The sequence below is a fragment of the Hibiscus syriacus genome, unplaced genomic scaffold, assembly GCF_006381635.1.
Source record: "Hibiscus syriacus cultivar Baekdansim isolate YM2019G1 unplaced genomic scaffold, ASM638163v2 tig00110206_pilon, whole genome shotgun sequence".
In the NCBI taxonomy this organism is placed as follows: Eukaryota; Viridiplantae; Streptophyta; class Magnoliopsida; order Malvales; family Malvaceae; genus Hibiscus; species Hibiscus syriacus.
Window position 1 is genome coordinate 293,875 of NW_024062627.1, and position 72,089 is coordinate 365,963.

The following is a 72,089-nucleotide window of genomic DNA, read 5'->3' on the forward strand; positions in this document are numbered from 1 at the left end:
ATGCAGTTACTTCTTCCAACATCTATTTAAGCGCAAATGATGTCTAATACTGAAAATTAGAGGTGTACGTTCTTTTGTTATGGGGATGATGCTCTTCGGCCTTTGGTGCGTGATATTTCATTGGAAGAGGTTAGAGTGTTTTTTTAGTATGACTCCCTTGAAAGCCCCGGGTGCAGATGGCATCCATGCAAAGTTTTTTCAAAAAATTGGAACACAATTGGTGAGTCGGTCTTCAAATTTATCCAGATTTTTTTAAAGATGGCTATCTAGCAGATTGGGTGAATCAGGCTCTGTTGGTGTTGATCCCAAAGGTTAATAATCCTGTCTCAATTACTCAGTTCAGGCCGATTAGTCTGTAACGTGATTTATAAGACTATTACTAACTGATAGTTTGTGTTGAAGCCGTTTCTTTCCTAAATGGGTAGAAGAAATCAAGCTAGTTTTGTTCCAGACCGCCATATTACAGATAATATTATTCTTGCCCAGGTGATTATACATTCGATGACAAAGAATACGGGTAGAATTGGGTGGATGGTTTCAAGGTGGATTTGGAGAAAGCTTATGATCGTTTGGAATGGAACTATATGAGAGCACTCTTCATGCAGTTAGTCTACCGGAATTACTCATTTCTCGTATTATGTGTTGTGTTAGATCCGTCGACACAGATTCTTTGGAATGGGATCTTACGAATTCCTTTAAGCCTACGAGTGGTATTCGACAGGGTGATCCGTTATCGCCTTATTTATTTATCTTATGTATGGAGAGATTATCTCAAGCTATAAAGGCGAAAGTTATCTCGAAAGACTGGAAGGTGATTCATCTCTCAAATGAGGGTCATGGGTTATCCCATCTCTTTTTCACAGACGATTTAGTGTTGTTTGCTAAAGCATCGATGATCAAGGGTGTGTTGGATAGGTTTGATGAATCAGGACATCTCATTAACTCAGCTAAAACTCAAATCTTCTTTTCTAGTAATTGTCCATTAAGCACTCGTCAGGCCATTTCTCAGAGGTTCGATTTTGAGGAGTTAAGGATCTTGGAAAGTATTGGGGGTTCCGTTACCCATAATAGAGTCACTAAAGCCACATACTCTTATCTCATTGATAGATTGACTCAACGTCTTTCAGGTTGGATGACGAAGTGTCTTACTTTAGCAGGACGTATAACACTTGCTAAGGCTACTCTTCAAGCTATCCCGGTCAAAGAAACTTACCTTTGCTTGGGCTCTTCACTTGAAGAAGAAAGAAGAGTCAAGAGTTATCTGGAAACTCTTGTTTCTTTCACATGGATATTATAATACCCAATATCTATTATTTAATTATTACCTTTGCTCAATGACCCTTTTACCCTTTTAGTTCTCATTCACTTAATTATTCATCCTACCCAACATTTTAATTAATTCCTTCACTTTTCGATTAATTTAATTGATCACTGACATATTAAAATCTTAACACTTTTTTTAGTTCTCATTCACTTAATTATTCATCCTACCCAACATTTTAATTAATTCCTTCACTTTTCGATTAATTTAATTTGATCACTGACATATTAAAATCTTACACTTTAATCACTAACCCGGTATGGAGGATGTTACATCTCCCCTCCTTATAAGAAAATTCGTCCTCGAATTTTCACTGCCATCTTAATAAGACATATCTTATAATGTTCTTATGTTGCTTCCCTGACTATTCTTTCTTGTCATCATCAGAAACTTACTTTTCAATCCTTTAGTTTTTCGACTATCTTTTCATTTATACCTTCATCTGTTGTTATCATATAAACAATAACCACTATCTGCTCAGAATATACAATTATATTCAAATTCATATCATAATCAATTAACTCAACTTTATCTTTCCTCCAATCTTATAACTCTAGCACCTTTACTCTGACAGCTAGATAATAACTTTGGTTCAGTCTAGGGCACAAGCCCTCTATACCAATCAATACATTCTTTCCAATCTAAATTATCTTAACATTCGCTTACTCAACTTATCAATTTCACTTCTATTCTCATACGTCCTGAAATTTCTTTTACTCAAACTCAACATTCTGACTTCCTGTGTCCTATAATCTGATCATCGATATACACATTCTCAAACTCTTCTTATCAATCCTCAGCTTTACTTAAATATACAAATTCTTACTTCCTTTCCTTTACTATACCACATTACTATAATCCAAATATGCAACTATATCCAGATCCATTGCAGATCTGGTTATCATATCCTGACAATATCTTATAATCTTATAATTCCAGTACATTCCCATCGCATATTCTTGTTAGCTAACGCTAACTTTTCCGTTTTAACTGCAAATCATCATCATATAAACGCTCTTGCTTATACACAATGTTATTCCTTCATTTCGAACTCATAAGCTCTGACTTATACATCTTATACGCTTGTCACTGATGCACTTATCCTTGATTTCTTCTATACGTACTCATCACGTCAGTAGATCTTTTGAACATTCTTATGGTGATACCTGTTCACCATATTCTATCTTATCCACATAATAACAAACTATTCTATATCGTGTTTTCGATTCCAAACGATGAAAACTTTCTATCATTATTCAGATATGATTTCAGCTTTCTGAAATCAACTTTTGATCTTACTAGGCATTTCCTGAGGTGTCCACTCTTCATCCTGCCTGGCCAGGGCAAGTGAATAGCTATCACAATCAGGAATATCACCTTTCACTTACTTCGAAATTATCACGATCGGATTTCTACTGTATTAAACTATTCTTATTTTATTAGCAAGACAACGTATTCCTTACACTATCAGATCAGAAATTTTTTTTCAATCTATGTTGGCATGTACACCTTTTATGACCTTTTGGACTTCGGTTTGCCGAGAATCGGCTAAACCATAGCTCTGATACCATTAAATGTAACACCCCCAACCCGTATCCGACCCGGATACGAGTCCGAAGTGTCACATTGACTTTTCAAACCTTGACTCTTAAGAAAAATCCCAGGAAATTTAAAACTTTATTTAAAACAAAATACAGACTTTATCAGAGTGCTCGTACTTAATGACTTATTACATGCCAACACTTTATACATAAACAAATACATACTTTGTCAAACATTTCTGATCTGATCTTTTGGTAAGGAAACTGACCTGTCTTGCTCCGCAACACTCTTTACTCTTCTCGAAACCTACGTGTGAAACAATCACACGCTAAGTCGAAGACTTAGTGAGGCATAACGACTTATAATGCACTTTAAAACATATATCGATACATGCATGTTCTTTTCTATCATGTTATAGCAATTCCATGCATTCTTCGTATCATATAAATCATATCATTAATTACAGTAAATACATACAGACACATAATTCATCATATGGTTCACGTAACACATTTCAAACCACTTATAAACCCATCGTATACATATCACATTCAGTATGCTTGTTTAATTACTTTATTAGCCCATGTACACTAGTGAGAACTTAAGGTATGTGAGTACATTGAGGTTGTGCACACATATGCTGTCACCACAGCTCGATCAATGTCCCGAAGGACCAGTCCATAGATTCCGAAGAACCTAGGTAATCATTCCATATGTCCCGAAGGACATAGGTAAACAGTCCGTATGTTCCGAAGAACATAGGTAAACAGTCCGTATGTTCCGAAGAACATAGGTAAACAGTCCGTATGTTCCGAAGAACATAGGTAAACCCTCGACCCTTGGCATGCCAACTATACCCCTAGCTCTCATATCACATAACATGGGCATTATCCTTTATAACAGTTCACATTACTTATTCATATTCTTTCTCTTATAACCACATATCTTTCCTTTTCTGTCACATACCACAAGTATGTGTAAACATATCTAATATCATATGTTGCATGTAATCACATAGATCTTATCTCATAACTATACTTGTTTTCACATATATATTTCATATCACATGCCATATAAGCTCATAGCTTCTTTCACATATACATGTAGTCACTAGCTTCTTTTCATATTCTCATAGGATCACATAGTTATATCTTATACTTTGTTTCATTCACATATATCATGTCATATGGCTCATATCTTTCTCATGCAGTCACATAGTTCAGTTTCACATATGTTCATATATATTACATAGCACATACTTCTCATAACTTACATTCAAAAGCATGTTAACACATATAATCATACATACATATAATTCATGTCATTCATATACGTATAATCATATTCATGCATTCTAACAGAGGAAATAGACTTGTCGCAAGTCTTGTTTCCATTTAGCACCATAAACTAATTATGCACTCACCTGGCCTCACTAGTCCATTCCAATCTCTTATCTTCCCTTTGATCGATCTTACTTGCCAAACGTTCCGGAATTCTTTATGCGTAGAATCTACATAAATGTACATTTCGGGACAATCATTAGATACCTACACCTTGTAATTGGATACTAGCAACTTAAACGAACTTATTAAACCCATATTCCCAATTTTCCTTTAGGGGGAATCGGTTCCCCCCTATGGGGGTATCGATTCCCTCCAGACATTCTGGAATTCTGTCGTTTGAAGGGGTATCGGTTCCCCTTGAATGGGTACCGATTCCCCTTGCCCAGAAATCATATTTTCAACCCGAAAATTCCTTTATTTTCACTCAAACACTTCATATATCATCTCCTTTTCATTCTTAACTCTAGTACACATACTTAAACCAATCTATTCATTTATTTCATCTTAAACCTCAAAATCCTATCTCCATATATAATTCAAAAATCATATCAAATTTTCTATATGTTCAAAATCAAATTCTATCATTCCAAATCTCTTAATTTAACCATTGACAAGTCAAATTTAACTTCAAATTCTACTTATCAATTCCTTTCCAAAATTTCATATAAAAACTCCAAATCTTTAATCTCTCTTAACCCCTCCATCCTTTGTTTTTAAGATATTTAAGCTTTCCTTAAGCTTAGTTCATCTACTAATCAAAACCCAACCTTAAAATCAACAACTCATTACAAACAAAGAAACTTACCTTTGCTTGGGCTCTTCACGTTGAAGAAGAAGAAGAGTCAAGAGTTATCTGGAAACTCTTGTTTCTTTCACATGGATATTATAATACCCATCTATTATTTAATTATTACCTATGCTCAATGACCCTTTTACCCTTTAGTTCTCATTCACTTAATTATTCATCCTACCCAACATTTTAATTAATTCTTCACTTTTCGATTAATTTAATTTGATCACTGACATATTAAAATCTTACACTTTAATCACTAACCCGGTATGGAGGATGTTACAATATTACTGTCCTTGCTGTTTCTAGACAATATATTCATGCAGTGTGCTCTATGATGGGTGGAGATCAGCAAGTCTTTATTACTTTTCTCTATGCGAGCCCTGAGATTGGGATGAGAAGCAGGTTGTGGAGGCTTCTGAGAGAATTGAATCCAGGTTCGGGGTTGCCGTGGATGCTTGGTGGAGATTTTAATGTCATTGGTAATTATGGTGAACGCCAAGGTGGCTCTCAACGTCGCTATGGAGTTTGCTCAAAATTCGGTGAATTTATGTTTGATACAGGGTTGATCGACATGGGGTTTTCAGGTCCAAAGTTCACTTGAAAACATGAAACCCTTTATCAACGGCTGGATAGGTGTATTTGCAATGCTGAGTGGTATGATTGCTTTGAGAATTCAGAAGTCTTTTATCTCCAAAAATTGGATTCGGATCATCTACTCATTCTTTTTATGTTTGGGGACCAGCAGGAGCCTGCTCGTAACAAACCTTTTCGATACATTGATGCTTGGAATGATTACCCGGATTTCCCAAATTTACTGATGAATTCTTGGAGAAATGATAGAGACATTTACAAGATACTTGATTTCCAAGCTAAAAGTAGCAAGTGGAATAAGGAGGTGTTTGGGCATATTGGGAGGCGTAAATCTGTTGCTTGCTAGAATCCATGAAATTGAAAAAGCGGTGGATAATTCAAGTGAACCCTTTTTATTAGAACTAAAAATAAAGCTTAAAAAGGAGTTGAATATAGTCATCGCTCAAGAAGAGCTTGTGGAACCAAAAAATGGGGATAGAAATACCTTTTTTTTCATGCGTCTACTATTAATCGCCGGAAAACAACACGATTAGTATGTTAAGTTACCTGATGGTTCTTGGAGTAGTAATCATGCATAGCTCAAGTTCATGCAGTTACTTTCCCAAAATCTATTTAACGAGCGAATGGTGTCTAATACTGAAAATGAGAGGTGCACGTTTGTTATGGGGATGATGCTCTTCGACCTTTGGTGCGTGATATTTCATTGGAAGAGGTTAGAAGTGTTATTTTTAGTGACTCCCTTGAAAGCCCGGGTGAGATGGCATCCATGCAAAGTTTTTTCAAAAAAATTGGAACACAATTGGTGAGTCGGTCTTCAAATTTATCCATGATTTTTTAAAGAGGCTATCTAGAGATTGGTGAATCAGACTCTGTTGGTGTTGATCCCAAAGGTTAATATCCCGTCTCAATTACTCAGTTCAGGCCGATTAGTCTGTGTAATGTGATTTATAAGACTATTACTAAATGTTTTGTCGATGAAGTCGTTCTTCCTAAATGGGTAGAAGAAAATCAAGCTAGTTTTGTTCCAGACCGCCAGATTACAGATATTATTCTTGCCCAGGAGATTATACATTCGATGAAAAGAAGAGGTAGAATTGGGTGGATGGCTATCAAGGTGGATTTGGAGAAAGCTTATGATCGTTTGGAATGGAACTATTGAGAGCACTCTTCATGCAGTTAGTCTACCGGAATTACTCATTTCTCGTATTATGTGTTGTGTTAGATCCGTGTCGACACAGATTCTTTGGAGTGGGTATCTTACGGATTCCTTTAAGCCTACGAGAGGTATTCGGCAAGGTGATCCGTTATTGCCTTATTTATTTGTCTTATGTATGGAGAGATTGTCTCAAGCTATAAAGGAAAAAGTTGTCTCGGAAGACTGGAAGGTGATTCATCTCTCAAAGGAGGGTCCTGGGTTATCCCATCTCTTTTTCGTAGACGATTTAGTGTTGTTTGCTAAAGCATCGATGATCAAGGGTGTGTTGGATAGGTTTTGTGATGAATCAGGACATCGCATTAACTCAGCTAAAACTCAAATCTTTTTTCTAGTAATTGTCCATTAAGCACTCGTCAGGCCATTTCTCAGAGGTTCGGTTTTGAGGAAGTTAAGGATCTTGGCAAGTATTTGGGGGTTCCGTTACTCCATAATAGAGTCACCAAAGACACATACTCTTATCTCATTGATAGATTGACTCAACGTCTTTCAGGTTGGATGACGAAGTGTCTTACTTTAGCAGGACGCATAACACTTGCTAAGGCTACTCTTCAGGCTATCCCGGTCTATGTGATGCAATCAACTTGGCTACCAAAGGATTGTGTGTTGAAATGGAAAAGATTATTAGAAGATTTGTTTGGGGTTCAAACAATGGTGATTTTGGTTTTCCCCTGGTTAAATGAGAATCTATGCAACAACCAATAAAGTTTGGATGAGTGGGTATTCGAAACATACATAATCAAAACAAGGCATTCTTGATGAAGGTGGGTTTTCAATTGATATCTAATCCGGAGAAACTATGGGTTCTTACTATTTGAGAAGTAAATGGGACAATCTTGTTCTACCTCATTAAGTCATGCTAATGCTTCGATTGTGGAAATGACTAAGATACATTTGGAGTGACTTGTATAACAATATAGCTTGGAACATACGTGATGGGAGAGATACGGATTTTTGGTATGATCATTGGCTTGATACTGAAATCATCTTGTATTTCTTATAAAGGAGCAGGTACACCAAGACCCACGGTTACGGGTTCTCCCTTCATGTACGTGGAATTGGGGTAAGCTTTCTTCATTACTCCCTGAACATGTTCTCCAAAGAATTTTTGTTGTCCAACCACCTCAAGATTACTTGGGTCCTGATACACCCGGGTGGAGATAAGAACATAATAGGAAGTTTACTACAAGGTCGCTTATAATGATTACATGCTCGACAATAGTAGTGAACATTCTCTATGGAATTTGATTGGAAGCTAGGAGTCCCACAAGAATCCGTTTTTCTTGGTTTATTCCATGATAGACTCTTACTAATGTTGAACGATCTCGTCGACACCTTACTAGCCTAGTGGATTGTAAGCTGTGTAGGGCTGTTATGGAGGATGTTGATCATATCCTACGGCATTGCAGTATGGCTAGGAATATGTGGGTAAGGGTTATCAAAACTGATAAGCTTAATGAGTTCATGACTCTTCCTTACAAAATTTGGATTGAACGCAACTTAAGGGTTGCTGAAATGTATGCGCAAATGAATGTAAATTGGGATATTCGCTTCGCCGTTTACTGTTGGCACATTTGGAAACAGAGATGTAATATCCTCTTTGATCCTAATTACGTTGAAAGAGAGGAGTTTATTTATCGTTGTGATAGCTTTGTTGACAAAGTTATGAATGCTAATGTTAGCAACGCAAATCCTAGTCCATCGATGTCTAGAAACATCCTGTCTTGGACTCGACCTCCCACCGGTTGGATTAAGGGAAACTTGGATGGGGCTGTCAGAACGTGTAACAATATGGCAGTTGTGGGAGGTATTCTGCGCAACTCTAAAGGAGAATGGGTTTTTGGGTTCACGCGAAGTATAGGAAGGTGTTCAATTCTTATTGCTGAGCTGTGGGGTGTTCATGATCTCTTGTTGCATACTTGGAGACTAGGAATCCGACATATTGAACTGGAAACCGATAATCTCGAAGTTATGAAGATTTGCAATTTTTCATCGGATGCGCTTGTGGGAGTGCTTTGGTCACTAAAATCCATGAACTACTCGAACTTGAATGATCACAAAGGTATCACATACGTCGTGAGCAGAATATGGTTGCGGATAGGTTGGTTGCTTTGAGCGAGGAGCCCCCATTGCTGCTACTATTTACTTAGAGCCACCTTCGAAATTATCTACCATGTTGCTGCGAGATCTTCAAACCTCCAACTAACCCGTTTCTAATTGTTATACCAAAAAAAATCTCTTATAGACTATTCAAATATGAGATTAATGCGTTTGTTATCTCATAAGTAGTTGTTCCCTTCTCAAAATATGAAATATATATATTTTTATCTTCTAATTATGAAATGACATTCTTGATCATTCAATCATAAATCATCATCCGTAAAATAATATGATGTCTATCACATTTATTAAGACATTCAACGTGAAATTAGACAATCAAAATTTATTCTGATATCACTTTTTCACGTGATTATTCTAACAAAATGTACGTATTCATTACTGTTTTCAATACTGTGACTCTTCATTTTCTTTTCCATATTAAATTAATGTGTTTGTTAATCTTAAAGGGTTTGTCTCTTTTTAAAGCATAGGGTGTGACACAACCGTAATCATAATCACAATAGAATAATGGACAGGTCTAAGTCCAACCTCACATCACCTCAAGCTGGACATTTATTTGATTTGTTCTGCATGAGATGGATTAAATTTCCTATTTAAAATTTTTCTTTTTTAACACTTAAATTTTATTTTATCAAATTAAACCATTAACCAAAAATATAATATTATGAAATTTACATCAATTTTTATCTACTAATATTGACGTTAATTATTTTATTTATTTATTAAACTAATATAAAAATTTTACAATAATAAAATATTAAGTTATAATATAATAAACTCATAAAAATTATGAAATTGATTAAAAATGATGTCAGGTTAATAAGGTTGTTACACTTTTATCAGTTATCTCAGTTTGGAAGAAAATAGAAAAAAATTAAGGGTAAAAAATTACGCATTAAATGATATTAAAAAAAAATATTAAAATATATCACAATAACAAATTCGATTGAAAATGGAAGGTTAAAATAAAGAAAAGGAGACGCAATTTGGTGAAGGCATGCCACAGGTGAAAGATGCCAAATTGACACTGATAAAAGCTTTGCCTCACAAGAAAAGGGCAATGCCAATCAGAAAACAGATCACAAGGAGACAACACTCACGGCCTTCAAGACAATAAATCAGATTTCTCTTCTTTTTTAAATCCAACTTGTTTCTTTTTAATTTTTATGTTCAATAAAATTAATTTACGTTATTATTTTTAATTAATTATTGATATCTGGTCCATTGACTGACTAATCTAGATCGGGTATCGTAGATATAAGGACAATCCTCCCAACCTAATTTATTTCATTCACAAACGTCAGAATTCGAACTCTTACTTTTCTTAAAGGATTTAAAGTTGTTGATATATTTTTTAATATATATATAATATATGCAGGATGTCTTATTTATTATTTTTTTCAATTTCATAAATGTACGGGGACAGGACATAGGTGCGGAAATATGGGCAGCGGGACCAGCTTGAAACAGAGAATTAAAGACCATTCCTATTGTTAGCTTTTTTATATATGTTTTAGAAGTTTTAAAAATTATAATAATTATATATTTTTTAATATTTTATAAGCTTAATGTGTTACACTTTTTAAAAAAATATTAAGTTTGAATATATTCATATTAATTATTAAATGTGTAGGTGTAAATATGAAATGACCATCCAGCTCAGTTGGTAGAACACAAGGTTCTTAACCTTGAGGTCGTGGATCGAGACTCGTGGAGGTATTTCATAATTTGGAGATACCTACGGAAGTTGCTCTGAACCTAGTGTTGGGGGTAGCTTATTATCTTACCTCTCTTTACCCCATTACATATTGGAACAAGGGACAACCATTTTTTTAAGGAAATGGGTTATATTTAAAATTAAGGGTAAAGTACACGAATGATCCATCGACTATAGAGTGTTGCTTTATTGAGTCTTCCGACTATTAAAAGTTACAAAATAATCCTTTAACTATAGGGCGCCCTTCGTTGAGTCATCTGATTAAAGTTATAAAATTGTCATTGACTATTCATACGTTATAAATTCATTCTTTTCATTAAAAATTTAGAAAAATACTAAAATAAATCCAAATAGAACTTTTAGCCTCAACTTTGTCATTAAATTGAAATCTCATTAGCGTCATGTGGTTAATATTCAGTAAGTTTAATAAAGCCGCTATTTGCATGAAGCTATTGAGAGAATCGATTGTATTAAAATACATATGAATTACATTATAATCTAATAAAATGATAATATCTTATGATTTAAGTAATAATTTCTCATACACTTTATTCTCATCCTTCACTTTATTGAGACTCAAAAGATATTTTATCAAACAATACAATTTGGAAAATACAATTATGAACTATTCAATTCAGTAAGTTGTATGTAATAAAACTATTTTGTACCCTTGTTGTACATCATAAGCACCAACTCGAAAAAAAGCATCTTCCAACAATAATTCTTCAATATAATAGATGATAGACATAATAACTTACGAAAAATTAATCGTCTCATTATCTCATATTTATTAGATTAATAAAAAAATATATACTATAACTTGAATAAAGTAGGGATCAATTCACGAGTTTTTTTAATCTAGAATGATTACAAGATAGTATCTGTATGAAATACTCTCAACCATTTGACAATGAACGCTTTAACACTCCTATACACGTCGTGTTTGAATATGAAATCTCTACATATAACAATTATCTTTTTAACTACTAAAGCCGTTTGATTCGTGTTATTAACGAGTATCTGAAATATATATATATATTGAATTTACTTTGGCGTACTTCTCTGAGGTTATCATTGAAATTGGAAATAAATATAAAGAAAACCTTTTCTATATATGTTGAAATTACATACAACTTGCAATAAAATTAAATTGACTTGATTTTTATAATTATACTCTCATGTCTTAACTACCTATTTGTGGTGATCGCTAATTTTAGGGAAATTTCCCAATGTCCAAAAAGATAGGAAATCGTGAAGGGGAGCAATAGCAAAATACGGAAGTGATTGAAGGGACGTGAAAGACCATACCATTCCGAATGTGATCATAAAGAACTACGAACATTCGATGTTATAAGAAATAATAATCACAAATTTTAAATATAGATCGTAAAATAAATATAGAAAATATACTGAAAATGACTTGTCGTGTGGGATCAAATGTGAACCAGAGGCTAACGTTGCAATTAATTTTGATTGACTTTGCGACATCACCCTCTTTGTGGAAGGTGTTGTCGCGGCCGTCTACCATCAAAGATGAACGATCAAACCAATATTTGACTTTTGGACCATCAATGCAACTATAGGTTCAATAAATATACAGCAACGTGTTTTTATTCCTTGTAGAAGAAAATGGACGGCTTTATTCCTTCACAATGGGTTTTTGATTTAAATATATGGTCATGGGTCTGTTTCTGAAAGAAATGAAACAAAAACTGTAGGTGTCTGAATCATGTTGAAAATGGCTACCATAAAGAAAATGACAAGTAATGCTTAACTGGAATTTAACCTGGATATTTGGGTGTTTCTGCTTGGGTGGTTGAGCAGTCTGAACCAAGTTGGTGTACCGATATTCCACAGGTATTCTATTTGTATAAAACAAAACAAATGAATAAGCACAAGGTATTCTGGGTATGTTCAACTCAAAGGAATTGATCATTTACATTGAACATCAGTTGACAGTTGGTTCATATCTATGTTACTCAAACTCAAATGTAAGTGTTCCATACATATATATGTCTAATATGAATTGACATGACAATGCACTAAGAGTTGGAAGCACAATTTTTTTTCCTTATTCACAGATAGATTACTTGTTTTCATTTGTCTTTTTCTTTTCATTTTGGAGCGAGTTGTTTTCGTTACTATGTGCGACAACATCCTGGATTTTATGCAATATATTTGCTAAACTTCTCATCTCAAAATGCAATGTCTGGTTACAATAACACTTGTTGAAGTTTGGAACAAAATTATAGGGAAAAGGATATCAAATGAACCACCAACAGTTTGAAATGGGTACACCTCTCTCTCAGACACCAAATTATGTATGACAACATCCTTTTCTGATATAGTCCATTTGGTCGAGTATTGATCATTTGATTGAATCGAACTCGAATAATTTACGATCTATATCTATCATAACCTAATTTAAATAAAATTATAATAAAAAGGTTAAAATTTAGAAGCAATTTAATGAAAATTGGGGACCAAATTATAATTTTTCATAACTTGTAGTCTTTTTATAAGTTTCATGAAATCCAGGGACCTATATCTATATTATCTCATTTTCTGTTGGTAGACAAAATATAAAAGATTTGTGTTAGGTGGTTGCGGGGTGTCAACCCCTACCATCGGAAAGGCCGGCTTTGGCCTATCTATTTAAGCTATAGTATTGTTGTTGAAATATTTAGTAAATATATGCTATATAGGGATTAAAGCTCGGGTTTAATACCAAGAATTAAAATCCCCAAATTAAATCTTGAATTTTTAACCCTAAATTTCATCTCCCGTCAACCCTCTTTATCGCCTCAATCCGCCACCGTTCATCTTTCTGACACCATCAATAGACTCAATGTCGACTGGTGACCAAAACCCGACCCCTATCCCGTTGTGAATTGTCGCCATTCGTCGTGGAAGAGCCAAGAAAAACCTCGTCAAAAACCCCTGTCGCCGCATATATTTTCGTTGATTTCGGCTGCCTCCATCGTTATCTCGCCTCACCGCCACCTCTATTGCATTCACCGGTGTCGTGAGAGCAAAACCCGATCGGTTTCATTCCTTGTTGACGCGCCATCACCTATCTTCGTTTGGGGTAAGTTTCGATTGAAGAATCCGATGATTTTTTACTTGTGTTGTTGTGAAATTGGTTGATTATTGCATAATTTGGAGTGTGTAGAAGACAGGGGAGTAATCGGTCGGTGGAAACGAACCCCCTCATCGCCGCACGTGCTGCCACGCGCCAGCAGTGCACGTGGTGGTCTCCAGCCGGTCCAGGCAGAACCAAAACGAGTTGACCCAACCCAAACCGTTAACCGATTTGACTGTTGACTTTGACCGAAAAGTCAAAATTTTTGAAAAGTTATATTTCATATTTTTCGACGTCTTGAGTCTGAATCTGAAGTCCGTTTTGCCAAATTCAAACCCGAAAACCTCCAAATTAACCGTCAAATTCGAACATGCATATGTGCTTAAGTGTTTTAATTTCGAATAATTAAAGTAAGACTTGAGACTGATTAGTTGTTGTTATTTGAAGGTACAAGAAATTCATCTGATCGTTCGACAGCTCGACCCAACTCTTCTCGATCCGCTAGACCTCGTGAGCCATTAGTCATTCGTATGAACCGTGAACCTTATGAATACCCAGATTAGAATATTACTTCGATATTAACTCAGTTTGCTATGAATTAGGTTTGAGAACTGTAGCAGAGCGTGACAAGGTCGGTGCTCAGTAGATTTTCTGTGTAACCCTATTTTACGAGGTGTGTTCCCTATATGTTAAACGACTGTTTCACCTACTTTAAAATAAGTTTCACTGAAAATTTTGATTTACTGATTTACTGGTTAAAGGTTTATAGACTATGGTGGAATAATATATATTATTTGGATAACTGTTTTCACTAGAAATATGATTATGCCGAATATGAATCATGGAAATTACTGCTTATTATGTGAACTGTTTTTATTGAAACATTTTTCTAGGTAGGCTGGAGTATGGATGTTCAACTCTGATCAAGCCGATAAATCTTTATGGACCTAAGGTGACCATTGGGTAGGCTCTGAGGCCCCGAGAACCTTCTTGGGTAGGCCCCAAGAACTTTCTTGGGTAGACTCTCAGGCCCCAAGATGCTCCCTTAGGTTGGCTCCTTATATCCAATGAGTATAAGGTAAGCCCTACGGGAGGAGGGTAAACTATGAGTTTTAAAAACTTAAGCTTTATCAAGATTTCCATGAGATTTTACTGAATTATTACTTGATTGTTTTACATATTATGTTTTAATTGCACTATTGGGACACATTGAGCCACTAGCTTACTTTTCAACTATTTTACCCCATTCAAATACTATTGGATAGACACTTCGTACCAGACACTTGGAGGATCGACACATTTAGTACATATCATGTTGTTGTAGTGTTTTATCTTCCACTATGCTTTCAATTACAGTGACATGTGCCATTATTTTAAATACTTGTTTTTGTGAATTATTTTGGTTTGCTATTGCTTATGACATACTTTATTTTACTCCGTTATTTAAGGTTTTATATTTATTAGATGGATTTATTATTAATCATTATGTTTTCACGATGTTATTTAAAATATGAAATTAAATTATCGAATAACTTTTTAGAAAATGTTTTAAGAATTTTTAAGGTAATCCGTTAGACTTGGTCGAAACGCAGAGGCTGAGTCTAAGGGTTACAGTATCGTCACATTTACAGTACTACTTGTAGTTATTATATTCTTTCGTTAAAACTCATATTCATCATTTCCAGCCTGTTTTCCTGGTCATTGATATTCTCTGTAAAAAAACAAGTAAACCAAGTTATAGTGGACAAAGTTCGTAACGTATTTAGCTTGTGTGGTGTATCAGAAATGAAGGATGGTGACAAGATATCATTTAAGAGCAAAATGGCTAACGAATTTGTATATAAATACAACCTTCTCCCCATTGCCTTGTAAATGGTCAACAAAGGTATAATTGATCAATTAGTAGTAATGCATTTATTCAAGGTTATGCTGTGAGGCGGTTAAAAATGCTAGTTTAACACTACTTAAAAAAAAGTATGTGAAAAGATATTTTTGGATTGTTTTAAAAGATATTATTAAAATTTTGGAGTTTAAGATTGCAGTGTTTGATATTGTTGTTAAAAAGTTTATTTATGTAAATTAAATGTTCGTCTTAAAGAGTACTTATTTACATTGATGTAAATATTCTCTTTGATGTCTGAAAATATAGAATGCAATTGAGAGAAAATAATGGATTCAGATTTAATCAATGTAATTTTAATTATGATATTGTGCTTATGCGCTAGATAAATCCCACCCAAAGTAAAATTTAAGTTATTGTGCATAGAGATAAATGGGCACAAACCATCAACTTCCCATCCCAATACTTTTGTCATTTTTTTATGAAATATTAATAATATTTTTTAGTAGTTTCGTGTAATTATAATGTAAGTTGTAATTGTTTAAGAAAAATAATATTCATTTTTATCATCGAATACTCTAAATAAGTTCAAATATTAACAATATCTTTACAAATGTATGTTATATGTTTTACAAATGTACTTGTTTAACAATAGTGCAACAGTGGCTGAGAAGATAGGATGCCGTCACAGGGAGATCGAGCACTTGATGGAGTGTAAGCCGCTGTCGGAGGCGGAGGTGAAGGCATTGTGCGATCAGGCTCGGACAATATTGGTGGAGGAATGGAATGTGCTGCCGGTGAAGTGCCCGGTAACAGTTTGTGGAGATATTCACGGGCAATTTTATGATCTAATAGAGCTGTTTGGAATAGGAGGCAATGCGCCTGATACTAATTATATCTTCATGGGTGATTATGTAGGTCAGTCAGTCATTTTGCTTCTTTATTTCATTCTCTTATCTTTTTTTTGGTCGTATTATTTGAAAGTTGATGCAATTGATTTAAGATTAAGGTTTCTTTCTTCTTCCAAAACTAATGTTAAGAGCAGGGTGAACTTGTTATTTTTCTTAATATTTCATGTATTTATGTGAAATTTTTTAGTGGATTAATTCATGGGATGCTATATAATCTTCTCTCTTTTTTCGAGTATATTTGATTCTTTCCTGGCTTTTCCTAGAAAATTAAGAGGCGTTGGTTGGCAGATTAGCTGCCTTTATATATGTTGATAAACCGGTGGATTATCATATTCAATTTGTATCATTGCAGATGCTTTTATGATCTGTAAATGTTACTTAGCTTGCCTTAGATTTACTGCTTAGTTCTGATTCTTGGATGCTTAAAACGGCTGAGAATTTTGGGTGGGTCTGGTATTTGAGCTTTGCTCGACTTGGTCTAAACTGTTGGCAATTGTATTCTGTAAGGTCTTGTTCTATCCTTTCAAATCCGTAAGACTTAATTCTTTTTCAGCTTTGCTGTAATTTAGAAACATTAGCCGTTACGTGTGTCAATTATTATCTACATTAGTTGTGGCTACATAGAGGAGTTAGATGTGGGTTGAACCAAGTTCATTCAAAAGTTCTTCCAATTAATTGAATGATGTTGCAGCTGTTTGCGCATCCATATTTATGAATGGAATTGGATTTTAACTTTAGCTGCACATGTGCAGATCGTGGGTACTATACACTATTAGTGGCCCTCAAAGTCCGTTGTAGAGATAGAATGACAATTCTTAGAGGAAATCATGAGAGCCGACAGATAACACAAGTGTAAGGTCTTTTCACCCGCCTTTTCTTCTTTTTGAATGATTTCGTAGCATATATGATGAATATAACATTATTCAGGTCTTTCTTGGTAGGAGAATGAAAATGTAAGAACAAAGAAAGAAAATATGTTAATTAATGGTCAACATACAAAATAGGAAAGTGGTTACAGAATTTAACTTTCGGATTAAGAATTTTTCCATCCTTTCTAACAAGCAAAGTCTTAGTTTATAGTTTTCCAAACCAGCTGGTATCTTTCTAACACATAACTGTGATGTGTCTTTTTAATAAAAAATTCCAGATGTGTTTTCTGTTTTAATTTGGATTGGCTTAGTTTAATTTCCTATCTCCCTTGCCTTTTGAATTGGTAAATATAAAGAAGAAAACCCTATTTCTGTTGCACATAAAATTCCTATTTTGGAAGTTGCTCAGTTCTCTTCCCTTCAAGGCTGAAGTTGTGATTAGTGATTTGGTTTTGAAATTATCCAATAGGGCTATTGAGTAGATAAATTATTCAATAATCTCTGATCTGTTTTGACTTTTCTGACTTTTGAGCTTTTTTTTAAACGTGATTGCCCAACTATATGAATATATTGGTAATTGAGGAAGTTACTTGACCATTCTTGGAGTTATATTTGACAGAGTGGCTGGAGGTTTTTGTATATCTAGACCATGCATTTGGGTCCATGCATGACAGAGAGGGGGCTATTCATTCTTGTTTAGGTTAAAATCTGTCATGCAATATATCGGCATGGTAACTTACTAGCTTGCAAACTATTATGGCAATATATGATGTTTTGATGATATGCATCAATTTACTCTTGAATGGACGTGTATGAGGGGACATGCTACTAATAATTGATACTTGTGATGTCAAACCCGACCTCTGTCCCTAGTCCCTTTTTAGTATGATTTTCACTTCTTAAGTTTCTTTATTTCCTATAGAATGAAACTAAATAGCATTGCTATTTGGATCTCTACTTAAATGCCTTCCTCCCCATCATACCTTTTTCTTCCCTGTATCGCAATTCTTTGTATGTTTTCCCTTTCTTTATTTTCCAATAGAAGAAACCGTATTAGCATGGTTATCTGGATGCTGCCTAAATGTCATTTTAACCAGTTTGCTGGTTCTGGCCTATAACATATATAACCCATGTTGAATATTGCACTGTGTAAAAAGATAAGGTTTGTGATTGCCATCTTTTAGTATTCCTGCTGGATGTCTGGTACCACTATAAAATTAATTTACATGAATTTGAGCCTAGATAAAGCTTATTAGGATTGTGATTATTCAACTTTCTTACTGTTAAAATCACACTAGTTAAAAGTCTTGAAAAGGCCCAAGGCTGACATGCCATGGAAATGCGTCAATCATAGTGACAAGGTTGTCAAAGTTGACATTATATCCGGTTGTTACAAACATCATGGTGACTCATACCAGACATGTTGCAAAACCAAGCTAAAGCATACCTGCTAAACCTCATCGTGGTATGAACAGTTAATAAGATGGAAGACTCCCAAAAGCACCATTTAAGAAATATATCACTTTTGATTTTCGTTTTCATTTTCGGTTATTGTTTAAGGCTTTTTATTTAAGGGTTTTAAGGTAAGGGCTTTGTGTAGTTTGATGGTTTATATTTTGTGTTTAGGTTTTTAAAGTATTTCGAGTGTTTTGCTATGTTAGAAAATAATGGTTTAGGGTTTAATATGAATTAACATTATTTAATGCTTTTCAAAAAAATATTATTATTTAAATGTAATAGAATCATCGTATTTGAAAAATGATAGGCCAAGAAATATTTTAATCGATAATTGTCGTTAGAGAAGATACTAAATGATTATAATTCGACGATTACGATTTGGGGTTACGATATGCTAAAAGTGATGGACTAATTTTTTTATTGTGACTTAAGTTTCCACGGTATCCATATAATTTAGGGTATCCGATCTTCTCTCTAATATCTATGTCGTTATAAATCCTAATCAATTTTGGACTACCTAAAAGTTCTCTTCACAATGAAGAATCCAATAGAACTATAGGCCAAGTGACAAACTGATTCCATTCTCTTTCGTTTTCAATTTAGAACCCATTTGAATGTTTGAAAGAAACTGCTGCAATTGCACTACCAAAGTTGTAGAATCTCCTGGACCGAGTTTGATGGAACCATTTGAAATGCTAGGCTAACCCCTTACCATTTCAACGGATTGAGCCAATCAGTTCGGTCCCGGTACAATCATGGGAAAAGCTTTAAAAAAAATTAAGCATACAATATCAAACAAGTATCTATATCCAATATAAACACGAGGGGGAAAAACAAACAACAGACATAGTAGCAACTCGGAATAAAAGTAACTTCTTGTCATCTATGTTAAATATCATTTGGATATGCTAAATTATTTTTTTAAAAGCTTTTTTTCAAATATGTGGAAAGATATGATCATAGTTCCCTATCTATGTTCAAATATGTACCAACTAGAGACTACCAAAACGTGTAAGCTTTCAACTAAAGAGTGCAGGAAAATCAATTAGTACATCGTTACATTTAAGGAAAATTTACTTTCAACAATTTTCACTGCAACATTGAGATTTAAAAAAAATATATTAAAAAGGAAAGAAATGAGCAACTAAAGCATTACCTGTAGATGTAGTTTTATACTAAATTACTTCAAAGCCTCAATAATCAACAAGTGGTTTCCTATGAAAGGGCTTCCAAATTAAAACCTAGAGTTAGGTTGGATCCTCCCTGTAGAAACACCGGGCATGGTAATGGCCCGCTTTCTTCTTAAGAATATGACTGAACCACTAATGAGCAGTAAGCCAAAAACAATTCCCTGCATATATTAGTTCCAAGTATTATGCATCAAATCCGGGGGGGCACATCAGCAGGGACAATCATCCAACTCAATCAACTTCATCTCTAATTATTGACACCAATAAGAGTCGATCAATCAGTGATTTTGTAGTCTCATACACTCTTGGTTGATAATGCAACAATATGATAGGATCTTGATTTTAGAGATTTATTATTTTAAATAATAGAATTCTTAATCTTATTAATTTATATTAAAATATTTAATTTCCCTAAATGTTTTCTATTTCCTGTTTGAGAACCCTAATTCTTGGTCAACAAGGATTATAAATCCTATACATATATATGCTTTGTGGATATTTTCTCAAGCAATAAAATATAACAGAAAGCGAAAAAAAATTACTATTCAATATAAAGGTGGAGTTTCACAGATAGGAAGATGGTGATCCATGTAGCTAGACTTCCGAGAGCGAAAAAATATTTTCGCTTCCAGAAAACCCCAGAAGAATCTAAAGTGGAAATAGCTTCAATCAGGTAGATGGAGATGCTATTTAATGGTATGACTGATTCGAATCATGCCATGAAATTCCTACATGGAAGCAATTTAGAAGAGGCCTTCTTGTTTGTTTTGGGCCATCTAAACATGAGAAAGTTGAAGAGATCTTGCTAAAATTCGTCAAACCTCAACAATTTTGAAGTATCAAAACCGATTCAAGTGACTATCATCAAATCGAGCTAAGGATTGGTCGGAAAGACAACTGGTGGGAACATTCATTGTAGGCCTTAAGCCTGATATTCAATGTGAAGTTAAAGCTCACCAACCCCGTATTATGATCACTGTGATTTCTTTTGCACGATTACACAAAGAGAAGATCCATATAAAAAATAGAAACTCATCGAGTTTAATAAGGGTGTTAGTAAGAAGACTGTCAGCAAGCCACCTCTTCTACTTATAATCACAACTCTAATAATAGATGATTAACCCAAGAAGAGCCTCTACAAAAGGCTTATGTTGGCATTGTGATGAAAAGTGAAGTAAATGGCATCGTTGCAAACAATGAAAACTTTTGATAATTGAACCTGTTGCAGATGGCTCGGAGATTGAAGCTGAATATTCTGACTAGGAAGGTTATGATGACAATGGAGGTTATTCTAATCCTCAAACCATGAAAGTTGGGGGGGGTGTTGAAAAGTCAACTAGTCACTATTTTGATTGATACTGGTAGCACTAATAATTTTATAAACAGTGGCACTAATAATAAATCAATTCATGATTTTCTATTCTCATGGACTCTTGGTTGAGAATATGATGCTATGCACCCATTCGTTTGCACATATAGTCACCAAGAGAAATGTCCTGTCTCGGCTGTTTTATAACTTCTAAATTAGACATCGGTCACAACAAATATAACTAGAATTTTACTTAATCAAACCACGGGCATATAGCCTCAACAAGTTGTACAAAGGGCTAACTGGAATGGTAAAGAACACAGAAGTGTGATCAACCTAGTATGAGTTACTATTTCACGAGAAAAAAATTTGGTATGAGTTTCAAATGTCTTATGCTGCCAATCAATCTGCATATTGTTGGAGAATAAAGATTAGGATCCAAAAAGAAACAAACAAGAGATCTGAAGCAAATAGGAAAAGTCAACCACCCTATGTTGCTCGGACATGAGTGTTAGATACGAGTAGTAAAAAAATGAGGAGTCAGAGCAACATAGGGATCAGCCATCCAATTCAAATATATTTTTAGAATGGCTACACGCATATCAAAACTCAAGAATAAACCCTATAAAATATGCAACCTGATTCATGTTATGAGGATAAAGAAGATATTTGTCTAATCAATCAATTACAAAAAATGAATGAAAGATAATGTGACCAAAAATTACATACCTCAAAACCGAGTACTGATAACTTCTCTTCATTAACTGCAGGTATACAGCTTCTATAGGTGATGTAGGCTCGTCCCCTACTCTCCGATGTGGATGAATCATCAAGTTTTCTTGACTTCCCATTGATGACTGAGATTTCAAGATCAGACCTATCCTTTTCGATTTTTTGTTTATTTTCAGCCTTCGAACCATCATCAAGTTCAACACATTTGAAAGGGATACGATATCCAGTCTCACTACATCGATATTTTTTGTCACTCTGAAGAAAAAGTAGCACTCTAATGAAACCCTCAAACAATTTTCAAATGCAGGAAGAAAAAAGAAAGAAAGAAGTCACAAAGATTATAGAGGGCTATATTCCAAACAAATAAAACAAAAAATGCATACTGAAAGAAGATTGAAGGTTAATAGCAAAATGTACATAGTGCAAATTATTAACATGTTAAATTTTATATAAATATAAAATATCTTAAACACAATAACGACATGGAGAAATACACAAACATGAGGGAATCCACGAATTGCTGGATCTAGCACCAACTTTGCAACAAAAAGTTTTAAAATGTCTGTTCTAATCCATCTTTTCACATGAATGTAAAGGAAGAACAAATTATTTAGATTAAAAATAGGTACATGTATTACTTTTGTAACTGATTACAGCATCTTAAATTGGAGATCTTTGCAATTTTATCGGAAAATAAGCATTCATTTTAAGTAAATTAAGACAAAACAGAAATTCATATTTTATTCATAATAAAGCAAAAATCTACAGCTTCTAATATGGAAGCTATAGAATTCAACAAATAAATTAACAAATTGAAAACAAAAAAAATGAAGGGGGGGGGGGGAAGAAAGAGGACCTTCTCAGAGTAAAGGCAAGGAACGCAAGGACCAGAGGGAGAGCAATCGAAAGTATCGTTACTTTCTTTAGAAATTCTTTGAAGCTCATCAAAACTCTGTGCTGAATTCTTTCCCTTCATAAAGTAACAAAAATAGGGTTTAAAGCTTAAATTATATCAGATTAAATTAAACATTCTGCAACCATATAAAAATCATAATAATTAAAATAACAAAAAAAGGGGGGAGAAATTGGGCAATTACTGTTGATAACCGATTGAAGACGCCGAGGGAGAGGCGAGAAGGAAGAAAGGCAATGAAAAGAATAACAGAATAACTGATAAATTCCAAGATCTCATTCCTTTCTATTTTTCCTTAACTCTGCTTTTCGATTGTAGTTAATTTGCAAATTTACTTAGAAAGATCTGCTTACAATTGAAAAGATGGAAAAATAAAATAGAGCGGGAAAAGAAAAGTGGAAGGGGAGGGGAGCGGAGGAGGGAGGTGGAAAGGGGGAGCTGGCAGAGAAAGGGCGAAACGATGGTGAGACTGAGAAGGAGAGAAGAGTAAAAAGAAGAAGAAAACAAAATTTATGAATAAAGTGTATAAATTACAACGAAAGTACTAAAATGATTTTTTTTTTATTAATTTTATAAAGTTATGGCTTTATTATTTTTTATTATTTTTAAAAAATATTTTTAAAAGTAAAAAAAAAAATTATTTTAAAATTATAAAAATATAGTTAGTACCTAGAGGGAAGGGACCGGAGAAATATAAGCAAATGCTCTTAGTAATTGATGATTAATTTCATCAACTGATTAAATATGTTTGCTCTAATGATCAATGATGTATTGACATGTATGAAATTAAAATATATTAACTTTGTCAATTTAACTATATAAATATGATTATTTCAACTTTGTGTCTATATTATATATATATTTCGTATAATATATTTTAAAAAAAATATTTTAAATATTAATTTTTAATAATTTACATTTATTGTTTTATAACTTATACTATATATTTATCTCATATATTACATTGTATTTACTTCAGATATATCAAAATATATATTACATATCTAATTTAAAATATTTTTTATTTTTAAAAAAGTTAAATAAGTCTTCACTTTTAAAATAATAATTTGACCACGGGACTTAATAAAAAAATAATTTAACCTCTATATCATTTCATCATCCATAATGAACTGTCTCGTCAATATCATTAAGTTGTAATGTTAATATTGTGGATTGTTACGTTGATATCATAAATTATCACATTAAGATCTTAGATGGTTATAGTAATATTATAACGGTTAACATTTAATTTTATTGATAAAGTTAACTTTTTTTTCAATTTAATGATTACATTAAATATTAGTATAAAAGGAGACAACATTATATAAAAAAAACATAAACCTTATAATGTAAGATATAATACTTTCTATTGAGTTTGATTTATATTATATAATCATATTATTATTGAGTTTGATATATATTATTTGATCAATTTTTTTTTCTCTTCTATCAAATTACTTCAAACTCACGAAATATAATATCTTTCAAAATACAACATTTGGATAAATGATAAAAGAATATAATATTTTTTATCTTAAACATTTGGAGAGTAAATTTTATCACCATATTTATCATCTATAAGTACAATGTAAGACTACAAAAAGGATATACTCTATTATCTAGTTAGAAGATATTAATTTATTAATATAAATGATAAGTGTGTATGCCACATTAACTGCGATTAATATGACTTGAAATGGCGTAATGAAGTGATATTAAAAGTTCAATGACTCTAATACAAGTTGTAAAAGTAAGGTAACCGAAGTGAAAGAATTATAAACGTTAGTGGATTTACGCTTTAATTTTTCCAATTAAAAAATGTAAAATTCTAAACAAACGACGTCGTTGGAGAAGTCCACGCAAATTGAATATGAAGTAAAAAACTAACCTCCTCTAGTGTGGGATTGATGATAAGATTTATCTCTACAATTATTTTAATCTTTCTTTGCTTTTTGTAAATTTAATTTCAATGGAAGCGGGAAGGATCCTCCACATCGGCATTCCATGCACCCCCCGGGCGCAGGCCTCCGCCTACTCGTGTTCTTAATTTCCCGCGCATTCTTTGCTCGACATTCCCTGGGAGGTCTGAGCTGCCATTTCTGTCTCTTTACCCTGAGCTGCCATTTCTGCCTTCAAATACCCAGGTCTCTAATCATCTTTACTCTTTATCAAGTGCACCTTCTTTTCATGCACCAGAGAGCTAGGATTCCTTTAATGCACTTTATAGATCTTTTATCTTCTTTGGGGAATTTTAATATCTGCAATACAGTATAGAAATACTCTTCTTTTTCTTTTGTTTTTCACGGAACATTATTTGTGAATTTTGAAAATATTAACTTTTGTAACAAAATTGATAACTTGTAAAAATTAATTCTTTTAAAAAAAACTGTAATCCAAATAAGTTGTATTGCATGAGGTTTTTAATCAAAATTGAATTTACATCTCAATTAAGCATTTATATAGACTCACAAGTCACAATTAAGCAATAAGAAATAAAATATACTAATGTAACTTAAATTGAAAATTTTTCACAGAACACAAAAATTCTTAAGCATTCAAAGGAGGTAAGCAAACATGAGTAAACCTTTAACATTTCATCTTCTGTTGCTTGCAACTAAAATTGGGCAAACTGGATAATGAACTAAGAGTAAACCTTCAGTAGAGTAATAATAGCTATTCTTATAGCCGACAAAGGGAACTAAAAAACTTTCTTCAGGATTCTTTGCTCCAACTCCAGGAGGCCTCATCTTATTATCAAAAACCTAAATTATGTTTACAGATGATAACTTTAGCAGTCAATCTCAAAGAACATAGATGCCAAACAATAGTATTAATCTACAGTAAAATGTAAACGCAATGTTGAAACATAACCCTAAGTTTCAGACTTTCAGTAAAAATAATAACATAATATTTGAAATAATATTTAGTCTTCAAAGAACATTTAAATTCTGATTTTTATCTTAGGGAAAAGGGAAAAGGTTACTACACAACTTAAGGAAGAAAAGACTATTGTAACTCCCTCTACCAAATCGGTACGTATATTGGGCAGGCGGTGCTACATTCGGATAACAGAGAAAAATTGGATCAAATCAAATTTAATTAAGCTTTGAAACAACATAGTAAATATGTAATCAAACGATAAGGACCAAATGGCAGAACACATCAAACATATGGATATACAAATTACAAGCACCAATTATCGTTTTAAACATTTTATAAATTGAGTATCGATACAAGTCTAGAGGGTATCAATACTTTCTGACTGGTATCGAAACCAATCGAAGATATCGATGCCATTTTTAAGTTTGATGTTCTGAAAACTTTCAATTAAGGACCTCAACCTTTTAAGAAATTCCAATTATCAATAAACCATAATACTAGTTATGAATTATTCAATTCTAATTCAATAGTCAAATATAGGATTAGCTAATAAAACAACTAACTAACTGAAATCAATGTGGTTCGAATCCCGAATATTTAATTAATAAAATATTCAATTTGATTTCTGGTCACTTGGTTTAGTACAAGTTTCTGTTATCGAAATTAGGGATGTTATAAGTATTGATTTCCTCTTGCCATTTCACAATTTAAGTGTGTATATATGAAGATCGGGAGGACTTAAATTATTTTAACCTTATTAGGCAGTGATCTTGCAACCATTGGGAGATAGAGGCATTGCGATTCTTGGTGGGGACACCATTAAGGGTTTTACAGTTTCTGACCAGGTGCTTTATTTTTCAGTGGTGACAATTATACCATCTCTTGTTAGTATCAAGCAGGTTGATAATGCAATTTTATGCCATCAAGTATCTTATCTCATGCTTAGTTGCTCTTAGCTTTCTTTTTCTAAAGCGGGGGGGGGGGGGGGGGGTTCATTTAGCTCTTTGCTTTCCTTTTTGATTTACAAAATTGAAATATTCACTTGATTGTCAGTCATTTATTGTTTTCAGGTTTTTAATGTAGTCCATTCTCTAGATCTGAATAACAGTGGTTTCAACTTTTTTAAAGTCATTCTCATCTCCAAAAGATGCAAAGTTTTAGGCTCTACATATTGCCTTTCTTTTTTCTTAGAGATGCAATAATATTTTTCAACGAGCTTTGACTCTGTTGGATAAAATATTTTCTTAGTTTCTAAGACAGTCTTGCCGAGTAGTTAATAACTCTAGTTCGGTTGTTGTTATGGTGGTTTGTTACCTGCTGTCTTCTCTTAAATTTTCTATATTTGGTGGACTGGTAATTCAAACCATGGTTAAAGCTCAGGAGAATATATGCTTTACAAAAGTAAAATGCTCGGGTGTTCTCTTTTGATTTTTCTTCCTCATTTCTTTTCTTTCTAAAAAGGATATTCTTATTGACCTGATGGTGATGGTATTCCTCCATTTCCAGGCATGGATTACTTACATTGGAGAGAAATTGGATGCCACGCTTGCAAAATAAATGAGTAGCATTTGTCACAGACTTTGTTTAAGGTAGTTCTTTGTTTCCATTTCGGCTTTCGCAATTCAACATTATGGGACATTTTTAAAAGAATATGTGTTACTTCTCGAATATAGAAATAAGGTATTTTGTCCATTCTTTTGCATAGATTTATTTCGGTGACACGTTGATTGATCGGGCAAAAATTAACCCTTAATGGCATAAAATGGAGCTGGTTCCATTCCAACTTTTCTGGAGTGTTGAAGAAATTTAGGATGTTCTTCCTGTAAACACCAATGATAAAGCAAGATCATATAGTGCCCTTCTTTTACCTTTATACATCACTCAAATTTCCTCTTTAACTTGAATCACACTCTGTTGAGTTGCCGATGAGACCAAGTAATTAATCATATATCTTAATAGGTGTATATAACATGATATTCTTAAGGAAGATTTGATTGTATTTGGTATCTGAATATTTAACCTTGGTAAAAACCATCCAGGTTTCTAGTAGAACAAGTGACTTTTTCCCTTGAATCTTATATTCAGAGTTTTGTTAGATGCACGCTGCAAGTTCCCGTTTTTCACGACATGTGTAAACTGCAGATATCATTAGCCAAAATAATGATTAAGATCACAATACAAAGACTGGTTGTTGTTTCAGTCATGCTTTCAACGACAGTGTAATGCTTGGTATGCTTGCCTGTCTATTGTATAGATTGGATTATCTCTATGCGAGATGGACATGGGATAAATTTTGATTGACTGCAATATTTGCAACCTCTAGGGTCACATATAGATATCCTGGTCAACAACTCTACACGTGAAATATAAACTGCATGCTCTTTTGGTCTATCTTTTGAGATTCTATAATATGCTATTTTGGTTGTTTGTTTTCTCTACTTTGTGGATTTTATTCTCCCTTTGACTCTCTGAATTTGAAGGTTTTTTTGTTCTTGTTTTCAGATTTTTAGGTTCACCAGGCTGTATTTCTTGAAACTAAGGACAGAAGATATCCAGATGCAGGGCCGTACCCGTACACACTCCCATGTAATTGATAATTCAATTTTGCTCTGTTCTCTGAAAATATTTCTGTTGCATTGCTAAATGTCTGATGCTCAACATTGGAACATTCTCGAATATGCAGTTGGAAATTTCGTTTTTAAAGGAAAACATATGCCAACTTAGTATTCCCGTAAAACTTGCAATGGCATGCTTTTAGCTGTAGAGAATGTGCCTTTAGGCTGTGTATGAATACAGAGTACATCCTCTGCTTATCTATGTTGATTCGATTCTTCATTTTTGTAGGTTCTCGCATTTTACACTCATGTCCGATTTATATCCCAACATAGCTACAGGAATATCTCTCCAAATATGTTAAAAAAACTTCAAAAAGAAAAAAAATTGAACACTCTCACAAGAGACAACCGTATTTGACATTCTCATGCAAGACCTAGTGATAGAGTTGCTTATTGCTTAACTTCCAAAATTGGCAGTTCAGTTCTCCAGCTTACATGAAGTTACTAATGAACGAGCTATGCACGGTTATGTTATAGATAATTGTAACATTTTACATCATGCATTAAGTTCATCATTCCATTCCTATTAATAAAATAGAATTATGAGTTTTTCCTACTTTCTTTTATCTGAATTGTTCCCCTTAAATTCATTGAACTGTTTGAAGTAGTCTACTAGTCTAGGTAATCTTTATGTAGGAAAACATGATGTAGGATTAGCCACATTAGCAGAAATAACCATAGTAAAAATCATCAAAACCACACTCCTTAACTAGCATAGAGATGAAAGAGATGAGAAAAAATGTTATTTCATCATCACAAAATTTACAGATGTGTTAAGAACCTATAATCAATTGATCTCATTTCTAAAAAAATCAGATAAAAATGCCAAAAAATTTGGAAAGAATGTATTTTTGTTGCTGTCATTACTGTGTTTTCCGTAGGCACCAAGCTTGGAAGCAACCATATTTGATATTGTTACAGAAGAGGCTTCTCCCAGGGTAAGCTTCCAGTGGCAGGATCAGCTAAATTTGCAAGGACAAAGTCTCTCAGACCAGTGTCCCAGACTTCACAGAACTGTTTTCGCCAATTCGGTGGTTCAATGGCCTCAGTTCCAAGCCCTGGGGCTCTGTCTTTTGACCCTTGGTTTTGGTTTTCTTGCCAGTCAACAACATAAGTTGCTACCCTTCTGAAGAACTTTGCTCTAAAGATCTTCCATACCTGGTACTTGTAATGGTTTATTACGATAGAACTTTCTGGCACGTTCAGGTAACTGAATCCCTTTTTCAGCTCGAAATGGTGCACCACATTGAGAAGAGTTTCGTTAAGAAATCAGGTCGCACGATGGACTTGTGTCGCTCAGGGCTTTGGAGCCGACAAGTGTAACCTACAGTTACTCCTTGCAATGGAGGTGAGCTCAATCCAGATGGTCCAAAGCTGTGACAAGCTGTTCGTATCTCTGCAACCGTGGGTGATGATGAATAATTTGCTACTAGGGATCTTAGCAAGTTCTGACCCTGTAAACCTCTCCTGTGATGATGAGGGAAGTAGTAGAACTCGTCGACATCGAAGAATCCTACCCATTTGCACTCATTTCTTGCTCTCAAAGCGCAGTGTGAAAACCCTGCCTCTTGAGTTTTAATCCATGGCCAGGTATGTCTGCTAACATTATAGTCTTGAAAATCAAGTTCTTCAACAACTTCTTGAATTCCATCATCACTATTATTGTCATAAATGAACCAGCGTTCAACTCCAAGCCAGGCATGGTACATAATCCACTCCCGCAGTGCTGGTGCTTGGTTCCAGAGCATAGTGCAGGCACAGAGCTCAAATTTCCCCTGGTTCCGTTTTGTCTGGTAGGACGTCGGATTGTATAGTTTAGCCACAGAAGGCATAGCTACATTTTCCTTATGCCTTCTCTGATTCCCACCGTGCTCATAGGATCTGGAATTGCGAAATCTAACTGCCGATGGCATTGGGTCATGCACGATAGTAACTCGAATTCCCTGAGCGGAATCCGGATTATTTCTTATACTCCTCGGCAGTGAACACCTAACAACCTCTTGAGCAGCCACTATTGCTTCAGTCATTACCACAAACCCTCTATCTGCTTTATCATCCCAACTCTTCAACCCAAATTGGCACATGAACCTAGTAGGATCGGATTCTTTATGCGGTCGAAGATTCAACCCTTTAGCGAAAACAACCGCAGTTTTACCATCAAATGCGGCTTCATAAACCAATCTGTCCCATGAATGAACCGACTGGTTACTCCTGAATGACCAACTATAATCATCAACCTCATCTCCTCTCCACATCAAACCCGCGGCAGCTGTGTAATTCCAAGGTGGAATAGGGCACCTAACAACCAATCGAAACCCATCGAATTCATCAACAGACAAAACCCTTTGACGAACCACATCCTTGTCATTCAAAACCTTGTGGTAAACACAGTCCAACTTATCGTCCTCATGGATCTTGTCGGATACAAGCAAGAGCAAGTGATCGGGGAACAAAACTCGGTTGTCAACTCTCAAAGGCAACCGTAGTTTACCATGAAAAGAATCTTGAAAGGAAGTTTTGGACAGGATTGAAATGCTTGGGACGGTGAGAACGGGGTGGAAATACACCGTTCGGATTGGGAACCTTTCGGAGGACAAGAAAATGAGGAAAGAGAACAAAGAAAGGCACAATATGAACGACCTGAGAGACAAAAACTGAGCTCGGGAGTACGGCCTGTACGTTCTCTTCCGCTTCAAACGCTGCTCCGACTCCATTATCTTTTGAGAATCCAAATCCAAGAAAGAAAGAAATAGAAAAAAGAGAGATCTGGGTAATGAAGGAGTTGAATTCTTGAGGGAGTTCAGATCTGGAGGGCTTGAAGCAGTGGAGATACGCGTTAATGGCAGCCGTCCAAGTACAGAGCGAAGGTGCAGTGGAGAGAGAGAAGTAATCTTTTTCTTCTTCTTCCTCTTTTTTTTTTCCCTTTACTTTTTGGTTTCTTATTTTCAGCATACAGTTTATAACTTAATTTATTTATTTATTGGTCTTTAGATAGTGGACAGGTGGATATGCTCAATCATTAATGTTCAAAGGTCATGTACTGTGTTGGACTTCCTTTTCTTTTTCTTTTCAAATTTTATAGATTTGTTTAATTGGTGTTTATAAATTAATTTGGTTAATTATTAATATTTTTAAAAAACCATTTAAAATTTTAAAAAAAAAATATTAATTGAGAATTTTTATAAATATCATTTTGCGACGGAAACCTTTAACATTATATGAAATGTAAGAATGTGTAAAAATTAATAAAGCCATATAAAAACATATGAATAATATGTGAAAATAAATTATTATGATATAAATACCTCAATGACTTAGTGTACGAAATTTTTTATTAATGTATACTTGCCAACAGTTTTGCCCTATTTAAAAATTACGGAAATAATATATTGAATGTAAAATAATTTTTAATATGCATCCATAATAGACAAAATCAACGAGATAATGCGTTGAATTTTTTTTTCACGAGATAGTGCCCTCGCCAGATTAATTGCTTAGATAGAGTGATCTCTACAGTCCCTGGGGTAGGTCGCCATGCACGCCCAGCGATCTATCAGGTCGCCATGCATGCCCCAACACGCTGGGCATCCGAGGCCATCCGACCGAGGCCACCCGAACGAGCTATGCGAGGGCATCTGAGCAAGCTATGCGAGGGAATCCGAGGGCAACCGAGCGAGGGTAGGTCGCCCGGAGTACATGGCGACCTACAAGGTCGCTCGGTTGCCCTCGAATGCCATCGCATAGCTCGTTCGGATGCCCTCACATAGCTCGTTCGGATGGCATCGGATGCTCTCGGATGGCATCGGATGCTTTCGGATGGCCTCGGTCGGATGGCCTCGGTCGGATGGCCTCGGATGCCCAGCATGTTGGGACGTGCATGGCGACCTACAACAACGTTTCACGCTGGACATTCCAATACAAATGCTAGACTTCATAATTAATTTTTTTTCTCTAAATTCAATAATAAATTTCTATATATACACACAACTATGTTAATCTTAAAAATTAAATAGAGAAACAAAGATGCCTAAAGGTATATTATAAATAAATGTAAATAAAATACAATAATAGACTAAAAATGCTTTAAAAATTGAATCTGAAAACACCACACTATTTGATTGCATGGCGACCTACTTTGCAAAACACCCCACAGGTCGCTCGGATGCCATGGCGACCTCCAAGGTCGCCCGGATGCCATGGCGACCTCCAAGGTCGCTCGGATGCCATGACGACCTCCAAGCTCACTGTAGAATTCACCACATTTCAACAATTAATCTGGGATGTGCATTATCTCGTGAATAAAAAAGTTCGAGAACATTATCTCGTGAATTCACCCCATAATATATACTTGTTTTATGTTGTGCATGGCTGCATGCGTAATCTTTTGATTTGGAACGTTAAGATAAATGTTGTACTACATATATTTTATTTAAATTATTCTCATTCTCTTCTAGGAAAATTTATGATGCAATTAAAGACTGACGTTTCTTTTTTAACAAAATTAAAGTGTTTAGAGGGTAATTATTATAATAAATCCAATGGGACAGTTAACGATATACAAACAAAAAATTATTTATGAGATGAAAAGGGCTAAGTATACCATCAATTTTTGTTTCATCGGTAACTACACTTATAATTTTAAGCATTAAATGTATGTATGTATGTTGTTTAGGTACATGAATGGACCAAGAGAGGATGAGAACAATTGTCTTTCTTGAAAATTTATTTATTTTTATAAATTTTAGATATTTTATTGTATTTTTAATTAATAATTTATTATTGTTTGTCTAAGATTTATTTTATTGTATTTTTGTTTGTCAGACAAAGCTTTGCTCACACCATACACGCATTTAGTTTCATTTGTCTTATTTTATTATTATTATTATTAAAAATATATTATTAGTTTCTTGCTTTAGGTTAGTTCCGAAGTTCCTTTCATTTCACTCGTTCTGATGCTTTAGGGCAAATTATTTCTCCATAAATCTTGAGAGATTAGGGATTAATGTTTTTTATATTACAAGTAATTATTAAACCTAAGGCTTAATTCGATCAATTTACCCACATAGTATAATAGTAATATTATTAAATTTGATGATTATTTTCTAAAAATATTTGTTCATGCATAAAATTATAAAAGAAACAATCCTAGAATGAATCTATTTTGCAACCTTATTTTATTATTCTAATGGCCAAGTAGATAGAGATAGACAGGTGGTCCGGTTGAACAATAAGAGTAGCCAATCCCGGGACCTAACATTCCAGAAAAAAACACAGAAGATTTCATCTTTTTATATCTCAATTTGTTTGTCTTTTACTTTTAACTCAACCAACAACCTGCCATGTGCTGCAAATTGTCCTTTAACCTCATCTCCTTTGCTTCAACTTGAATCTAACTCCTTAATATATAAATTCTAATGACCTTTTTATATATTTTCCCCTTAAAGTTTGGGAAGTAATGACATAAGATTAATGCAAATTTCTTCAATAAAAATTGATTTTATATTCATGTGGTGGGGGGGGGGGACTAAGGGTCCAGCGAAGTCCTAGGGTTTCTTCCTTTCTAACATTTGTTTATTGTTTGAAAAAAGACTAAGAATTTTGTGAATTGGCTTTTCCACTACTCTTTTATTCCTTTGGTAGTAATGGGAGTAAAATAGGAGATCATATGAAAAATGTAACCGATTCTTTCGTTTACTTGGGTCACTGGCCATCCGCTAGGAGTTTCGGGGTTAATACCGATATTTTAGCAACAAATCCAATAAATCTAAACGTAGTCCTTGGTGTATTGATCTTTTTTGGAAAGGGAGTGTGTGCGAGTTGTTTATTTCAAGAATAGGTTGGATTCATCAAGTTGTACATTTTTCCCATTATAACTAGGAAAGCAGAGAGTGCATGATCCCGTGAATGACTTCTGAATAAATTTTTAAAATCATATTTAAGAACCGTAGCATTTAGTGATTCATCGGTACATCGACTTTGATTCTCTATTAACCAATAATTTAGGACCATTAACATGGTTAAGGCCAAACCGTTTGAAGTTCGGATGCAGCAGGGTACTCTTTCTACTATTTACTAAATACAAAAATATTTTCAAAACAAAAATATTTTTTCGGTATAAAACACTCATGTCGATAAAACGATTTGAGCCCCCTTTTCCACCTCAAAGTTGTTATGCCTCTCCATATTAAACAATTAATGAGTGTTTGAATAAAATAATATGTGTTATTCCAAATATTAGAAGGAAATATTTTCTTCCTAGAGGTCCTAGAATCGAACACATACTTTCGTAGGGTGTGTGTGCATTGTTAATAAGTTAAGAAAGTTCTGAACATATATTACCTTATAATCACTCAAGACATGTCATTAACTGGAACAAATTATAAACTTTCAATTTAAATCGACCCCGATAAATTTAATTATAATATTCAGTCAATGAAATTATAGATTAAAATAAGATTATCTCTATAAAAATAATAGAAAATACAGAAGAAATTAAATAATTTCTGATAAAATGGGTATATGTTCTTCATTTGAATAACAATACACAAGAGGGGAGAAAAACAATACATACATACTTATACCATTATATTTGTATTATTAGGTAGGGTAAGGCTAGGGGTGCTTGAAATGTGAATAAAGAACATTGGAAATGGTTAGGATTAGCTTGGTTCTTCTCACGCCAAATTTGTCCAATTGGTGCTTTAATTGTCGTTAAATAAATCCAAGATGTGATGAGAAATTTCCCCTTTTGTTTTCTTTATTTTTCTTAAGAAAAACTAAACTAAACAAAGAAAAGGGGGGGGGGGCATTTATTGAGAACCAATAATAGTAGTGGCTTCTTTTAAGAGAGACTGAATAATACTTGCAATTATTTTTGAATTATCTTCTACACACTTGTACGTAGAGTTGGGGAATTATTCCCTAAATTATGTTATATACTCATCATTTTTTATTTGGATAAATTATCCTATCGATCATTAAATTATTAGGTCAGATTTTATTTTATCGTTCAATAAAAATTATTAAACTTTTAATTTAATTCTAACTAAATTATCCACTGTTAATTGTTAATAAAGTTGGTGATGTACCGGTCGAGTAACTTTGTTTAACAACAATTTTGATCTTCATTACTTGCACTGCTTATCAACTCGGTCTTGATTTTAATTGTAAATAATTTAATAAATCTAATCCTCCAATAAGATGACGACTCTTTATTGTACAAATTGATAGAATATGTAAGTAATAAGGACCAAATGTGTTATTATACAAATTTTTAATTGAAACCAAAATGATTCAATAAATTTTATTGTCTAATAAAATGGTGGCACACTATTATACAAATTAATGGAGTATCTAAGTAATAAGGATTAAATATGTCAAGAATTTCGTTAACAGTTAACAATTAGTAATTTGATTGAAACCAAATTAAAATTGTAGTGATCTAACAGATAATTCTTTAATTCAATAGTCAAAATAGAATCAATCTTATAATTTCATGACCAATAAAATAATTTACTCTTTTTTATTTTATGATTTAAAGTTTAAGACTACAAGTAGGGAAATATATAAACAGAATTTCGATTTTAGAAAAATTTCATTTTATTATTTGAAGAATAGAAGAAATAAATCAAATTTTATGTTGCCGTTTTTATATTTATATAACTAAATTAAGACAATTTTCTTATTTTGATTATAAAATATTATTTTAGTTAAACCAGTTAAGAAAACCTTACATCCTTTAGAGAAAGTCGAGAAGGGGAGGGTAATGTTTTTTTTTTTTTTTGCTTAATATAAAAAGAAATGTCTAAACTATAAATTTTATTTATTTATTTAGGCTTTTAAATATTTATTAATTCATGTGTCTAACATTAAAAATATTATAATTTTAAGTATCTCGATCATAACAAACATCAATAAAATCCGTTAAACGAAACATGTCACGTTTATATTTTTTGAAAAATCTATTTTTTATTCTTTTTAAAAAACATTATTTTTGAAAAACTCCCCCTCTCTCACACATCATCTTCTCTCCTTCCTTCTTCCTCTGTCACTGATTAAGATTGCATATTCTGAACGCAATGTGAATTAACAGGGATGATGTCGGGACCTGTCTAACCCCCGCATGTGAACCCCCACCTCCGTATTTCGTATATGAACACCGATGAATAGATTTCTTAGTCTAATTGCGATTTCAAATTTTAGGGTTTTGATTTAGTGATTTGGATATTAAGATTTATGGATTTCGACTCAATGTTGGGGCAGAAGTAAGGAGTTTGGCTAGTGGGGTTTTTTTTTTGTCAGTGTTGGATTGATTGAAGGATTGGTGGAGGCCGACGAAGGTAAGGGGACTGAAATTAGAGATTTTAGGAATTTTATGTTTGTTTTATAGTTTTATAAAAATTTAAGGGTTTTTTTTAAAATATAATTTTAAGTTTTTATTTTAAATAAAAATTTCAAAATTATATAAATATGACATGTATCACTTAACGGATTTTATTAGCGTTCATTACAAACGAAACACTTAAAATGATAACGTTTGTAATATTAAACACTTAAATTAATCGAAAAAGTTTAAACACTAAGGGTTTGTTTGTTTCACTGAAAATATTTTATAGAAAATGAAATCTGGAAAATGTTTTAATTCCGTAAAATGTTTTACAGAAATGTAAAACATTTTTCAGAAAACATTTTCTAGTGTTTAGATGGTTCATTGTAAAATGTTTTATAATGTTTGGATAATTTTCCTGAAAACTGTTTTCAGAATCTGTTTTTAATGAAGAAGCAAACATATTCGATATGTTTTTATTCTTTATTATTTTTAAAGGTTCATTTTTTATATATAATTATATTTTATAAAGATATGTATTTTTATAAGTACGACAAACTAAACTTTTAGATAATATTAATAATTTATGTTGATTGTGTTATAAATACACTATTTTAGGTTTAAAATCTTCATGATGCTTATTCATTCGCATTCATTTCAACGTATAATTAATATTATGTAGGTTTATTTGATATAATATTAATAATTTATTGAAAATATATTATAAAAGTTTATAAATATTATGTAGGTTTAATTAATAATACACTACATTAAAACAACAATAGCACATAACTTCTCAAAAATATTATAAGAATTATTTCAGAATATAAAAAATTTCTCAAAAACAACAAATAAATGTCTTAAAAAGAACAAAAAATGTACTGAACATTTCATTAACCAATCATCACATTCAAGATCCAACATCACAACACAGGATCTATATTTTGCAAGAGTCTCCAAAATTACAACTCTCCTTCCAAATGATGGACCACTAGTATCGCTCAATCCATTGAAAGTTCCAACAATCAAGCTAAAAATATCCTGAAAGCATGCCACAAATCAATCACCAGAAGTTCAGTTGAAAATTTATTACTTTCTAAGAAAATTAAGACCAAAAACAATAAACCTTCATGAAAGAAAAAGCACCTTTAGAATATCATCACTATAAGGCGCTTCAGGCGCAATTATCCGAGTTATCTCACAAATACAGGTTGCAACTAGAAGTTTGGCTTCCCGATCTTGATGATTCAGTAGTTCTGGCTATACAATTGCATTATGAAGAGGCTGCATTGATTCCACTATTGATGATGGTGGAGACTGGTCAATCTCAGAGAGACATGTAGCAGCTTGCTGCGGATTAGACGAAAAACATTCCTGATATATGGAAAATAACCAAATTAAAAGATTGCAGCTGATTTTGATACACATAATATATATGAATTCACAAGTTCAATCATCCAACAAGATGTTTTAAGGATAAAACCCACAAGCTAACAGAAGGTAGAAATTTAATTAATGCAGTCAATTGAACTAATTCCAAATCTAGGTTGACTTCTTTTCAAGGTTGATTATGTTTCACCACAATACCCCTTAAAGCCCTTTGCAAACCATGATGACAATTCCAAACTAAGGCCAGACCCACAATACACATTTTTTGCCTTATTACACAGGACGAGTGATTGGTGGTGTAATCCATGAAAGGTACCAAAACCAAAGATTTACGGCATACTTATGTTCTTGAAGTATGGAGGTTATCGATCATTAAAATTGTAGGGGGGCAGTCAAACACAGTCCAGGTCCCGAGGCTTGCACATTGCAGCTTGTTTAGGTCCTGGTTCATTGCCTAGAACCATAATGTTTGAAGATACAACTACTGGGACAAGAACAATAGAACATTCTAATACGGTAACTAATAGCTTGAATTAACTCAAAAGAACGGTTGACCCAAATATCATGTCATGTAGCAAATTAAGGGCATACAATACAAGTGGAAACTCAAGTTGGCAGGAAGTATGAGTGGGGGTAGCATACCACAACAAATACTAATAGACTCACTCAACCGATGCATTCACCCCGCCAGGTCAATTTTTCATCAAAAACAAGTGTTTCATCAAACAAGTTCATTAAGAAAAGGGTCTGGCCGTAGAAGAACCTTAACGAAAAACAAAAAAAAAAAATCAGCATAAATCATATCAATAAGATCAAATGCCCAAGAAATAAAAACGAACATAAATAACGAAATTACAGCAAATCAAAACCACCAAACATATATACTAAGAGGGGGAAAAGCTAAACAGAATTCAAAAGCGAATAATAACCTTGATGATTAAGCAAAAGCCTAAAAAATGTTCTTCAATTTGTTGAATTACCATGATTAGGAGAAACTTTGTGAATTATGGGAACAACCCTAATTCAACCAATTAGGAACGAACTTTAGCTAAGCAATCTAAAGTTCAGTGGAGAAGTAATAAAGTTGAAGAATGCGTGCCTTTAACAGCTTGAGAATGGCGTCCTTCGCGGATGGAGGAGATTCCAACTTGGATCCCAGCTCCTTGAGCTGCTCTTCCAGCTTCTCGGCCATTTGCTATCAGCAATTTCTGTTCGCAAGGCAAAGCAGCAGCAGCTTCGTCTTCTGCTCACTCTCGCTGTGTAGCTTTCAGATCAGTTGAATGAGTCGTGGACTCGATAAGATGAGAGATAGAAAGCAAAGAGGGAAAAAGGGGAAGAATGCCACTGGATCGATCGAAATTCGGCGAGGAGCGAGGGAAGGAAAATGACTTACCCTTTTTATATTAAACCTTTTTCTTATGTGAGTAAACAAAATTTATGAATATTTATTCGAAATCGGTTATATATTTAAGTATGTTATACAATGAAAATAATGACTTGAATTCTTTAGAGGAAATCGCGGATGAAAGGATAGTGATATTTTCTTTTTAATAAATATGTTCATTATCTTCTAATTTTTTAAAAAGTTTTAAGAACATTTTTTAATAATTTATTTTAATTATAAGATTTAATTATGAGATAGTATTTGTTTAAAAAATATATAATAATTGACAACACATTTGCCTACAAATACAGTTGTTTAAATTCAGGATTTTGAAGAAAAATAAAAAAAATATCACTAAAATCATTTGATGAATTCGCTTAAAAAATATTTAATTGAAAAAATACGTTTTATAAATTATGTATACCTTATTATAAATTATATTGTATGTTGAATTGTTATGTAATTTATAAATCATGTGTAATCCATTGATAATTTTCTTATGGAAGTACAAAAACTTAGGAAGTTTTAGTAAACAATTTGTAAATTAAGTGGTTAAAAATTCTAAGAGTTTCCGTTGATATTTCTTAGTTATAGATTCAATACCTATTACGAGTAAAAAAAAATTAAAATATTCCATGTAGTAAGGAATATTGTATAAGCTTTCCACTAAGAATGTATTGGAAAGTAGTCCTAAAAGAATGGTCTGCTTTCAAACACAACGCCATCTTTTATAATTAAGAATGCTCAATATTTTAATTTGATCACTGATCAAATCAAATTCTTATTAATTGATTTAATTAATTTTTTAACTGTTAATCGAACTGATTTTTTATAAAAAAAATATCAATCGAATTGAACAAAGTTTGATTAATTCAACAGGTAAAATTAAATTTTTATATATTTTTTGAATTAATTAAATTTTTCTTTAACTGTTAACCGAATTGATTTTTAAAAAAAATATCAATCAAATTGAACAAATTTCGATTAATTCAACCGGTAAAACTAAATATATATATATATATATATATATATATATATTATTTTTAGATAAATTAATTTAAATTTGATAGAGGTTTTTTTATTTAGATTAAATTTTAATTAGATTTTGATAATTGAATGAATTTAATGTGGTTATTCTTAATAAATTTGAACTTAAAATATGTATTTAATATATATATATATATATATATATATATATAATATTTAATATTTAATATCTTCAATAATTTGATTACTTTATTAATTTTAAACTGAATTAACCGTTAATTGGATTTGAAAAAATAATTATACTCGGACCGAACTAATTTGATAAACGACCGTCTTAATCAAACTAACTCAGTTCAATCGATTAATTCAATTTAAATGGAAGAGCGAACACCCTATCTATAATCTTGTTTTTCAAGTTTAAAATTTATAATATATTTGTAAAGCAATGATATATTATTATAGCTTCATTTCCACTTCTCCTGCCACTGCTTTGCAAATTTAGAAAGATGTCAATGACCAAATTTCGCCGCAGTTGTTAATTCATTTTCACATCTTTTGATTGAATTACTTTTACTTCTTTAATTTACTTTGCTTTTTCAAAAAAGAAAAGAAGAGAATACTTTTCTTTTTCCCTATTAGTATTCAATGTACATAGACGGAACCTCTATAGGTCTATTGCTAAACTTTAAGGCCAGTAGAGGAGGAATCTGTTGAATACAACATATTTGCAAATCCTTCAAACCCAAAAATCAACCGGCTTGATATTAACTAAAAAATAATCGATTTGATATTGATCTGATCTAAAATTTACTCGACCTGATACTCAACCCATCTTGACAGACCATAGACTTGAACCAAGTCCAAACCAGAAATGACCGACCCAAACAGAACACAACCTGAATCAAGTTTAAACTCTAAGGGGGTGTTTGGTTCAAGTATTGTGAGATTCCCATGGGATGGGAATCCCACATTCCCATGTTTGGTTGACCGGGAATCTCATTCCCGGTAATGTTTTATTACCAATAGTAAATTTTTTGGGGTATATTACCGGGAATGTCATTACCTCCATTCCCTTAGGTATTGTAACATTACCAGCGTTTTGGACTAAAATGCCCTTAATTTTTTTTTTTTTCAAAAATATCCTTCTTCTGTCATTGAATAATAAAAATTATACGAAGGTTAAATTACAAATTTATACTTAAATTATTTTAGATTTACAAAAAAAAAATTTATAATTAAAATTTTATATGAAGTTCAGGGGTTAAATTTTTTTTTACCATTTCATTAAACCTTTTTTATATTTTTAATTTTGTAAAAAATTATATAAATATTATGAATTTAATTTTTTAAAGAAAAATATATAAATATTTTACAATTTGTAATATTATATAAATATATAATAAGGACAATTTGGTCAAATATATATTCCAATAATCTTTTATTCCTTTAACCAAACACGGTAATCTTACATTCCTGCTAAACCAACCAAACACAAAATACAACATTCCCAGTAATCTTATTCCCTGGTAATCTTTTATTCCCACTGGTAATCTTACATTCCGTGAACCAAACGCACCCTAAGTGACCCGATCCAAATTACCCGAGGCTGAATACACCATATTTGCAAGTCCTTGCTCTAATACTGCAGTTAAATATCCCATACATGCAACTCTGGTCGACACTTTACAGTAATCGACTCCAGTAAAAGAAGCATTCTAAACAGTCATGAACTATATAGCAAATCTAAGAGCAGATATTGACCCGAAAAGAGAATAGATTTATAATAAATTACATACAAGGCAATTTACAATGGAATTACATTATCTGCTTCTAAGGTTCATTGGTGCAGTGCAACGAATCAAGGTCGTCCCATCAGGACCACTAGTCTTGCCAAACTGAACCCTTTCATCACTTCGAATGGTATTCTTTGATAATCTACTTGAGAAAAACCCTGAATTCTCGGTCGTGTCAGTGCAACCACCCGCCGCTCGATTCATTATAAATCCACCACTATCTTGATGCCGATGTCTGTGGCTGACTACTGCTGGCTTATATATTTCAGCACCAGAATCGGCAGAAAACCTTGAAGTGGAAAATCGACCTTCAGTTTTCCTCCAGAACTTGGGACTCAAAAATTCTGTACCAGGCATCTTGCAACACGTGTTATCTGCAGAATCCATGTTTGGAATCCTTCCGCCTGAAACAGCCAAGTCATATGATATTTCATCCAGAGCCATCTCCAGGCCATTCACACGTGTCTCTAGAGAATTGATCCCACTTTGGGAGCTCCCAATGAATTTCTATAACCAAAAACATTCCATGGTAAGTGCAAAACTAAAGAAAGAGAAAGAGGATGTTCAGGTTCAGAAAACTACCTGGAGGAGGTTTAATAGATCGGATTGCTGGTCTTCAATCTGAGCAAGCTGTTGACGTATCAAACTCAGATCCTCAACCTCTTTGGGGTTCTCCTCAACTTCTATAGCTGCATTTTCGTCATCAACATCTAAATTCTCATCAAGAAAAGGAACCACCCGAGAACCAGATTTCAAACCTTCACATTTCTCATATTTTTCACCATGGGCCTTAGCAAAGAGTTCGCGTTTAGTTTCCGGGACACCAAGGTCACTGTGTTTGATATTATCATAGGCCTTAAAAAACAGAGACTTCCTCGGCTTAGCAATTTCAGTCTTCAAATCAGAGGGTTTTGTGCGATTCAACCCACTGAAAGTCGATGTGTTAGTCTCTTTCATGGCAGTGGGATCAGTTGAAGCATCGGATGGAGGCGACCTGCCAGTGGGGACTACTTTCTTTGATTGGGGAGTTCTAAAATCAGCGCCATCTACACTTTTTGAAACTGAAGGAAAGCATCTAAGGCTACCATTATCTGTTTCTACGAGCAATGCACATAAGCATGAAAATGGTCAAGAAAATGTTGCAGCAGTAGTTACCAAGCATAAAATTTACAACACAATATTAGTAACAATTGATATTTCCAAAATTTTGAACTAAAAACAGTGTAAACATATTTGAGCATTCCCATCGAAGAAGTATCCTATATTACTCGGACTCGCATGTTACTGTCAAATACGAATGTGTCCCCCACAGGTAAATTCAATTCTTTTCAAACTGTTTAATGTATACGGAGGCTTCTTGGGTTAAATCTACATATCCATGTAGGGATTCAAGAAAATGAAGAGTCAAGCAACAATATAGATCAAAGTTTCTGGGTTAGGACATTAACTTCCAAATATCATGAAATTAACACAAATAGAACGACCTAAATGGTTAAGCGATTGTTATTATTCCTTAAAATCTGGGTGTATGAGCGTTCATTGTTAAATGATTGACTATTTGAACAAATACCTAATGAAGATGATTCATACGGAGAAGGAATTGAACCATCCTCGGAAATTCCAGTAACTTCCCTCCATAAATCCAAACTGCGATTCATAGTTTCTCGGACGATCTTTACCTGTACAACCAAAATGTCACAATATGTTAAATTGCTAAGCACTTTCTTTTATATTTCCCCCCTTTTTATCTATTTTTCTTGTCAGAAAATATATTTATTAATAAAAATTTGGAGTAAGTTATACAATTAATCACTCAATTTTAAAAGTTTCGAAAATAAAAATTTTGTAAATAAATAATCAAAGTAATATTTTGTTTTCATTTTAACGACCTATAATTAATATCTATTAATAGTGACTATCATCATCCATTTGATTATTTTAAAAAATTCAAATTAAAAAACTTAATATCCCAACTCAAATCCTTCCAAAATTTTACAAAATCACGTCATTAATGAATTACTAACAAAAATTAATCATAAATGACTAAAATAAAAATAAATTTTAATATTTTTCTTGTTCGATTATTAAGTAAAAAAAAAACCAGATATTTACCGAGTAAACGATACACATACCTTATCAAACCTCCTATTTTCGAGAGCCGCCACACATGCCGATTTAAACTCCATTGTCAGCTCTTTCTCCGCCCTCACTATTTTCCCTAACGCCTCCGCTGCCGCCTTTCTCGTCGCCCAATCTCCGCTACTCAAAGCATCCACCACACAAGGCACTAACCAATCCAAAACACCTTTACTTCCGGCACCGCCAACACTAGCGACGCTTCCTATAACTCCTAACACCGCTGCTTTTGCCTTGAAACTTTCGTTCCTCACTAACTTCCCCAACTTCGGCAACGCCTTCCTAAGGTGCTCTGTCTCAGGATCCGGCGACGCCTCAATCGCCGCCGCCAAACACATGGCGGCTCCGACCTGCGAGTTCGCGTCTTGCTCCACAACCAGCATTTCGATCAACGGCTTCGACAAAACCGAAAACGGAGGTTTCGTGATGTGAGACGACATGGCGGCGCTCGCCTCAACACAGGCGGACCGGACGGAGGAGCCGAGGTCTCGGAGGCGGCGGGAAAGCGTGGAAACCATCTTAGAGAGGTAAGGAGACAGTGCGTTACCGTACGAACGAGACAACAACGCCAAAAGGCTAACGCATTGTCTCCTAACCGGAGACTTGGTCGAAGAATCGGTGTTGTGGAGGCAGTTAAGAAACGGAGCGATGGAGTCAACGGTTAGGTTCCGAGCGATGTACTCGAGCTCCGCGGAAGCTACGGCGAGAGTGTCACGGTCGGCGAGTTTGTTAAGACAAGTACAAACGCGTTGTTTGAAATCCTGCGGCTGCGTTTGGGGAGTCGCCAGAGTTCGGTTCTTGAAAGACATTGCTGTTTTAGCGTTGCGTTATGATTTTTGCGATGTATTTTTCAGATATAATACTTGAATTTGAGAGCAAAAAAGCGGTGAAATTTGGTGGTTTTTGGAAATGGCGGCAGCGGAGGGGAAGCTATGGTTGTCTGTAATTGTACTCATCATCACAATAATAAATGAAGTTTGCAGGAGGACTTTAAATGTTGAGGTATTTTTTCATCCATTATTACAATTTTTCTAATATTTTAATATAGTTTATTTTTGTATATTCTGTTTTTAATCTAAATTAAATTTATTTACATTTACAAATAATTTTTTTAATTAAAATTATATAAATAACCTTATTTTTTTAGTGAAATCGCATCTTGAATTTATTTTTACAACTTTTTACAAAAATATATAAATTATTATTTTTGCACGTGGTATAAATATTGATTCCCTTTAAGAATTAAGTTTTGTAATGAACATATAATTTTGAGAAAAAAATTATCAATTTTATTGAGTTGGTGTAACTTAATTAAAAGTCTTGAAATGTAATTTTTATTTTTTTTATAAAATTATTTAATAGAAACAATTTTATTTAAAATCTAATTATAAAAATACATTATATCAATATAAAATTACAATTATTTCATTAAAATTATGATATCCATTGTCGATGATAATGATTATTTTTTATTAATACTTTTAGAAAGGAAATAATTGAATGTGAAATGTGTTCTGTTTTTATAAATAAAGATCAAATTTATGATCATATGACTAAAGATGAGGTGAACAACTAAGGATTAAAAACACATTTTTTACATTAAATTGAGCTTTCCAATTTGTATATCAAAATTTATATTTAATATTTAAGTACTATATGTGATTTCAACGTTAAAAAATGGTACTATATTTGCAGGGTGTTTGCGTTATCAATCAGTTTAAAAATTATGAATATATTATCTTTAATTATTCTAGATTGTTCAAAAAAATTAAGTAATAATGACAATGAAAACATATAATCTTATAAAATAACTTACTTAAACCTAAAATTTTTAAGAAAAATAATACTATATTTTATCGTTAAAATTATTCAATAACTTTAACATAAATTAACCACCTAAAAGTCTTTGTGTTACGCCGTTAAAAACAAATAAATTAAAGTGATCACGTGCCTACAAAAATCCATTGCATTGATATTGTGCACTCAATTCAACGACTCAATAATTCAAGAATTAATAAAGAGGGAACTTAGGAGTCACGTGGCCGCTGATTAGAGGCCACATGAAAAACTAATTGAGTGAAGAATATACCAATTGTAAATATTTCAACTCTTTCCTAAATTCTTGACACATATTCATCCACATTATTTGTATAAACTTATATAGATCAAATTGTGACTTAAAAGAAATTAAGATGAAAAATTTACTGTAATGCATTAAAGATAATAAAAGTAATTTTACTTAAATATCGGAGTAAGTAAAAGTTTTTGTTCATTTAAAGTTCAGTAAATTTTTTAAAAAAACTAAAATCTTTATTATAATATCCAATAGAAGTCGTTAAAATTATTCAACGACTTTTAAAAATGACCAAGATAAAACTATACAACCCCATACTAATTTCAAATAACATAGAAAAATAAAATTTCAAATAAAAAAAATCGTGTGATTCTGACAATTTACGTCTGCTGCCATAACAAAAATTTTAATTTTAAAAATAATTTCTATTACGTCTTGTATAAACATTTTTTTCTGTTTAGTGTACATATAGTTTCGCCAATATTAAAACGTATTATGTATTATATTTATTTATCTAAAATTATGAAATGTCAGGGCATCCTTTTATCTATACAGAGAAGTGGTGACCGTCGTCATGAGGAAAATAAATTGTTGAAAATGACGATATGAAGTTTTGAACAGCCAATCACGTGATATCGAAGATAGGCTTATCCAATGCACTAAATTTAGAGAGCCTTTTGCCGCTATTGTCTTCAAGTTGATAAGCACGCCTTTCAAAATTTGCCTTGCTTCGGTCAGGTTGTAAAATTATTTTGAATTCAAAAACTTGTTCCAAAATTTTAAATATATCATTTTTAATTTCATAAAATGTAACATTTTAAGAAAGTATATATAAAATAGTTTGAATTTTAAAAAAAATTCAAATTGAATTATATTTTTTTTATTAATTTGAAGTAAGTATAAAATATTATTTGTTTAAAGATAACTTTCAATCATTTGATATTGAATGCTCACACTCTTAATATTCAGAGTGTTTAAACTCGAGACCTCGAGGAACAATAATTCAATTACCACCATAGTCTTATGATACTCACAAAGTGCAATGAATTTTGTCTGATCATAAATTGAGTTTCAAAAATTATACGTTCGAGCTTATTTTATTCAAAGAAAAAAAATCTCCTCTAACTATAAAAGATGAAACCTTTGATATGAAATGCTTTTGCAACTTGAGGAGATATGATTTAGATATAATATATACTCCTTATTTGGGATAATAATATAATTCATGTATTTAGAGATAAATATTATTATGTCTATCTTTTTTTTATATTTTTTAATTATATTTATATTTTATTGATTAAAAATATTTTTTCATATTTAGATCAATAAAGTGTGAGCTTATATTATATTTTTTTAATTAGATATAATACTCAAATTCGATTCTAATTGACTCAAACCATTGCTATCTATATTTCTATCGCATAATTTGATAGGTTTAATTAATGATGGTGAAGATAAGTTTAAATCTTCAATTGCATTACAAAAATAAAATTTAAATATTAATTTAAACAAAAAATATTAATTATAATCTTATTTAAGTTGAGTGTCAGTTCAAAATAAATAATACAATAAATAATATGTATCTGTTATGAATCGTACACGTCATATCCATTCCAAAAAAAATAGAAAATCCAAAACTCATAATTCAGGTTAGGCATATTATCGCGAGTAAAGTTATTTATAAGATCATTGCCAGAGAACTTGTAATAATTTTAGTTAAACAATTCCATTTTTATATCATTATCATTTTCTAATAAAGATTATTCCTTTCGATAATTAGCAGAAGGAAAGGAAGGAAAAGTGTTTCCAAACAGAGGTGCGTGGGGTAATTTTCACTTAAAAATTTAAAATTATTATATTTCTTATTTAATTATATATTTTTATTGAAAATATATTTTAATACTCTTAAAATTTTGTAAATTATTATATTTTAAAAATTTTAAAAATGTATCTTCTGATATAAAATCATGTGTCACTGACAAATGTTTTGAAAAGTTGATTTAAGACAATGGCTTGTATAATTAAATTTTATTATTTTAAAATATATTAAAACTGAACCAATCTATTTCGTAGAAGCCTCGAGAAAGTGTCACGTAAAAATATGATATATTAATTTAATGTGTTTAATATTAAGGTTAAAAAATACACTGAAACATTAAAATGTTCATTTTGAACATTATATTAAAAAAAAAAAAATTAAACGGAGTAGTTTAATAAATGTATATCATGAAAAGTTCAATTTTTATTTCTTAAAAACTTGATTTGAAAATTATTTGTATTTCGAAATATATTTTTATTATCGTTCTTTATTAATTTTACTATTAAAAATGCTTTCAATTCTAAATACCCTGAAAAGCGATAGGGAACTAATCGTTAAACAGGTCTATTTCCATGCCAACAAAAATGGTAAAAGAAAATGAAATGCACGTGATGGTGAATGGCCAATCACGTGAAACTGAGGATAGGGTTATTCATTCAACTAAATCTACATGCCCCCTTTTCTACTCTTTTTATTTGATAAATTTAGAGAGTTAATTTATTTTAAATAACAATGATAAATTAAATTATTTAATAAACTTAATTAAAATTATCTCCAAATATTGACGATTTAGTAAAATAAATACGAGTAATAATCTTTTCAAAAAAATAATAAAATAGATGTTTTTTTTTAAATTTACGCATTGACAAAATGACTTATCGTCATTTTCGTCTTAAAAAAAACTCTGTTTTTATCTTTGAATTTGAATTTTTGAAATTTATTAATAATTTTAGATATGGCTTTTCTTTTTAATTTATCAAACTTAAACAATTAATTTTTATATAAAATATAACTTTTTAACACCATAATATAAATTATAAAATTAATTTTTCCACAGAAGTAATGATATAGATATTTATACATTCATATTTTAATGATTTTAAAATTTTGTAAATTTATTTATGATTTAAAAAAACTTTTGAGAAGTAAAATATTTGTGTTTAATGGGTCGTTATTGCCTTTGCAGTACTCAATTTAAATTGGTCGATTAATAAATTAGAAATCATTAGTCATACTAAAAATTAAAAAATATATTAAACACATATTTTTGCATATAATGCAAATACAACACTAAAAAATTAAAATAAAGAGTACATACAATATAGAAATACGAATACTCAAATATTTCAAATTGTGTGTGACATAAATTGCTAACATCTTAAAGAAATTTACAAAAACCTAAAAGAATGTGATACACGGTTATAATCTCATAAAATACAATACATGAATTGGTGTACTTCAACGTTGAAGATTGGACACTGAACATGGGAAGGAACCCAAGTAATTTGTCACGATTTCAAAAGGGCAGGAAAATTGTAGAAAGTAAGTTAAATGCATGTGACACTTGTTTGATTTGATGATAAAATTTGTCTGACAGTTTTTGGGAAACAACAAGAGAATACAATACAAATTATATAATATTTTCAATAAGTATGAAATGTATGATTAATTAAAATTCATATAATGGTATATATAATTTAAAAATATTTTTATGCATAAAATCACTGTTGGGAGACTCACACATCAAAACTAAGTATGTGGATTGGTATGAATTAGTTAAGACGAAACATTAGAATCGAGAGGGCAACAAAAAAAATATTTTATGTAAAAAAATAAATAAGCACTTTTATTAAAAATGTCATACGTAACGCCTTATAAAAAATAAGATAAAAAATTTCATTAACTTTTTGAAATTATTTCTGGAAAAATATTTACAAATTGTGATTAAAATTATAAATAAACAATGATGAATAAAAAGGCTCGTACCTTTGCCCTAATTTCCTTTCTTGTTATGTATGGCTCATAAAAAGTCTCGTTGTGGGGTTACGAATTATGTGGGTTGGGGGTGTGGGGGCGCAGCCCTCGCGGTACGGTACAGGGTTGATTTTGTAATTATGTACCAGGGTTTTCTATTATAAATAGAGATGTAACCTAAACCTAAAATATCATTGAATAAAACTTCTAGCGCCGCCTAGGCACCGAGGACGTAAGCACATTGCCGAACCTCGTAAAATTCTCGTGTTCTTTTGTTTTCTTTACCCGTTTTCGTCAACAATTGGTATCAGATGTCAGGAGCAAAATTCGAAGTCACGAAATTCGATGGTCAGGGTAACTTCGGATTATGGCAAACGAGGGTGAAGGATCTATTGGCGCAGCAAGGGATCTTGAAGGCTTTGCGACCTACAAAGCCGGCGTCGATGGATGAGGAAGATTGGGAAGAATTGCAGCAGCGAGCGGCAGGAACCATACGATTATGCTTGGCGGACGAGGTCATGTATCACGTCATGCATCTATCGTCTCCAGACGAAATTTGGAGGAAGTTGGAAAGTCAGTTTATGTCCAAATCCTTAACGACAAAAATGTATCTGAAGCAGCGGCTGTATGGGCTGAAGATGCAGGACGATCACGATTTGGCGCAACACGTGAATGTCTTCAATCAAATCGTTTCTGATCTGGCTCGGCTTGATGTGAAAATTGAGGATGAAGACAGAGCGATGATTCTGTTGTGTTCGTTGCCTTCCTCTTACGAACACATGGTGACTACTCTTACATATGGGAAAGAGACTATCAACGTTGAGGAGATTACTGCAGCCTTGTTGGCTCACAACCAGCGGAAGCAGAATGCAGGGGAAAGCTCTCAAGCCGATAGCTTATATGTCAAGGGTAATCGAGATCGTGGACGGAAGCCAGAGAAGGTAGGGTCCGAGAAGCGGAATTCCAGATCCAAATCCAGGGATAAGAAGACGATTCACTGTTACAAGTGCAAGGAGGCGGGACATATGAAGCGAGACTGTCCGAAGTTGAAAAAGCAGACCGATGAGAAGCGTGATGGCTCATCCAAGCCTGTGAACGTGGTCGAGGATGATACTTCTGATTGCAGTGAGGGTGATATGCTTTCTATTTCAACGACACAATTGACGGATGCTTGGATTCTTGATTCTGGATGTTCTTATCACATCACGCCAAATAGGGAATGGTTTTCGACATACAGGCCGGTTAATTCTGGTTCGGTTTATTTGGGTGATGATCGATGTTGCAATATTGTTGGTATTGGTGATGTCAGAATTAAGATGCACGATGGCTCCGTTCGGACGTTGAGTGGTGTTCGACATATCCCAGACTTGAAGAAGAATTTGATTTCCTTGGGCACTTTGCACAAGAATGGTTTTATCCCTAAGGCTGACGAGGATAGGGAAACCATTCGGATTGTTAAAGGAGCATTGACTGTGATGAAAGGCAAGATGACTGCAGGGAATATCTACAGATTGTTAGGGAGTACCGTTGCAGGTGGAGTTCACTCTGTTGAGTCCTGTGATGATACGACAAAATTGTGGCATATGCGCCTTGCTCATCTTAGTGAACGTGGTATGGCAGAATTACACAAGAGAAACTTGTTGCATGGTGTCAAAAGCTGTAAGCTCGATTTTTGCAAGTATTGTGTTCTTGGTAAACAGACTAAAGTCCGTTTCAAGACTGCGAAGCACACAACTCAAGGGATTCTTGATTATGTGCATTCTGATGTATGGGGCCTTCCACGACATCGTCTTTGGGTGGATCTAGGTACTATGTTACTTTTATTGATGATTTTTCACGGAAAGTTTGGTTGTATTTTTTGAAACAGAAATCTGAAGTTTTTGAGAAGTTCAAGCTGTGGAAAGCTGAGGTAGAAAACCAAACAGGACGAAAAATCAAGTGTTTGCGGTCTGATAATGGTACGGAGTACACAGATTCACAGTTCCTACAATTCTGTAAGGAGCATGGGATTCAGAGGCATTTTACAGTGCGCAAGACACCACAACAGAATGGTGTTGCGGAACGAATGAACAGGTCGTTGAATGAAAGAGCCAGATGTTTGCGGTTGAATGCGGGGCTTCCCAAACACTTCTGGGCTGAGGCTGTTAACATGGCGTGTTACCTTATCAACAGATCGCCAAGGGCATCGCTGGCTGGGAAAGTTTCAGAAGAGGTATGGACTGGTCATGATGTTAGTTTTGATAACTTACGGATTTTTGGTTGTCCTGCTTATGTGCATGTACCTGCTGATGAGAGATCCAAACTTGATGCAAAATCGAAGGAGTGCATTTTTCTGGGTTACAAGAAAGGTGTCAAAGGATTCAAGTTATGGGATCCAGTTGCGAAGAAAGTTGTGATTAGTAGAGATGTCGTTTTTGATGAACAGTCTATGTTGCAGCAGAAGCAAGACACGACAGTGGTAGATTTCGAGCAGTTTCCAGTTGAGAAACCAGAACCTTCTCAACCGACTTCTGGTGGTTCCACTACGGATGATTTGCAGGATTATAGTCTCGCCAGAGACAGGGTGAGACGGACGAATATAAAGCCTCTGAACAGATTGGGTTTTGAAGACTTGGTATCTTTTGCACTTACTGTTAGCAGTGATGATCCAGTTACTTTTCATGATGCCGTTACTAGTCAGGAAAACGACAAGTGGATGGCAGCCATGGTTGAGGAGATGGAGTCTTTGAATCACAATCGCACATGGGAGTTAGTTCCCCTTCCTGAGGGTAAGAAGCCGATTGGTTGCAAATGGGTGTATAAGAAGAAACCAACAGTAACAGAAAAAGAGGGGGAGAAGTTCAAGGCTCGTTTGGTAGCGAAGGGTTTTTCACAGCAGAAAGGAGTTGATTATGATGAAATATTTTCTCCTGTGGTCAGGCACACTTCAATCCGAGCAGTACTTGTATTGGTGGCTAGTTGGGATTTGCATTTAGAGCAGATGGATGTTAAAACTGCTTTTTTGCATGGTGATTTAGAGGAGCAGATCTACATGTGGCAACCTGAAGGTTTCACTCAACCTGGAAACGAGCATTTAGTTTGCAGATTGAAGAAATCTTTGTACGGGTTAAAACAGTCTCCGAGACAGTGGTATAAACGGTTTGACTCCTATATGATCAAGATTGGCTACAACCGATGTGAGTATGATTGTTGTGTCTATGTTAAGAGCCTTGATGATGGTTCTTTTATTTTTCTATTACTGTATGTTGATGATATGTTGATTGCTGCGAAGAACATGGATGATGTTATCGGTTTGAAAACTTTATTGAGTCAGGAATTTGATATGAAAGATTTAGGTGCTGCAAAGAAAATTCTTGGAATGGAAATTTGCAGGGACAGAGACTCAAGGAAACTGCGGCTATCTCAACGGGGTTATGTTGAGAAAATGCTAGAAAGGTTTGCGATGAGCAGCGCGAAACCAGTTAGCACTCCATTGGCGAATCACTTTAAGCTCTCATCAGAACAGTGCCCTAAGACAAATAAGGAAGCTGAAAATATGGCAAAGGTTCCGTATTCTAATGCTGTTGGCTGCTTGATGTATGCGATGGTATGTACTCGTCCTGATTTAGCTCATGCTGTTAGTCAAGTTTGTAAGTACATGTCTAAACCTGGTAAGCAACATTGGGATGCAGTCAAGTGGATCTTTCGGTACTTAAAGGGTACTGTGGGACATGGAATTGTTTTTGGGAGTCAGCGGGATAATCCTTTGGTTGTAGGATATGTGGATTCAGATTATGCAGGTGACTTGGATAATAGAAGATCTACGACAGGGTATGTGTTTACTCTTGGTGGAGGGCCTATTTGCTGGAAGTCTACTGTTCAATCTGTCGTGGCACTATCTACAACTGAAGCTGAATACATGGCAGCGGCTGAAGCTGCAAAAGAAGCTTTATGGCTTACTGGTTTAGTGAAGGAGTTGGGTGTTCAACAAGGTGGAGTTCAGTTGCTTTGTGATAATCAAAGTGCTATTCACTTGGCTAAGAATCAGGTGTATCGTGCTAGAACTAAACATATTGATGTAAGGTTCCACAAGATCAGAGAGTTGGTTGCATCTGGAGAGGTTTTGTTTCAGAAGGTACATACTGATGAGAATGCCGCTGATATGTTCACCAAGCCAGTTACGACAGACAAGTTCAAGCATTGCATGGACTTGTTGAATGTTTCGAGTTGTTAAAGAAGCAAGGTAACCCAACCCACATTGAAGTTTCCAAGGGGCAGGATATTCGCCAAGGTGGAGATTTGTTATGTATGGCTCATAAAAAGTCTCGTTGTGGGGTTACGAATTATGTGGGTTAGGGGTGTGGGCGCAGCCCCCGCGGTACGGTACAGGGTTGATTTTGTAATTATGTACCAGGGTTTTCTATTATAAATAGAGATGTAACCTAGACCTAAAATATCATTGAATAAAACTTCTAGCGCCGCCTAGGCACCGAGGACGTAAGCACATTGCCGAACCTCGTAAAATTCTCGTGTTCTTTCGTTTTCTTTACCCGTTTTCGTCAACATTTCTTATCATTTTAATCATAATTAGTCTCTTTTATTCTTTATATTTGGATTTGACGACGAAATTAGTCTTAGTGTTGGGTTTTGATCGATAGATCACCGAATTTATTATTATTTTTTTATTTTATTATAATATATCATTGATTTTTTTCTTTATTCTTTTCATTGTTGAATTTGACTCGTGTTCATATGTCTTTATGACACTTTTATAATTGTTTATTTTTTTTCATTTATTCTTCTCGGTATTGAATTTGACATCGTCACGGCTGATCAATATGACACTTATTTGCTATCATGTTGATTTTCCATGTTCTGGCCCCTCTGATTGGATTTGGATACAAGATTTACGTTCGCAGATAATTTTTTCACGTTGTTCGACTCTGATTTATGATTTCTCAGTGATTTTTTAATAGTTTGATCCTTTTATGATTCGTTTATCGATGCAATCAAATCAATTCGTATATATCTTTTGTTTAAGTTTATTTTGTTATATTTTTTTAAAAAAATTATATGATGATTGAGTGATGTTAATTGACTATTTTTCTTATGTTAATAATTATATAAAAATATATGTAACAATTTCTATAAAAAAAACATGAATAAAAGGATGGAAGGAGAGCCCGACAAGGAGGCTACAATATTCGTTTTCATGTCTTCATTTTTTAGCACACGCAATAATCTATGGCTGAAGTGGACCGAAGCGTACGTTTTCATGTATTAGTCGAGATTATAAGAACATTGATTTTTCTGCTCAACAACAAGAACGTTGATATTGATAATAGAGAATAAGAGTTGCCAATGGGACCAAAGAGGGACTATCACATGGCATGGTGGTGATCAATATAAGAGAATGTTTTCATGGGATATTAGAAATGGTATCGTCCCTCTCCGCTAATTTCAAATTATCATATATTTTTAATTTTTTATTTTTATTGATATTTTTTTCTTATAATTTTAGAAATCCCTAATATAAAATATTGAGTTTGTCTTGTGAGATACTCGTTTAATAAGAGTTAAAAAAATCATATCTTCTTATTTAATGAGTTAATATATATCTTAAATTTGATAATTTAAATTTCATGTTTTTTATTAATTAACTATATATTTTATAATTAAAATCATTTAAATTAAATTAGTCACTAACTTATCAATAAAGTATTAAATCGATTGACATTGTTATCATTACAACGTTTAAAATATCATAATTCTCTCCAAATTAAAGATTATAACAATTACGTAAGTAGTATGTGCACGTTATTAATTGATTAATAAAGTTCTAAATATATACCATCTTTTAATCACACAAAATTATTAAAAAAGATTAAATTTTTTTTTAAATAATTTATGTATTATAATATATATAAAAGATCGATAATCAAAAGTTTCATGATTTACTCTCTAATCTAATTTTTTTCAACTATTACTATCATGAAATCTAATCAATAAAATACAAAAATAAAATAATTATAAAATGAAATAAAAAATCCAAATACTTTTGGCTTTCTTCGTTATAAGAATGGAGCAACATGTGAAAGTGTGCCCTACAAATGGAACACATGGAAGAATAATGAAGGTTTTAGTCATGATATTGGTCATTGGGCATGTGAAAGGGCTAAGCAAAATTGCGATACCCATAGATTTGAGTATTAATTTAATTATTATTATAATATATTAAAGATTGTAGATTTGAGTATGTTTTTATGTTTAGTAAATTCTTATTTAAGAATTCAAGATTATGAGTAATTTAAATGTTGTATAAAAAATGAAAATCTGAAAATCAATCCAAATACAAGTGTTTAGACGGTTAGTTGTTTATAAATTTGAAATTTTTAATTATTTGAATATAATAAAATTTTATTCTATTCATTTTTAATTATTTATAATATGAAAATAAGGTTTTATATTTAAAATGGTGAAAACAACTTTATAATACTATACAAAAACTATAGATTGTCTTTTTTTTGTTAAACATAACTTTTGATACCTAACTTTGATAATTATGTGCAATGTGGTACTCAACTTTTTGTATGTAATTAAGTACTTGACTTATTTTAGGTGCAACTAGTTACTTAGCTTTTGCTTTTTGGTGTAATTGGAGCTTAAATTTAGTAATATATCTCGTCCACAGTCATATATCGTAAAAACATGGATATTCAATATTACTCTATTTGTTGTGTAGAAATTCTATAATGTTTGATCAGTCATCCGCGGTTGACTTAAAATAAAAATTTATAAGTACCAATTATCAAATTCTATTTAGAAACTTTTTAAAATAAAAATGATCATCCAGCTCAGTTGGTAGAGCACAAGGCTCTTAACCTTGGGGTCGTGGGATCGAGTCCCACGGAGGACATTTCATAATTTGGAGGTCTCTTACGGAAGCTGCTCTCAACCTAACGTTGGGGGTAGCCTATTATCTTACCTCCCCCTTATCCCATTACATATGGGAATAAGGATCATTTATTTTTATTACTTAATGCCTCCTCCATTTATAGTGAATCTCATCTCACAATCATAATTTTTTATTAAAAATGATTTTTTTTTATTAATATGAAGTCGATATGAGAAAATATTTGTTCAAAGATAATTCTCAATCATTGATATTAAACGTTTACACTCTTAATATTCACGGTGCTCGAACTTGACACCTCAAAAAATAATAATAATTTTTTATCACTGAAATATTATACAAAAAATATCAACTGAATCAATTTTTTTCTATAAAGTTCGGCTCCATTTGCTGGTTTACATATACTTGAACATAACTAAGGTGTACTTGTAAGACCTATTTAATAGTTGGACTACCCACTGGCCTAATCGGTCTAGTCTGTTTATTTCAGCTTTAGACGAGGCCTGTTGTGATTTGGTCCAGAGAATCCATTGTGGATTACTATTAAATTTTTTATTTATTTAAATATAGATAAAACATACAGAAATGACTGTAAATTTTTCTCATATATATGGGGTAAAGGGAGGTAAGATAGTAGGCTACCCCCAACGTCAGGTTGAAAGCAGCTTCCGTAAGAGACATCCGAATTATGAAATGCCCTCCATGGGACTCTCGATCCCACGACCTCAAGGTTAAGAACCTTGTGCTCTACCAACTGAGCTAGATGGTCATTTCAAAAGATAAAACATACATAGATTAATGTAAAACATATTTTTCTATTTCCAATATTTCAAAAACGCGATTCAAATCTTAAAAAAATATTTTAGTAATTAAAAAATGATTGTTATTCCTAAATGTTTCATGTTCGAGCATCAGAGACTACAAGATATTTGAGCATTCATTTCCAAATAATTGAGAGTCTTCAGAACATATACTACCACTTATAAGAACTTTAGATTAATAAAAAAAAATAATCTCTTTGATTATTACACACATGGTTGCCTCGGGAAGTTCTACAGTGCGACACTCTTAATATCTGGCTAAGGAAAGACGCAACCGATTTTGTTATTATTTTTAAACAAAACCGGTAAAAAATTACCTAAAACATTATTATTTCTACCTAAAACATTAATATTTTTTAACAATTCCGGTAAAGTACCCATTAATAACAAAACCGGTAAAAAAATAACAAAACCGATAGCTTTTAACTAAATATATTAATAAAATTGGTAAAGCTCCTAATAACAAAACTGATATAAATAATAATGTTTTCGGTATTTTTTTACCGATTTTGTTAAAAAATAATAACAAAACCAATAATACTTTTTTAACTGTATATTAAGATTACCGCACGTAATCATTTTTCGATTGCCTCCTTTTGTTTCTTCATTCTCTTTATGTTATTCTTCCTTGTTAATTTTTAGAGCAAACATTAATGCTAACAAATGCAATATCTCAAGCGACCATCTTCCCTCGCAGCCCGTAAAATCTCTAACACTTTCTTGATTCCTATAAAGGGCGTAAATAAATCGAGTTTGAATAAATAAGGTTATATTTGTATTCGTTTGTTTATTTTTTAAGGTATTCATGTTCGATTTATGTTCGTTTAAATTTTTAATATTGTGTTCATGTTTGTTTATTTATTTTTGAAGATATTCATGTTCATTTATTTATTGTTCGCGAATATGTTCGTTTAATGTTCGTAAATGTATTCATTTATATTCCCATAACCGTGTTCATTTAGAGTTAATAAATATGTTAATTTAGCGTTCTTTTATATATTCAATTTTTAGTTTTATCATTTTATTTGCAAGTTAAATAAAAATGATAAAAATACACCACTAATGCTTAAACTCCTTAAAATTTATAATTTAAATTTCTACCTTCACCAATATTTAAAATAAAAAAAATAAAAAGAAAAAGATAATCGGGTAAATGAGCTTGTTCATGAACATAAATAAAATGGCTGTCCCTTTTTTCCCATATGTATGGGGTAAGGGGGAGGTAAGATAGTAGGCTGCCCCCAACACCAGGTTGAGAGCAGCTTCCGTAGGAGACCTCCAAATTATGAAATGCCCTCCGTGGGACTTGATCCCTAGCGTTCTTTTATATATTCATGAACATAAATAAACGGGTCAATAAATGAGCTTATAAACAAGCTAATAAACGATCTTGTTCGTGATATAAACGAATCAAACACACATTTGTTCGTGTTCATTCGTTTATTAAATGAACATATATTTTTTTGTTCTTACTATTTTATTTAGCTTAACGCACGAACATAAATGAACATTATACGAGAGGTTCACGAATAGTTCACCGAACGCTCTGTTCTTTTACGCCAGTAATTCTTATCTTAACCTCAATTAGGTTTATGGTTGTAAATGAATAGAGTCGAATTTGAATATTGATGAGCTCGACTCAATTCAAAAAATTTAACGTTGATTTTGACTAGATTTAAAAGTTCGTGAGCTTAAAATTGACTCGAACTCGAAATTAAAAATTGAAGCTCGACTCGACTTGAAGGCTCACGAGCTCAAAATTGTCCAGTTCGATTTGAAAGCTAACAAGTTTAAAATTTTCGAGGTTGACTCTAAATAACAGATTGAAGCTCGATACGAGCTCGATATTACTTTCCTCGATTGTTAGAGTTTAACATGTTGCACATTTAGTTCAAAGTTTTTCACTTGCAGAGTTCTTGCGGATTGAAGGACGGTTACCTAGATCAGTCAAAATGGAGGACAGAGACAGAGATCAAGGGCAAGAAAAGGATGACGGTATGATAGATAGAGACCGTGAGACCTTAAAAAGGGATGAACTTGATAGAATTTATTTTGGAAATAAGGATGCTGGAAGTCATAAAACTTCGTTATGTTCTAGCAAGGATAAATTCATTGGAAAATCCATTAATGAGCCCGACCACTCTAGCTGTGAACAGTGCACTCCTAGTTACCGACTTCTTCCAAAGAATGTATGCAGTTTTTTCTTCTTAATATTCCTTGTTTTTATAACCCAGCTTATATGTTGATGCTCTTATAAATTATAATTACTCGTTTAATGCCTTCCAAAGCTATTGGTTTTGAAGTTCTGAATGATAATTGGGTTTCTGTCACTTCAGGGAGTGAAGACTACTTTTTCAAACTAATGCGCAAAAACCAGTATGAAGAAATCCTATTTCGATGTGAAGATCACAGGTTGGATCATCTCCTAGCTTTTGAATAAATTGTGTGTGTTTGTGTGAGCCTTTTGCTGATATTGCTTAAAATATATCTTGTTATTTCACTTTTAGTTAGTTTGGGAATTATTAATTATCTTTATTACTTGTTGTCAGGTTTGAACTGGATATGTTGTTAGAGTCTGTGAAGGAAACAACCAAGAAAGTAAAAGGACTACTAGAAAATATTAACAAGGGTACAATAAAAACAGATGGTCCAATTTGCATTGAGCAGCACTTCACAGGTTATAAGCTGACTAACAAGAATAAAATATATGCATATGCATATGCATATGCATTGTGTAATGCACCCTTTCCTTTTTTTTTTTCCTGATTGCTGTTCTCTTATGATCGTCAATGCAGTTCAGAATATTAGGTGCATTGAACGCTTATAGGATGACTATGGACTTGATGTGATGGATCAAGTAAGGAAGAACCAACTATCTCTGCTAATTATTTTAACTCGGTTGAAGCAGAAACAAGAAGAATGGGCTAGCTTTCGTTCCAATTCTAATAAAGTTTGGGCTGAAGTTTATGCTCACAATCATCATAAATCACTTGATCACAAGAAGCTTCTCTTTTAAGCAGCAGGACCCCAAGAATTTAAGCACAAAAGGTATCTTTATCATTTTCCTTTTAATGGGGAAAAAGGGAACTAGAGTTTGATCATTGAATATATTGGTAGATAATCCTTAAAATTATACCATGAATACCAGCAAAGAGTCCCGACTCCTGAACTATCATGTTTCCTCTGGTTCATGCACTGGAGGAACTTCATGCATATCTGATCTCTGTCTTCTAGTTGCTTGGCTAATTATGGACAACTTTCGTACTTTTAAGACAGTTTTATACTGGAAATGAACTTACTAATTGAAAATTTATGCATTTGACTCTTTGTAATAATTCTGGACCTTGGTTTTTTAGCTGAATAAGTGTACGACACTTGGGTGGTTAGAATGCTGTCTCTTCTCACTGCCCACTTTTCATATTTTTACAGCTCTATTGGCTGAGATCAATGGATTAACTGAGAAGAAGCAAGAAGAAGATGATGTGCATCTCGCTATTGCTGCTGGAAACAGACGATCTATTATTCCAAATATGGAGTTTGAATATCCTGATCGTGAAATCCATGAAGATCTTTATCAGCTCATGAAATATTCCTGTGGAGAAATGTGTACAACCGAACAGTTGGATGAAGTAATGAAAATATGGACTACATTTCTTGGAACCCATGCTTGGTCTCCCGTCTCATCCTCAAGGAGCAGAGGACACTGAAGATATTGTGAAGGCTAAGAACATCCATGTCGAAAATGGTAACTCTAGTTTTGTTGAGAGCGAAGGGAATGATGCCACAAGGCTATTGTTTGAACTGCAGGACGGCAATTGTTTTAGATATAATGAAGAATCATTTAGACAACATATAGTTGAAAGGGAGGAAGGCGAGTTCTTCCCAGATGGGGACGTCGAGGAAGGTGGGTTCTTACCAAATGGGAACGTCGAGGAAGGTGAGTTCTTTCCAAAGGGGGATTTTAGTGCCTATAAGATGGAAGATGGTGCATCTGAGGATAGTGAGAATCGTGTGCTTTCTGGTAAGGGTAATAAAGGGGAGAGTAAATGTGAGGCTGAAGGGATGTCTGATGTCGACGAGGTGGAAGGAGATGAAACATTGTTACCATTTTCAGAACGTTGTCTCCTAACCGTAAAGCCCCTTGCAAAGCGTGTCCCCTTCAGCATCAAACGAGAATGAGACGGATTCACGGGTTTTTTACGGAAATGACTCATATTATGTGCTTTTCAGGCTTCACCAAGTAAGTACCCTTCTATTGAATTAGTAATATTTAACTAACCTTAATGATATTTGTTGCATGGTTTGTTCTTCAACTTATTAACCTCTTGAACAATTTCAACAGAAATTGTACGAGAGATTGCAATCAGCAAAGAACAATTTGCCATCTGCATGTCGGAAATGGATGCCTTTGAGTAGTACTTCAAGTCCTACTGATCTCTATGGCAGGTAATTTAGTTTTAACTTTTGGTGCTGCCGGCACTACTATCTCATTTTTAATTTCTACTCTTATTATGATACAGGTTTATGAGTGCACTTTACAAATTACTTGATGGCTCTTCTGATCATACAAAATTTGAGGATGATTGCCGAGTTATCCTTGGACCACAGTCATATGTTCTATTCACGATGGATAAGTTGATTTATAAACTTGTGAAACAGGTAATATTGATTTCTTTCCGAAGTTTCGCCCTTCTTTTCCTCGGCATTTCCGATTGTAAAGTTTTCATCTTTGTGGTTCCTGCCTTAGCTTCAAGTGGTTGCAAGCGAAGAAATGGACGATAAGCTTCTTCAACTCTATGCATATGAGAAATTAAGAAACTCTGGAAGATTCACTGATGTTGTTTATCATGATAATGCCCGTCTTATCCTTCATGATGACAATATATATCGTATTGAATGTGTACGTATTTCGTTCTTTTTTTAGCTTATATTAGTTGTTTATTTGATTTCTAGACTTCGATACGACAATTCATATGCACTCTGCATCTTACATTTCATGAATGCAGTCATCCACACCAACTTGTCTTTCCATTCAGCTTATGGACTATGGGAACGATAAGCCTGAAGTGATGGCTGTTTCCATGGACCCTAATTTTGCAGCGTATTTGCACCACGACTTTCTCTCGGTTGTTCCCGATAAAAGAGAGAAATCTCGGATTTTCTTGAAGAGTTACAATGAGAATAAACGATGCACAAAGTTTTCACATTTATTCCATGGAGTCTTGCATCATCCTGACAATATATAAATGTGGTGTTTCCAGGAATATAAAGAAATGTATGGATGGTGATGACCTTTCTTCAACACGCGAGGCGGCTGGACTTACTATGTTTAATGGCTTGGAGTGCAAGATTTCTTCCAATTCTTCCAGGGTATAGAGTTGCATTTTTTTTTGTTTATATATATATATACATACATACATATATGTATGTATGTGATAAGCTAATGAGTAAAAATTTGCATGTGTTAGGTCTCCTATGTTATAAATACAGAGGATTATTTGTTTCGAGTGAGACGAAAGCCAGCCTCTCATCAGAACCACCAATGACATACTGGCTGGCGACTCCAAACGGCACTCGATTCGATTACGAAGGCAACAGTGGTTCCGTAGATTGCTTTGCGACACAATCTTTGCATCAGATGCGGTTGTGTTCTGTCCGGTTTGGAGGCATTGCATAGTTCAACAAAACAAGGCATATATTGAGGAAAAGGGATGCAAGGACTGAGACAGGGAAGACTCAGAGGATTAGTTGGGTGGTTAAAACTTATATTTATATATATAATATACATTTTGTAGACACCCGATTTTGACCGGACATAAAAAATATTATAAATATTAATTATATATTATTATTATTATTATTATTATCTTTAATATTATATTTTACATGTTTTTCAAGTTTAATACCTGAAGTCTCAACATGCCCCACCAAGAGAAACATATCAAGTGCAGGAATATATATATCCACCGAAAGTTTTAGCAAATTTCCAAGTCAAAAACTAATCCATTACCTACCCTCATTATTCCTACCTAATCCATCAGCAAATTCAAAGCAGTGGGGGCATCATATTATGAGAAAAAGAAAGCAATTAAGGAAAGAGAGAAGGGCTTTCGGCAATAAAAAGAGAATTCACAGAGAAGGAAAGGGGGATTCGAATAGAGGGCTCTCGGTTCTGAAAAGGGGGTATTTTGTTCCATTGTTGCGGCAGAAGGCAGGCAAATTCAAGCTAATATTTTGAGTTCTGTAAGCAAAAACAAATCTATTTTAAGTTGTTGGTTGTTTTGGGGTTTAGTAACGTTTTTTTTTACTTTAGTAAAAATAGAATGAATCAATTTGTTTAAGGCCCCTCCATGTTCATGAAATTTCGCATAATGCTTATGTTATGAAGCTTTATATTTTAGTTGCCAATATATATATATTTTTTCATGAATGCATGTCATATATATAGACATTTGTTTTCTGGATCCTATGCATGTATTATGAATAGAACGCATATATGTATACATTTAATGGTATATAACTGTATGTTTTGCACCTTGTAAATTAATTTATGATGCATAATTATACGCATGAACATACTATGTATTTATTTTAATATTAAATTTTAATTTACATTTATTGATTTATTATTAAATCGACACCATTGAATAATAGAGAAAGGAAGAGAGGCGAACATTTAAGGTTCTTGTTATACCAAAAATAGTTTCTGACTTTCATTAAAATAGGGTCCTTAGATTTGTTTATCCTTTAAATTTGGTTCTTAACGCATGATTGTTTTGATGGGTATGTGTACATTAGTTCATAGTTTGATAAAAAAAATGATTACTTTGAGGTATGATTCATCATGCATGATGTGGGTTGGTCATGTTGCTAATATTTTTTTCTATAATTATTCCTTTGTCTTTAGCTCATTTACATTAAGCATAACATATTAGATTTTTTAATTTAGAATGTCCTATAAATACATGGTCATGTAATTCATGTGCATTTTTAAGTTTCTTTGCTTTCCAAATCACGTGTGGTGCATTACAAGTAAATATATCTATGTATAATTACTTCATGCCAAATGCATATGCCCTATAACGTACAAGTGTCCCTTACCATTTATCATCATTGTTTTCCATATAAATGTATATAGACACTGTTCATTGTATTTGTTACGTACGACATCCTCATATTGCAACTTGACCTAATTAAATAAATTGATTAAGGGCAATACTCTTTTAATTTAAAATTATTTTAAGTGGGTTGTCTTAACTTATTAGAGATCCGCTCTTGAGGATTTTAAATTAAAAGTGTATCCCATTATTGACACTCTAAAAAATAGTTCGTCACCTTAAAATTTGAGAACGAAAGAAAATGAAACATTCGACTATTTAAATTTGTTGAGAAAAAATCGTTAAAACTCACCTAAAGATCTGGTCTTAATGTTTGTAAATAATCGAATATTCTTTGTCTTTCTAATGGATTGGTAATTTTAAAATTTAACATTTTTCCGTTAGTTTTTAATGTTGTAAAATTCACATTTTGTTGTTTTAAGGGGTCATAAACCAAGTTAAATTCGTACTTGTGAAATTCGTTGCAAAGACATTTATTAATCGACTAGGTACCGATTTAGGGCGTTGTGGGGGTGCTAATCATTCCCCACGCGTAATCGACTCCCGAACTCGGATTTTGACAACGCATACCTTAATTTGTTGTTTTATTTAAAATGACAACGTTTTTGGGTGTCCAATCACACCCTAATCAAAGATTGGTGGCGACTCCTCGAACCATATGTTTTTATCGTAAAGGAATTTCAAATTTTCGAAACGATAGGTTTTTTAAAATCGCATTGTTTTTTAATTAAAAATCAGTCATAAAGAGAATAATTAAAAACAACGTGGTTTCCAAAATCTCGTCCCGTACGTTAAAAATCATTTCTACAGCTTGGCGACTCCACTGGGGACTTTTTTTAGAGAGTCAGGCCGATAGTCGATTAATTAATTGTCTTTGCAAATGAAAGTTATAAGTTCGTTTTAATTTGGTTTTTGATCCCTTGTTTGTTTTAAATTTTCTGTTTGCATTCTAATTTGTGGATTGATTAAAGAATAAATAGTTGTACTAACGGGTGATTTACATGTTTCAGTTTTTTTACCTTCACTTTGGTTTGTTGTGTTCTTGGATCGAGGCAAAGGATTATGAGTTTCTCATTACTGTCTCTACGACCTTTCGATATTTAGAGCCTTCTTACTGTGCTCTGTCCCATTAGGTAGGGGTGAACTCTACGCTTATGTGAGAAAAATTACTTTTCTCCGCATGGGCTTTAGCAATTAACCTCTGGGGTATATGCCTTATGTTTACGAGTGAAACATTGAGTTTTCTCGCATGGACATAGGGAAGTGTATCCTCTCGAATTGAACTTGATTCGTTTTACGCCTATAATGGGTGAGGATCGAGGGTCTGGCAATCTCAAGGGGGCACCAGCAAAGGACAATTCGAGGACCCTTTTAGTGATACCAAACTCTGCCCATTTTATGTTGAATCTCTGTCCGCAGACACAAAGGGGAAACTCACTCTAGCCTTTTCCTCGAAGTTATTTATTTTTGCAAGAAGTATGAGAACTAGAAAAGTATGCGGTTAGGTTTTATATTTTCGCACAAAGCATGTGAAGTAGATACCATGCGGTTAGAATTTTTTGTGAATGACAAACATGTGGGTAGATATCATGTTGGGTAGGATCTATTAAAGCATGATTGGGTAGCCAGCATGTGAGGGTAGGTTTTATTTGATGATTACGATATCCACTATCTTGTTATTTATCTTATGTGCACTAACCCGTTTTTGTTCTAACTGTTTCTGTTCTATGTCTATTTTATTGTGATTTTATTGCATTTGCATCCTCATGTCATCGAGGAGTGTTAATTCGCAAGTGATTGACTAACAAGAAGACTGAACATATTGAGGCAAGAAATTCTCCACCATGTAGTCAAAACCAGGAGATCCAGAGATGTTCAAATGATCCTTGAAGAAGGACACCCGAGGAATGATGATATCTGAAGCTGATTAAAGAATTCCTTTAAAGCTGCAAATGCCAAGATGTTGACTCAGAAGATATATATAGCCATACCAAGGATGAGAAGACCATTCATAAAGGCGAGAAGACCATTCATAAAGACATGAAGACTCTTCATAAAGACATGAAGACCCTTCATAAAGACATGGAGATCATTTCGCATTGGAGGTAAGAATGAAGATTTTAAGATTTAATTTAAGGACATCTGACGTCATCAAAGGTGATGGAATATGCCGACGATTTTGGAGGTGCAATACCAGATCCCATGAAGAGTACGACTCAAGGAAATGAAAAGATGAAGACTCAGTTGTATTTTAACTACATGGTGTACTTACTGAATTCTTGTTGTCTAAGTGAACGGTTGTTCTATAAGTGGTCACTTTCGGGATTAGCACCTCGTGCATTTGCATTTGCATTGCATGTATTTGTTTAAGTATTTTATATGCATTAATTATGAAAACATGGAAATAACTTATGAAAGATTTTGTTCAGTAATAACAAGATCATTCATTCATACTGTTCCTCATCACCGTGAATAAACAAATGGAAGCAATGGAGCAATCTAATGAGAAATCACAAGATCAGTTGCAAGAACAGTTGGTTGGGTTACAACAAGATACAAGGAATGAAGCATCGGGTTATCTACAAGGTGCATCAAATCAAATGATCTAGGTGTTGGCAACCAAGGTTGTTGGTAGAGAGGAAATCGCTGATAAAGGACACCAGTCTCATCAGAGTAATGCATCAAAAGTGATACTTTGCCCCAGAGCATCTAACTCAAACAAAGGGAAGAGCCTCGCCAATTATGGGCAGTTTGAGAACAAATTCAAGTGGTTGAATGAAGCCGTGAAAAATATGAAGGTTGTCAATACCACTCACAAGGAGTTAGAAGCTAGAGAACTTAGTTTGGTCCCTGATTCGGTCATCCCACATAAATTTAGGGTGCCTAACTTTGGAAAATATGATGGCACCAATTGCCCCCTAATTCATATGAAGATGTTTTGCAGAAAGATGGAAGGGTACTTAAATGATGACAATTTACTGATTCATTTCTTCCATGATAGTCTTACTGGTCCAGCTGTAGTATGGTATAACCGCTTGAACAGAGAGCAGATCAAGACATGGGTCAACCTAGCTGATGCTTTTCTGGGGCAATATTGTTATATTGAAGGCTTAGCCCTAAGGCGTCAAGACCTTCAAAAAATAAAGATGAAATATACTGAAAGCTTCAAGGATTATGCTCTGGGATGGAGAGGGGTAGCAGCACAGGTTCAACCTCCTATATTAAAAGAAGAAATATCATACATGTTCCGTAGTTCTCTTCCGACCCCTTTCTTTGAGTCAATGCTGGAAAATTCAACAAAGGACTTCGAAGACCTTGTGACAGATGAGGAATTACTTGAAAATACAATCATCAAAAGAAACTTGAAAGATGTTCTTAAGAGCCCAACCAATCAAAAGGCGAAAATTGATGTTGTAACTAAATGTCAAGTTCAAAGCTCCTACAACCGCAACAGAAAAGGGCAGCAAGTTACTCGAGTCATCCAAAGAAAGTCCCAAGATCTAAAAATACATTGAAAGTGTTCCAAACTTCTATCTCGGATTTGTATCCCCATTTGGTTAAAGGTCAATATCTCAAACCAAGGCCAGTGAAAGTGCAACCAGACCCTTCTGCTCATAGCTACGATCAATATAGCGTTTGTGATTTTCACTTGGGGGCATTGGGGCATTCTACGGGAAATTGTAGGCCGCTGTTAAAGGAGATAGAGATGCTCGTGGAAAAGGGGAAATTGACTCAGGAATTGGTGAAACAATGCATGACGAGCTCGAGTGGGGCACCAGAGCCAAATGTGTAGCACCCGGTCGAATCAAACATCACTGCATCAGAAGCATAATGGGGCATCCTGACTGCGCAAAAATCATTTTGTTTATCATGAAACTTTTTGTCATTTGCAACATCTTGTTTGAAAATGTTTTTGTTGTTTTTTCTCAACTTTTTGTTGTTTTTCTCAACTTTTTGAAAGGATTTTTAAAATGAACTTACGTCATTTTCCAAAGGTCATGAGCAATGAATCAAGTTTTAATCTTGTAATTCTTTGAATATCCAATGAGTTAAAAGTTGTTTTGCTATTTCATTAATTATATGCTTTTGACAAGAGGAAAGATTAGACCTTTCATATCCCATCTAAAGCCGAAAGAACCGTTGTTGGGTTCCTTACCCAAAATGACGAGGACCTTTCCTGCAAGAAAGACAAGATGGAGCGCAACGTAGCAAAGGCATGATAGGACCACAAAGAAGAAGAAGAAATAAATAAAATCATTGAAATAATTCTACCATGCATTAATTATATTGTTTTCACGTAAATAAGGTTAATCCTGAATATACGTCCCTCTGGGGATACCTCTTTTACGAAGACTTCCATGTATGAGATGATGAACGACTTTGTTTCATTTATCCCATCAAATATATGTATATATACCCCTTGTTGTACCCTTTCGAGCCTATAGTATTTTCTTTCGGATTCAACCTAAACCAAGGATCACCCTCCACACTGGGGGGCAAAGGTGAATAACATCTGCTCGCACGAGTGAAGATTATCAGTTCGGATTTCGTTACAGAAGCAAGTCATGACACTATGAGACAGACCAAATACAAAGCGCTCTAAGATCAAATTGAGTTGACATCATGAAGAGAAAGAAGAGAAATGTAGAAAGAGAAAAAGAAAAGAAAAAATGAAAAAAAGAGAAAAAAATGGAAATAAAAAAATGAAAAAAAAAAAAGAGAAGGAAAGAAAACTCATCCAAAACTTCAAGACGAGCGGTTCAAACATCTCAAGTCTATCATGAAACACTGAAGAAAAAAAATAAGAATAGAAGATGCACGAGCAGATTCAAATCAGGCAGAGCAAGGTTGAAGATAGCAAAACAAATTGATCCTTGGTTTAATCACCCTTAAACACTTGTTTGAGCCTATTTATCCATTTCTTTCATAACCATGAGCCCTAGCCTACATTACGTGCCTGAAAAGTTCCTTCTAATCATACATGAATTTCTAAGTGGAGAGGCTATCTTCATATTTTATTCCGCCCATCAGGGTTAATTTTATTTGTAAATAGTTTTTTAAAATAAAATCTTTAATGCATGATAAAAAAAACAATAAAAGGAGGGTTCAAGACGTAAAATTTTAAATGACGTCTTGAAACCAAAGGAGAATTCGAGTTGAAAACCTGAAAAGGCTGCTCGAACATAAAGATCGTCAACCACTGTACAGAAGGGTGATCCTATACATCTCTTGATAAAGTACCCCACAGTCCAAAGGCGCTCACGAGGATTGAGAACCAGTGAACATTCCCAAAAGAGAAGCAAAATGTTTGCCTTATCATATCAATAAAATGCCAGAATCAAGGGTGCAAAAAGCTAACCAAACACATTTCCTTCCCAAGTTAGCCTAAGCCTTTTGTCAGCAATAATCTTTACTCTTTTCAAATGTATATAATTTTTTAAGGATTAAAAGAGAATTTGACTTATTTGATATTCATTGAACTCTTGTTTTACAATTTGTTTTGATTGTGAGTCTGAAGAAAATGACAACATTTTTGAAATTTATTCATAAATTTTTCACATTCCCTAAAAATAAGAGAATGAATAAAAACATTTTCAAACAAGACAAGTTTCAAACGAGAAAAGTCCTTGTAGTGGGTGAGGCTCATTATGCCTCTATTGGAAGAAAATGAAGAAGAGGTGTCAGAACATGAAGCATTCTACGTTTTTGAAGCAGATGGTCTAAAGAGATCAGAATGAATGAAGAATAAGAGCTTTTAGCATTTCCAGATGACGTTGTCAGTAACCCACCAAGAAGGAGATGACCTCATTGTTCAGAAGGGGAACATATTACGACTTGTATAAAATGCAAGACATTTGGTTAAAAAATTGATCACTTCTTAAGTGTTTGTGGCAACATGAAGAAAAGCTCTTAAACTATTTGACAACACTACTGTGTAGTGACACCAGAATGAGAACATTCAAGTTGTGATATGTTGGGGCATGACTGAACCCACATCATGTTGAGATGGCAAGATTCAAACCAAGGAGGCATGAAGAATGAGCCTTACAATTTGAGGTGATGAGGCATTTTGAAGGCCCGTACCAGTTAAGACACTGATGGGGAATGACTGAACCCACATCATATTGAGAGGACAAGATTTAGACCAAGAAGGCATTAAGAGTAAGCCTTACAATCTGAGATGTTGGGGCATTTTGAAGGCCCGTACCAGTATAAGATGATGTTGCGACACTAGTGAAGGTCTGTTTCAGCTAGAGGTGTTAATGTGGGTCATGTTTGGAAGCCTATGAAGACTTGTTGAATGATCATTGAATTGGACAAATAGTTCCAATGGGATAGAAATGAATGAAGAGTGAAAATGATGAAACAGTGACAGTGGAGTTTACTGTACATGATCATTTGGTTCATCATCAATTACTTTACTCTTATGATTTCATATGCATCAATGTGGGCGATCCAGTATCCCACTTTAATTTCCACTGAGTTTTGGTATCCTTGTAATACCATGCGAAAACTCTGAGTGCTACGCAAAGAGCTTCTCCAGTTGAAAGATATGGGCAGAAGCCACAGGAAAGATAAATATGGTCAAATGTTTTACGAACCAGTGAGTATGGTGATGAATCAGTGTTGCGATCATGTGTTGTTTCCATTACCCAAGATGAAGGTTGTCTTCTACAACCCCGGGTTGAAAATAAGAAATGATGAAGATTATTTTCCACAGAAGAGGCGATAAACTGTTAACAGTAAGAAACTAGTGGAACCAACTAGAGTTGAATGATAGGTTGTTGTCAAACTTCTCGACCTGATATGGTATAAGTGAGACTTGTTTGATATCTGATTAGAGGTGGTGACATGAAAAAAATTGGGACAGATCCTCCTTGTGATATGTTATAAAAGTCAAATCAGAATAGATGTTGCTATCCCTGTGATCTTTAC

General features: G+C 33.5%; 3 protein-coding genes, 2 long non-coding RNA genes and 2 pseudogenes across 6 annotated transcripts; 3 read left to right on the forward strand and 4 right to left on the reverse strand.

Annotated features, from left to right (window-relative positions):
- The first annotated feature begins 16,198 nt into the window (after positions 1-16,198).
- LOC120219224 (serine/threonine-protein phosphatase PP2A catalytic subunit-like) lies at positions 16,199-17,330 on the forward strand. The gene is made up of 2 exons (XM_039216068.1): positions 16,199-16,481; positions 17,227-17,330. Exons 1-2 carry the CDS (start codon positions 16,199-16,201, stop codon positions 17,328-17,330), a joined length of 387 nt encoding a protein of 128 aa, XP_039071999.1.
- Positions 17,331-19,901: 2,571 nt separating this feature from the next.
- On the reverse strand, positions 19,902-23,382 carry LOC120219358. The gene is made up of 4 exons (XM_039216175.1): positions 23,130-23,382; positions 22,889-23,002; positions 22,030-22,287; positions 19,902-20,152 (listed from the first exon to the last, which is right to left on the reverse strand). Exons 1-4 carry the CDS (start codon positions 23,222-23,224, stop codon positions 20,104-20,106), a joined length of 516 nt encoding a protein of 171 aa, XP_039072106.1. The 5' UTR covers positions 23,225-23,382; the 3' UTR covers positions 19,902-20,103.
- Positions 23,383-24,847: 1,465 nt separating this feature from the next.
- Positions 24,848-28,501, forward strand: LOC120219359. Its single transcript, XR_005525297.1, has 4 exons — positions 24,848-25,089; positions 26,587-26,670; positions 27,332-27,414; positions 28,328-28,501. It is a non-coding gene; the product is annotated as an uncharacterized LOC120219359 (long non-coding RNA).
- A 660-nt stretch (positions 28,502-29,161) lies between these two features.
- On the reverse strand, positions 29,162-31,463 carry LOC120219360 (annotated as a pseudogene).
- Positions 31,464-37,670: 6,207 nt separating this feature from the next.
- On the reverse strand, positions 37,671-38,918 carry LOC120219333. The gene is made up of 3 exons (XR_005525288.1): positions 38,798-38,918; positions 37,913-38,140; positions 37,671-37,807 (listed from the first exon to the last, which is right to left on the reverse strand). It is a non-coding gene; the product is annotated as an uncharacterized LOC120219333 (long non-coding RNA).
- A 3,364-nt stretch (positions 38,919-42,282) lies between these two features.
- On the reverse strand, positions 42,283-45,422 carry LOC120219361 (TORTIFOLIA1-like protein 4). 2 transcript variants are annotated; one of them, XM_039216177.1, is made up of 4 exons: positions 44,452-45,422; positions 43,890-43,998; positions 42,902-43,410; positions 42,283-42,826 (listed from the first exon to the last, which is right to left on the reverse strand). In XM_039216177.1, the coding sequence occupies exons 1-4, from the start codon at positions 45,262-45,264 to the stop codon at positions 42,347-42,349; spliced, it is 1,911 nt and encodes a 636-aa protein (XP_039072108.1). In that variant the 5' UTR covers positions 45,265-45,422; the 3' UTR covers positions 42,283-42,346. The 2 variants fall into 2 exon arrangements, with proteins under 2 accessions (XP_039072108.1, XP_039072107.1); XM_039216176.1 differs by having other exon boundaries at positions 42,902-43,416.
- Positions 45,423-59,952: 14,530 nt separating this feature from the next.
- On the forward strand, positions 59,953-63,581 carry LOC120219225 (annotated as a pseudogene).
- Positions 63,582-72,089: the final 8,508 nt, after the last annotated feature.

Coding starts and splice junctions, on each gene's coding strand:
- LOC120219224 (XM_039216068.1), top strand. CDS start 16,199: ATGTACTTGTTTAACAATAGTGCAACAGTGGCTGAGAAGATAGGATGC. Junction 16,482..17,226: donor CTTCATGGGTGATTATGTAG/GTCAGTCAGTCA, acceptor GCACATGTGCAG/ATCGTGGGTACTATACACTA.
- LOC120219358 (XM_039216175.1), bottom strand. CDS start 23,224: ATGAGATCTTGGAATTTATCAGTTATTCTGTTATTCTTTTCATTGCCT. Junction 22,288..22,888: donor CTTGCCTTTACTCTGAGAAG/GTCCTCTTTCTT, acceptor CTTTTTCTTCAG/AGTGACAAAAAATATCGATG. Junction 20,153..22,029: donor TATCAGTACTCGGTTTTGAG/GTATGTAATTTT, acceptor TAATATATGCAG/GGAATTGTTTTTGGCTTACT.
- LOC120219361 (XM_039216176.1), bottom strand. CDS start 45,264: ATGTCTTTCAAGAACCGAACTCTGGCGACTCCCCAAACGCAGCCGCAG. Junction 43,417..43,889: donor GTATGAATCATCTTCATTAG/GTATTTGTTCAA, acceptor CATTGCTCGTAG/AAACAGATAATGGTAGCCTT. Junction 42,827..42,901: donor ATCTATTAAACCTCCTCCAG/GTAGTTTTCTGA, acceptor TTTTGGTTATAG/AAATTCATTGGGAGCTCCCA.